Source organism: Ischnura elegans (assembly GCF_921293095.1).
Source record: "Ischnura elegans chromosome 13 unlocalized genomic scaffold, ioIscEleg1.1 SUPER_13_unloc_1, whole genome shotgun sequence".
In the NCBI taxonomy this organism is placed as follows: Eukaryota; Metazoa; Arthropoda; class Insecta; order Odonata; family Coenagrionidae; genus Ischnura; species Ischnura elegans.
The window spans coordinates 2,773,284-2,845,372 of record NW_025791657.1 but is presented as its reverse complement, the minus strand read 5'-3'; the positions used below and the strand labels follow the sequence as shown (position 1 = coordinate 2,845,372).

The 72,089-nt window shown below is 36.9% G+C and overlaps 4 protein-coding genes and 1 long non-coding RNA gene across 5 annotated transcripts in view; 3 read left to right on the top strand and 2 right to left on the bottom strand.

Moving 5' to 3' along the window:
• Positions 1 to 112, bottom strand: part of LOC124172486 (gastrula zinc finger protein XlCGF57.1-like) — a 16,833-nt gene extending 16,721 nt beyond the window's left edge. Inside the window, exon 1 of the mRNA XM_046551925.1 lies at positions 55 to 112. Within this exon, the coding sequence (XP_046407881.1) occupies positions 55 to 112 (58 nt within the window). The remainder of the gene's footprint in view (positions 1 to 54) is intronic.
• A 26,980-nt stretch (positions 113 to 27,092) lies between these two features.
• On the top strand, positions 27,093 to 32,053 carry LOC124172485. Its single transcript, XM_046551924.1, has 5 exons — positions 27,093 to 27,124; positions 27,849 to 27,968; positions 29,040 to 29,171; positions 30,336 to 30,467; positions 31,919 to 32,053. The coding sequence occupies exons 2-5, from the start codon at positions 27,900 to 27,902 to the stop codon at positions 32,051 to 32,053; spliced, it is 468 nt and encodes a 155-aa protein (XP_046407880.1). The 5' UTR covers positions 27,093 to 27,124; positions 27,849 to 27,899.
• A 628-nt stretch (positions 32,054 to 32,681) lies between these two features.
• On the top strand, positions 32,682 to 43,306 carry LOC124172472. Its single transcript, XM_046551911.1, has 3 exons — positions 32,682 to 32,881; positions 33,893 to 33,965; positions 42,485 to 43,306. Exons 1-3 carry the CDS (start codon positions 32,747 to 32,749, stop codon positions 42,808 to 42,810), a joined length of 534 nt encoding a protein of 177 aa, XP_046407867.1. The 5' UTR covers positions 32,682 to 32,746; the 3' UTR covers positions 42,811 to 43,306.
• Positions 43,307 to 50,190: 6,884 nt separating this feature from the next.
• LOC124172568 lies at positions 50,191 to 51,549 on the top strand. Its single transcript, XR_006868186.1, has 3 exons — positions 50,191 to 50,299; positions 50,395 to 50,523; positions 51,208 to 51,549. It is a non-coding gene; the product is annotated as an uncharacterized LOC124172568 (long non-coding RNA).
• A 2,241-nt stretch (positions 51,550 to 53,790) lies between these two features.
• Positions 53,791 to 55,533, bottom strand: LOC124172309. The gene has a single exon (XM_046551752.1). The coding sequence runs from the start codon at positions 55,190 to 55,192 to the stop codon at positions 53,828 to 53,830; it is 1,365 nt and encodes a 454-aa protein (XP_046407708.1). The 5' UTR covers positions 55,193 to 55,533; the 3' UTR covers positions 53,791 to 53,827.
• Positions 55,534 to 72,089: the final 16,556 nt, after the last annotated feature.

Genomic DNA, 72,089 nt, shown 5'->3' with positions numbered 1-72,089 from the left:
AGCAGAAGATGCAGCTGCGCATATTCTCTGAAGTGTGATTTGTCCACGACTCACCTTGGATGGAGTTCACTCTAGTCGGGAAACCTGCAAACACAGTGAACATAATGGGCATTGAGACTCCCTCAGCACATTATCTTCTCAGTGGTATAATGGGTAAAGTATTACGCAACGTATCAGAGGTTCCACGTATCAAGCCTCACATGAATTTTCCCTTGAAATGAGGGAGGAAGACTAGCCCACGACACATTGCACCTGCAGCTAATGTTCGGAGCCTTGAAGCGAGGCTATATAAACTAAAGCACTTTAACATCGAAATATACCCTCACAAAATGCTTGACTCATTATCACTTCTTCAGGATCCAGCCACCAATATTTCTGACACGTATCCTCCATGATAGGTTTGAGGTTATCATAAAGTCAGACCCTCCCCATTATCTGTTACTTTTTTGTTGAAACTATCCACTGCCCATTCATGGGGAAGTGGGACAACCTCATCAAGAAATATAGTGCTATAGATCAATTATGTGTATGATGAACAATTTTGCCTAGTTCATCCATAATAGTTAAATAGGACCTTTTCAGTAGGTTGTACAATTTCCTCTGTTTCTTAAGGACCCACATAACATCGTTGTTCAACCAGTGAAATTTTTACAATCAATTTTAGTTTTTACAGAATATGCCAGGAATTTGGCAGGAGGCATCAAACATTTGGGCTTATAAAAATAAGTTACTCAGAGTAGATATAACGGGAGGCAATTCCAAGGTAATGAAAAAGTTATCCATACATGAACTCCTTATAGGACAAAAGATGCTTAACTTCAATGGGAAAATATGAATGTTTATTTTACTCTGCACAAACAACTGATGAGTGGTGTGTACTTGAGGTGTTTTTACTTCCAGGGACTAAATAAAAATTTAACAATGTACATTGAAGTGGAACGTCATAAGTTTTCCCAGAAATAACTGACTACTTAACAACATATTCGCTCAAAAGGTATACAACAGTGCTTTGAAGCATGTGACATTGTTTCAGGTGTAATTGCAATATATCCGAGATAAATACAAACAACAAATGATAACTTCACCACTTTAAAGTATACCTCCACTACTGACCATGGTTTTATAACCATGTCATTTTCACTTCTCATAACCTTAAAAACTGACTGACATGAGATACTACAGGAAGCAGAATAACCAGTGATGGATGAAGCAGGAAAGAAATAGTCGGTAGAATAGTACAGGTACAGAGAGCATTCTACAAAAAAGAATAATCTACTCACAGCTGAGAATTAAAATACAGACGTAAGGAGACAATTAAAAAACACTACATTTGGAACATATTCACAAATGGTAGTAAGGTTTCATATATGCCAGCTGCAGAAAAGTCAAAAGAAGAGTGGGGGATAAGATGTCTTCTAGAAATGGTAACTTAATCGGCTACATCATGAGATATGATGGCCTTGTTAGAAGAATAGACTGACAAAGAGGAGGACAGGTGGACTGAAAGTAGGGAAAAAATGGCACAGAATGTTTTAATAAGTCAGGTTATTAAGGATATACAAAAAGAAGAACAAACACATAAAAAGGTGTACACACATAAGCAGATGTTAGACAAGAACTGAGGACTCTATGAAATGAATTTTAGGAATGTGGATTTATGATGGCAACATAGTTCATATGAAATTCAAGTTAAATGGAAAATATATAGTTCATTAATAGTAATACCTGATTAGAAGAGTCTTGATGCACCTGTTTTTTAGTAGCACCATCAGAGCAATCATTCACTACATGTCCTTCATCATCGCTAATCTGATCATTTTCAACAGAAGAGCACTTGTATGTTGCCAGATCACTCTATTGGAAAGAGGAACACACTTTGAAACATATTTTAATCTACAGGTGCACTAGTAAATGTGATCATGAACGAAACTTGAATTACAGGGTGTCTGTAGTAAACAAGTAATCCCTGATGAACTATTCTGGTCTCTTTGTAAAAAAACAGAGTAACTTAACTGATGAATAAGATTCAGCCATTTAAGTTATTAAGTTATTTTTCCTTCTATTATAATCTAAGAAAAGCCTTGGGAAAAAAGGAGGAACAACTTCATTGGGCACATCATGAGAATGTTTAAAAGTGTGGACTTCCTGTATCATTGTAATTAATTTCCGAAAAGGAGCAAAGCAAAGAGTTCTGAGCTTTTAAAAAGAACATCATTATCTTGTCCAGAAATAACTGAAACCATTACATACGTATTTGCTCAAAAGGTATACACCAGTGCTTTCACGCGTATGACATTGTTTCAGATTTAAATGCAATTATTATCTGTGATAAAATATAAACAACAAATGATAACTTCCACACTTTAACATATATCTCCACTCCTTAACATGGTTTCAACACTATGTCATTTTCACATCTCATAACCTTACAATCAGACAAGCTGCAGGAGGCCTAGTTAACAGTGAAAGCATTGGAAATGTGTTGCTCTTGAGTAATGTAGAAGGTAAAAGGGATCGAATGAGGAAGTACCAAGGAAGTACAGAGAATGGTAGGAGAAGTCTTCAAAAAGCAAAACATAATCGGCCACAGCATGAGATATGATAGACTTATAAAGGCATTCGTCAAAAAGAGAAATGGAGAGATGGATGGGAAGGAGGGAAAAGATTGCTTCTAGATGTACGTGCATCATTAGACAGATTATTAAGGATTTAAAACAGAAAAAGAAAGTAAATGTTTAAAGATATGATAAACCAAATTTAGATCGATGGCGATACAGCTCTTACGTAACTCAAGTTCAATGGATAATAAATAGTTTGTAAATAGTATTACCTGACCAGAAATATCTTAATGAATCAGTTTGATTGAGGCGCCATCAGTGCAATCACTGAGTCTATTTCCTTCTTTATCATCGCTAATATGAACTTCTTTAACAGGGGGCACTTGTATGTTACCGGATTACTTTATTGGAAAGTGGAACTTCCATTAATACATATTTTTCGCAATTGGTACAATAGGCAAAAGTGATCATGAAGAAAATTTTAATAGGGTAGTGTCCTTCATCAAAAAAACAAAAGGCATTGATTGCAATTCCTGACCTACCATTAGTGTATTCATAATATATAAATTATTTGGTTTTAGAAATTCCAATTTAGACCAATTGCAATGTTCAATTTTATCCTCATTTGAAAAAGGCCAGATTGGCGCCCATGCGATGCCACTCCACGTGACGTCACAGGGACCTAGTTTCTATATCACTTGATAGGAGTTTTACATTGTCTGAGTTTACCAATTCATGCATGAGACACAGAGCTCAGGGGAACAGCGGTTAATAATCACTGATTAAAATTGCCTAGGCTCGAAAAGTTTCCTTAATTTCATAGGGTATTAATAATCCTTATTTAAGCCAAGCATTACCTGCTAGCAGGGTACTCTGCTACCTGAGAGCAGCCTGCATCTCAGCGGTGCTTACATCCTAAGCCGATGGTCACCTCACTTTGCAAGAACGGGAACCAGAATGACGTCACACAGGAATTTCCCGGGATTCATACTCAGCCAATGCATTTTCGCGCGCTTGAAATTTTCACTGTTCATTTTATCGCAAAAAGTAGATATCCTCATTTAAAAAAATAAAAGTGTGAAATTTGTATTTCAGGAGTAATAATCTTTTGGTTTAGGCAATAAAAAAATAATGGGAAACCACCTCCTTACAGGATGTAAGTATAGAATAAATTATTCTTGATGAACGATTCCGGCCTTTTCATAGAAAATAGATTTACTCAATCAACCAACAACATTCGGCCAATAAAGTTCTTATTCCTTAAATATAATCTAATAATATCCTTGTTAAGAAGAAGGAAACACTTTATTGGGAAAATATAGAGGGTGATTTGCTCTTAAAACGGTGGACTCCCCCTTTCATTATAATTTAATTTCAAAAACAAGCTAGGCTAAGAGCACTGATTTCTGAGAAAATGATAAAAATCTAAAAATAAGAAAAATATTAGTTTTACATTAATAATGGAAGGGTTTCAAGACTATGAACAACAACAGCAGAAAATTGAGTCAAAGTAAATAAAAATCAGTTCATGTCACTAACGATTGATATCTTTTGGTAATCAATTTCCATCGTATAACATCCCATTCAAAAGTGGTAAAGGACAAAACCTTACTCCTTGTTATTTGTGTGCATGATTTTTCCGACGAAAATTATGCAACCTGCTTGACGTCAAAACTTTTACATCCGTAAAAGTTTTGACGTCAAGTAACGTAATCAATTTGCATTGCCAACGTGCAACACCCCATTCGAAAGTAATAAAGGACAAATCCCTAGGCCTTGTTGAAAATTCCTGTTCACTTGCATCACGAAATCCAAATCTGATCTGATTCCTGTGAATATCAATCTCCCATAAAGATCGAGCTCTGTTGATAGATCCGGCTAGCAGCTACGTCATGATGTCATGGTCATTTTTTAAACTGTTCCAAACTCAACAGTACTCAGCTTAACTCTCATTTCCTAATAACCCTTCCACTGTGTAGTGAACAGATTTGAGAACTCTTTGCATTATAAAAAAAAATGACTGCTGAGTGATGTGATGACAGTGCGCTCACTTGTTCAGTAAACAAATTTGACTTGTTAGTTTAGCAAAAAACAAAAAAACTGTTTATTACAATGAATCAGTCATTTTAAATGATTTATTCACGAAATCTTATCTGTAGCCGATAATTATTAATCAGGTGAGGGAGAATGCTTTACTTTTCTGCTGAGAAGTGTTGGGAATACTCCGCAACCGAATGATATTAGGCCATAGCAAAAGAGTGCTATAGAAGGTAACAGTAAACTCACCAATCCATCGGTGGCCAATGGGTCTGACACATCCGTTGAAATTCCTGCTGGATCTGAGGTGTACAGCACAGGATAATTCCCTTCACTGAGATTACCTTCCTCCTCGTCTTTCACATGCAACTAGGATAGAATAATGGGCTTCACTCAATAAAAGAAAAACAATAATAACCTAATTGGGTAATAAAAAATCCTGTTTTGCTTGAGACCTCTCCAGCTGGCCAATGTAATCATGAGATTCTTGCCACTCACAGATCAAACTCCAGAATATCAACGTTCAACTAGGGAGGGGGGAGTTATATCACAAAGGGCATGCGGTTTGAAAGAGTTTTGGCCTCTTACAGCAGAGGCAAAACAGCTGGAACGATAGATCGAGGATCCACTGTACATTGAATTGTCTTCATATTTTCTGTACCCAGGATTTTAATGAGGTGCCTCAACAGTTATTGCTGGATCCTTCATTGAAATTAAGGAGAAGATGGCTTAAAACGAAGAGAGGGCAATAATGAGACAGTCCAGTTATAGCTAAGACAAACGGCTTGAACAGACATTTCACACAGTTATCCACAAGTCCACTCCATCAGTTACATGCGATTTCTATAAGAAGATTTCTAGTGTTGTACAAGTTGATTAACTGAAAAAGTTAAGTGTGGTTCAGCTTTCTGCCTCATACATTACAACTGAAAAAGCCCTTAACTGACGGTTGCATAACTGTGAGTGACTTCCCGTAAATATATTTAAGACAGACACACTCTCTTTCTTATAGAACCAATAAATTTGTACAAATGAAGGTGGTTCAAATCAGGTTTCACTGTGTGTGAGAACACAACTTACCAACTCATTGTCCCTGGGCAGTACCAAGTCTGGCACAGGAAGGTATATTTCAGTGGTTTGGGCTGAGCATGTGAGCTGTGAATTGTTTTCAATAACATCTTGAATGCGGCCCTTAGTCTCCACAGAAGGCCCCGAATTGTCATCAGCTGCCCCTCCTCCTTCAAAACTCTGCAGAAAAAGTAATAGCGAAAAAACACTTATCTCCTTAAAAATACATACATGGGATGCTCTTAAGCAATATGAAAAAGGATGTTCAACAAACTGTCCACGCTTTCATATAAAAATAGTGGTGTCTGCATGCGTATTAATCAATCACTGAAAATCTATCATGCCGAATGAAGCAAATTCTCGCAGGTAGATCCATAATACTCTGAGTTACTGCAGTGTCTTTTATAATTTATTTGGGACCAAAGTAGCTGGGCCTTCACTGCAAAATATACGATAGAGAATGGGGATTATCCAGCCGTATCATTTTCAGTTTTTTTATTCATATTACACGAAATCAAAGTAGAGAATGAGGATTTAAAATTTTTGCAGTCCAGAAAATTAAATGACAGAGTTTCTGGTTCTTATACTTTGATTCTTTCTTCTGAAGTCATAATTTTGGTATAAGTGGCTTCTAAATGGCCGAAATGTCCAGTTATTCTTTTCTCGAAAGAGAAGTAGAGGAAAAACATGTTGAACATATTTTCAATGTATTTATTACGTTCCAGACGTTCTGCTAACATTCAAATATTAACTCTGGAAGAGAATACTCGTTGCAACACTGGGTTATGTAGAAAGAATAGAAACCTCAAAATCATCTTCTCTTACAAAATCATTTCATTAAACTGTTTTTAATAACCATGACATTATTATCCTTAAAACTTGCAAAAACAATCATGCAACAATAATGTTTTACGCTCTAAACAAAGTTCCTGCTGTTAGTTAATAGATGCATACAGCACTGACAGATGGTCGATTTGAAATGTCAGTAACATCATTACTCAAGCCTAGACATTTGGTGAACAAGCTGCTCGAAGACCATGATGAATTTGTCTTGGCAATGGATACTTAGTGTTGTGAGAAAATTTCTGGGTTTGAGCCAACTAACCATCATTTGCAGGAGCAGTTGATTGCCTTCTGTCATTAAAATAAAACAGGATAAAGTGCATCAAGAGACCTACAAATTTAACCAAGATGCTGATCTAAGAGAGACAATGTGACATGATTGGTATCACTGCTTCAATGACGGTCATTTCAATGATGACACCTGTCCATGTGAAGGAAGACCAAATACCTTCAAAGAAACATAATTGGAGACATTGCCTGAGGAAGATCAATGCCAAACTCAAGAAGAGCTGGCTTTGTAGTTGGAGTTGCCCACCTAGCTATTTCCTAGCGATTGCATGAGTTGGGAATTTAATATTAAGCAAGAAACTTGGGTTCCAAATGATTCAACAGTGGTTCCACAGCATAAAATGCTTGACCTAATGACACAAAACCTAGAACATTAAACATTAAAACCTATTTGGAAACACTGTAAAACAAAGGCTGAACGCACCAGCTAAATTCCCAGACATTGTACCATCTGATTATTATTTGTTCCGTTCCGTACACCTCCTTCAAATTGGTAGCCCCAAAAAATTAAGAATGCAGTAAACTTGCCAGGCATACATAGCATATCAAGAATTATCGCAGGTTTTCCCATTTTATAATATCATGTAACGTTACTCGGGAATTCCACTGGGTCAGGTTCTCCTACTCCTTCTAACAATCAGCCAAAGTTTCGATGAACAAGTAGTCAGTCGTCATCAGGGCACCTGGGCAACTGGTAAACAGAAAATTGAGCCAAGATAGAATTGAAGAATCGGACCCAGTGTAATTCCTGGGTAACCTTCTGCACACCATATCCTTAGCCAAGATTTTTAAGGCTCTTATGTAGGATAAGCATCTCAGTACCTAAAAAATGTATTTTCCAACAATGGTAACAACAAAGGTACAGGTAACTTATTAATACTCAGGTCATATTTAAACTTAAACCACAATATAATTTAATATAATATATAAACTTGATAACCACAATATTAATAGAATACTCCCAAAAGTATTAATGCATTTTTATAAACAGAATAGTGTTCATCTATAAAATTATTTAATGAAACAAATAATTTCATAAAGGGTACAAACAGGAATGCTTTTAGCCATATATTTTGTGATCTAGTTAATCAAAATTGATGTAAATATTAAAATTATATTCAAATATTGGAAAATAGTATTTACAAATTAACTTAACAGCTACAAAAAAGATATATCACATCAACATTCCTGATTTCTTCCTAATTTTACATTTTTAATAAAAATATTTTCATGGATAATTTATGCGCACTAAAATTAATTTCTAATACTCTGCCAATCTTGCCTTTGTGGCGCAATATCCGCCACAACACGCAGTAGAGAAAATTGGGAATATTCCAGGAACTCCCAAAGCAGCGTTCCGCGTTTGCCGTACTATATAAAAAAGGAATCTCGACCAACAATGATTCAGTCAGTTGAGTCTGTACTATGAAGTGAGAATAATTGCTTCATAATAGAAACAACATTAGAACATTAAAACCTATATGGAATCACAGTAAAGAAAGGCTGAACGCACCAGCCAAAATCCCCAGACATTGTACCATCTGAATATTATTTTTTCCGTTCCATACACCTCGTTCAAATTGGTAGCCCCAAAAAAATTAAGAATGCAATAACCTTGCCAGGTTTTCCCATTCTATAGTATTGAGTAAGGTTATTAGGGAATTCCACTGGGTCAGGTTCTCCAACTCCATCTAACAATCAGCCAAAGTTTCGGTGAACAAGTTGTCCATCGTCATCAGGGCACCTGGTACATAGAAAATTGAGCCGAGACAGAGTTGAAGAATCTGACCCAGTGTAATCTTGGGTAACCTTCTGCACACCATATCCTTAGCCAAGATTTTTAAGGCTGTTATGTAGGATAAGCATCTCCGTACCTAAAAAATGTATTTCCCAACAATGGCAACAACAAAGGTACAGGTAACTTATTAATACTAAGGTCATATTTAAACTTAAACCACAGTATAATTTAATGTAATATATAAAATAAGCTTGCTAACCACAATACTAATAGAATACTTCCAAAAGTATTAATGCATTTTTTAAAACAGAATAGTGTTCATCTATAAAATTATTTAAAGAAACAAATAGTTTCATAAAAGGCACGAACAGGAATGATTTTAGCCACATATTTTGTGATCTAGTTAATCAAAATTTATGTAAATATTAAAATTATATTCAAATATTGGAAAATAGTATTTACAAATTAACCTTACAGCTATAGAAAAGATATATCACATCAAAATTCCTGATTTCTTCCTAATTTTACATCTTTAATGAAAATATTTTCATGGATAATTTTTGCGCAGTAAAATTAATTTCTAATACTTTGCCAATCTAGCCTTTGTGGCGCAATATCTGCCACAACACGCAGTAGAGAAAATCGGGAATAATCCAAGAACGCCCAAAGCAGCATTCCGCGTTCGCCGTAATATATAAGCAAGCGATATCTGCCAACAATCATTCAGTCAGTGAGTCTGTACTAGGAGTAAGAATAATCGCTTCACAATAGAAACGACACAAGTGCGTCATTTAGCATATGAAAGTACCTATTATTCAGCATAGTAAATCGCTACACCTTCATTATACCCACCATCCATTCATATAAGAAGCCTTCAAAATAAACATGCAATTTCTGAAATGTTGCTAAGATGTTTTTAGTTGTACATAACCTTAGCCTCATGAGATCATAGTTAAACCTAAAGAAGAGGTCACCAAAAAGAAATATAATATGTTTGCATGCACTCGGTACTATATTTAACAACCAATCCACAAACTATTTTCAAGTTCTCTCACATTATATTATTTAGCAGCATATGGTCAGAGAATTCTTTGTTCTTAAAAAAAGGAGTATGGTTGAGGAGTCATTCCATGTCAAATCAACCAATATTTTGACCAAATAACACCCAACAACTCAGATTTTCCAGATATTTTCCATGGTCAAACATCCTGCAGCTCGATTCTGTAAATGTCATACCTGTGCTTCGCGTGGTTCGAACCACAGCGGAGTTCTCACGCCTCTCACCGTGAAAGACGTTCAAGCGATCCTGTAAGCCTGTGTCGTGAGATGTTTGACGGATTGCGAACGATCACTTAAGTTTCTTATGTTGGTAGCTGTGCGGACGCGAGGAACGAATCAGAATCTCCGATACAAACTTACTTCAGCGGCCAACTGCAACTTCAGTTACCATAGAGAAACATATACAATGCCGTGGAATATTCACTCCCAAAGTAAATAATACTTCTTTACTCAATTTTGAGTGAGGTCTTTTCTTTTAAAAGTACCTATTAATGATAAGTTACGGTTGCTTAATTAGTTTGTAGCTATAAACTGTATATTACCTCTTTTATATGTTGTCAAGTGCTGCGTATCGAAGTCAGTTATCACGTAGCGGGCTCGTAATTGCACAATTAGCTCTTATTTCCTCATAGTATGGAGCTAATGCTTACGCGGAATGATAACAAGTGTTATTTTATTATTTAATAATGGTTCATTCTCGTATGCGTTTGAGCTCTCATCATTTCAGTACATAATTTTAAATGCGCTGTGGTGCGTATACATATATGTGTCTGATTGTGCAAGCACATGCCACTATTCACGATTTATACTGATGAAAATGTTTATGGCGCGAATACGAGTAGATTATTAACAGTTTCTGCTAGAGGGCGAGATGTTTACATGTCTTAGTATTTCTATTGTGTCAACAGAAAAACGAATCATGTTGGTCGTGTTACTGAACGGCAGCAATAATGCATGGAAGAGATGGAGTAGATGATCAATGTTTATCTTAACGTACTAAAGTATGCCCCGGCAAGCCATCTAATCGTCTACGAATTAATCGTGGTGTGAACTCAGTGATCCATCGCCAATCTCACGTCTCGCAGGGATTGTTGATATCGCGTATCTGCCGCCGAAGTATGTGCATCTATTGCCTCCGTCGACATTGATGCTCATGCAAAAGTAGCGGAGGTATGTAAAGAGCCTCCATTCTCGTTAATAAAAACAAATCGAAGGCTTGAACTTACGAAACAAATATTAAATAAATCTGTTAACATTCAGTACCGCACAATACTTTTACCATTGGTTCTACTCCAAATTATTATGAACATTAAGTTGTGAGTATTTTACTTGTACATTCTAGAAGATGCACAAATATAAGGTAATTGTCAAACCCTCAGCGCAAGGTTTAACTTCCCACCAACTTCAATCGCAATGAAGGCCAATCAATTTAAATAGGACGCGAATGTAAATTTAACTTTACGCATTTCTTTTATTTGTTTTTAATACATATTACTTATGGGAAGTGACAATATGAAATAGCCACCATCGTAATTAATGAATAATGTGCTATTAATTATCAATCACAGCGTAAATTCATAATGAAAAATTAGAGCGCATTGCCGCGACGAAGCTACCACGGGCCCTCTTGGGCGTGAATACTTTCACGGACGCGGCTGTGAGAGTGACGTCACTAAAAAGTTTCAGAATCGCTCCAGCGTCAAAGCCGTGAATACATTGACGAAATCCGCTTGTGACGGCCATATCACATTTACAGAATCGAGCTGCTGGTATAATTAGAAATTGTGTGCAATATTTGCCTCCGATTGTCAATTGTTAAAGAAATATGACCAATTGAAATTTGGGAGTTACCCCTTGAGTGCCGCAACGTGCAACACATGGCGATTTTTATTTTCATCCATAACTCCATTCCTGGGAGATGACAAGACATTTTTTTTCTAAAGCTAAGTGGTCCATAATGATCCCACGATTATCGTTAAATATTCACTGCATGCAGTGGATATTTCATCAACAATAGACAACTGGAGGCTAAAATTGTACACAATTTCTAATTATATCAACCAGAATGTATGGCCATGGCAAGTTTCAAGAAAATCCGAATCGGTGGGTGTCATGGCCTGGTAGATTTGAAATGGAATGACCCAAGCAATGAGCCAAGTGTGTGGATTGCCTTTCTACGTTGATAAATGGTAAATTTAAATCCCATTCTTCCAGAATATTATTGCATAGTAAACACTAAGTTTTGCCATAAGACGACATGTCTTCAGTATTTGACACTGAAAAACCAACTGCAACATAAATAGCATCTTGCCAAGGGCTCACATATAGGGAGAAACCGTTTATGGGATGTTGGACTTATTACACTTTTCCGTGTACCATGGACGAGGGCCTTTCATGTAACCTTTTACTGTAGATTAACAAAATGTATGCTAAATTATCTTTCGACCGTTAATCGAAGTACCTTTTTAGTTAGTGTTCGATTAAATGGCCACCGGTAGTTCTACAACATTATATTTCTCCAATTGTGCCACCAAGAAGTTAATCGATTACAATATAGTTAATCCTCAAAACTTCATACCATGAATATTTCAGTCCGCTAAATTTATCTTTCTACATTCCTACTGTAGTCGACAAATACCGAAGAGTGTCACCTCTAACTCTGCCATGCCTATACTACGCCAGCCATCAAAGAAGAAAAAAGGATAAGTACTTACCCTACAACAATTAATCTGCAAACTTTTTCTAAGAACTGCGTCTGATTCTAAACAAATCTTTTTGAAGACGCTGAATTCCGTAAGTTTCTTCAAACACAGAGGACACATGGTAGTGGGCAGGCCATCTCCCACAGCAATCTGAGACATTAATAAACAAATTATACGTCAACAGAAGTAATTATCTTGGAAAAAACAAAATGAAGTAAGCACCAAAGAAGATCGATTGCATTTGATATGCCACTCACACGTAAGCCAACTAAATCATGTATGGCATCCTTTACAGCTATATTGCATGCCACATTCGAAGTGAATATGTTATAATAATATTCATGATTTTTCATACAAAGTCTGCAATTCCTTCCTGAAGATTCCGTGAAAATCCCGCTGGTGCGACTCATGTTTTCACTTCAAAATCGCATTCACTGTTTAAATCAGTTATATCGTCACAGACATCATCTACTCACTGACAAAGATCTCAAAATCTCACATGGAAACTACATTCACTACGTTGATGTTTGAAATTGAAAATGCCTATGATTATTACGCTCAACGAAAGGACCAACGACGCCAACAACAAACAACAGTCACCTGAGAGACATTCCACCACTCAATAGCATGGGCTGAGAATATTTTCAACAATTTCTGACATGATTATAAATCTTACGAACACAACATGCACGACAAAGATCGATCCGCAACGTTTATTTTTTAATACAAGAACATGCAATCAAGCCTCTACATAGAATCGATGATATTTAGTTGCCATTTTAACCGCAAACAGCACACCTATAGAGCAGTCCTGACATCCGAGTTTCAAGACAACTTTCTTTCCATTTGAAAAAATAAAAGGACATTTAATTTATATTCGTCAATTTTCTTTCAATTTATTGTAGTATTATAGTTTATATTTCATTATTATTCAATGCTTAGGCTAGAAACTGAATTTAAGGCCGACTTCAGCTTCCACACGGTCAAAGTTCATTTGCGGTTTTTACATATGATAAAGGGTACAAAATATCTTGAAAGTTGTATTATAAAAATACTAAAACATTTATGTCTAAAACAATGCTATAAAGCTCAATAATTTATCACTCATCGTTGCAAATACCTCATCTATCGATTGTAGGCCTACTGCGTACGTTATCCTCTAGCGCTAAAAGAAGCAACTGAAGTTCGGTATTTGAGCTAAATCTTGCTTATTTGGTCTATAATAATGTAGTGCGTCAATAAACATGGAATTCGTTGAAATATTTGCTGATTACTGTGCTGCGATGTGATTTCCTTTTGAGGTCATATTTAAATGTGAGCTGAACACGCCCTTTTTCTTAATAATTCCAATGTTTTTGCATTGGTGTACGTAATGGAAATGATCGTAATTTATTAGGAATTTAGTAATCACTGAGTGCTGTGTGGATGCTTTGCTTGAGGAGTGAACTGGTTTAGAGACTGAATTAGTTATTGCTGTGAAACCATGAGTGCTACCACTGGGAATTACTCAGAGTATTTAGACAGGAATTCCGAGGGCACCTTGTGCAGACTTTGCATGAAGAAAGATGATTATTATTATAACATATTCACTTCGATTGTAGCAAGCCAGATAACTGTAGAGGATGCCTTATATGATTTAGTCGACTTAAAAGTAAGTGGCGGGTTACAGTTATCGATTTCCTTGCCTCTTGTTTTATTCCGTTCTATGAGTACATATTATCCTTGGTACGTCTGAAATCTCTTGCAAATGTTTACATACTTTTCTTAGGTTGCTGTGGGAGATGGCCTGCCTGCAACTTTATGTCCACTGTGCTTAAAAAAGCTCATCAAATTCTACGCTTTCAGGAATATTTGTCATGAATCGGACGCAGAACTGAGAAAATTTTCGTCCAGCAATAACTTCAGGGTGAGTGCTTCTTATTTTTTTTTCATTGGAAGCCTCGTGTAACATCCACATGATGTTAAATCATTCTCGCAAACTGATATTAACTTGTTCGTGATTATGTACCGTGCTGCCCGGTATTAGTAGTTTTAAGTTTATATCAACGGGAATGAAAAATATAGCAAGATGTTTGTATTTGTTGGTAGAACTGGTTATATCAGTAACTTGAAGAAGTAACTTCATTGTGTATTCGATGAATCACTGGCCACGACGGGCAAAGTATAATGCTTTATGACTGTAACAAACTGGTACGTGCAACGTTTGTTAAAAATCGCTTTGATTAGGCATCAAAAGTTAATGGGGTATTAAATTTATTAATGAACAACAGTAGATGGTGCTAAAGGCCCTTGTGCATGATCAACTGAGCAGTGAAAAGAGTCCAATGTCCCACATAGTGTTTCCGAATTAGTTAATCCTGACGAGGTATTAGTTAACTCGCAGTTGGTTTCTCAATGGTGACGAGTGAAGTCGTTTTTACTTTTTGTATTATGAATGTGATTGACCAACTCAAAAAAGATATCAATGGATGTGAACATTTTTGTGGAATATGTTTTCGATGTATTTCTTTTGCTTTTTACCTCCTGTTTGGTTTTAAATTCCAACACTTACAGTTTAGATAATTTATAGAATCGTACTTGCCGACTTTAAGAAGTTTATTTACCATTTTTGAGCTGTAATACACGAAGATATATCGAATGAAATATTTCAACAAATCGATTGAAAATGTTTAGAACAGGTTAAGAAAATTTATTGTACATACCTGGCTATTTGGTCTAATGGTTCGTTGCAATGTTACAATATTAAGCCTATGCATTTTTTTAATTTGTAACATATCTGATTGATTTGATAACAATATTATTTGCTAAAATTATCTTTGTCAGCTGTTTATCAAATGTTTTATGTCTTTGCTTATATAAACCGTTAATGAAACGATTCTGCAATAATAATATTTTGTGTGCATGATTTTGGTGCTATCAAACATCATGTACACAAAAGAGTGTTATTTATTTATCAAGAGTGCGATTTTATTTATTGAGAGTTTGAATTTTAGTTATTACACTGTAACAATGGGTACATTTTTATAGGTATCGTAATTTTAAGACATGTTTTTCATTGTGAAATACTATTTTTTATGTATTGAGATGTTTTTCCCATGTAAGAATCGTCATAATTGTGGCTGGGGATATTGAACGCTGTATTGCTCTTTAAATCGGTAGGGGTTGTTGCATTACGGTTCTTGCGTAAATGTCTGTTTACTCCATGAATTTACCTGTGCTAGTTATTGTCTAAATAAATGAATCCAGAAATGTACACAAGAATGCATTGGGTAACACACCCAACTTGTGTGAGTGCATGAATAGAAAATAGAACCTGTCTGATTTGGTCCTTGCATTCATTATTCATGCAATCACACATTAACTTACGTATGATATTGTGTGGTGTAAACAGGCCTTAAAAATATGAGGTGATGATTTTGATTCATCATGTATTTTTTCGGTTAACTTTTTTGAACATTCTTATTATTTGTAGACATAAGTTTTTTTGCAAATAGCTTCATGGCATAGGGAATGGGATGTATTTCATTTTACAGATCTATTTTGTTTAATGAATTTAAAGTGCATGGAATAATTGTTGGAGTAGAAATTGGAATGTACTACTTGAATTGGAAGGTCTTCTTTTCTTGTATATTTTTGGGATAGCGTGCATTATAATTTTAATGGCTGTCTTTTCAAAATCACCACCAGGTTATGACACACACAATAAAAACTTTAGAAAGCAGTTTTTCTGAGGCCATAATATCATACTCTGTTGTGTATGAGTGTGTTACTTTGCTTTGTGCAATATTTCTTCAGCAGATTCTCGCTCGTTGACATGTATTTTTGCAATGCACGTTTCGGTGTCTCTTCTTGAAAGATGCAACCCATTAAGCACTGGCTTAGAATTCTAATCCTGGAGATATGTGATGAAATCACCCTGAAATAGCCTATTCTTGTGAAGTCCGCATCATCACCAGTTCATTCCTGTTCCTGGCTTCCACAAAGCGATTCTGATATACCCATCTGTCGATCATTTCAAGCTTGTCAATTTTCGTTCTCCCTGATTGTATGTCTTTCTCCCACATGGAAACTGGGCAACTCTTCAAAGACAGTATGTTTAAAATCTTTGGCCCTGAAAATAAGTTCCCTTCATTTTGATGCCAGTACCACAGTTTTACCACTCCTGCTTGGATGAATTTTGACGATATCAGTGTCAATATAGGGCTTATTCTCAAGAAGCAGTCGAGTAAAAAAAATGTAAAACGTCTGAAAGCAACAAATCTGAATAACATGGAAAAGATGACAAAAAATGGCGGTGGCAGACTGGAAAAAATTTACTCTCTCCGAATCTCGAACCCTGGTCCTTCAAAATGAAAGTGCGGTACGCTACCACTAGGCCAAACTGGCTTTGAAACAATGAGCCAAAATATTTAATTATATTCAATATGATTGTATTTTTTAATTTTAAATGCTTTTTTCCCTCAAACCCGGGCGTATATGGACAAAACCCTTCAACAGTATTCGTATCAAATTGTCTACTTTCAAATAGAAAAGGTGTCATCTTCTTTCTTGACATCACTTGCACAAAACCTCCATGAGACTGTAAGAGATACTTAATGGTGATATCAGGTTGCCTCAGGGGATCCCATTTTTTATTTTAAATTAATGATCTATGCTTTCATTAAACAGCCATAGTCGACATTAACATAATATAATTTTTACAAATCTTGTTTCCTCATAATTGTAATCTGCATTGTTATCTCCTATTTTTGTCAACGGCTTTTAATGATTAACTTCTGTTTTATACAGTTATAAGAAGTGATTTAACTTCAATGGAGCAAAGTCTATTCGAATAATATAAAGGAACTCTTACTTGATTCATTTCATTAGAGAAATCTAAGGAAATGTAATGCTGTATTCATATAATGATACGTTATAAATGATTTTTAAATGAATTAAACGCTCTCACGAGTAGGTAGATCTGTGTATGAAACTTAGAACTGGTTTATGGTCTCTATCCAAATCATTATGTTTTTTGGTAGTTTCATTGTTCATGCAAGGAGTTATTGTTGTTTATTATCAATTTTCTTTGCTTTGAAAAGCTTTTTTTATAATGGAATTTACCCTTGATCAATGTTATGTTGTCAGGTTCTTATGTTTTACAATGTCAGTACAATTTTTTTTTCAAAATTTGAGTTTTTTAATATTTCTCTACTGTAACTATCGTTTAAAACACGTAAATATCGTAAAAGGCAAAAAGCATAGCCATATGCTTACCTATTCTCATTTAAGCAAATCCTAGCTTCACAGAACTGCTTATCTTCTGTCAGAAATATCACATGCCGTATGGAGTAAGGCTATGGTAATCGGAAACTAATCTATTTAGAACCTAAATTTCTTCATGTTAGACCGAATATTTTCTTCAATATGACATGTTTACATATATAAAGAGGTCATCAACAAAATAAACACATCCACTTCAGTTTCTGAGACACCACTGTGTAAAATTATTAGTTAGTGATTTTATCCTTATAAACGCAACTTCTCTGACAATTATTATTGCAGATACAAGTTCAGCATTACAAAATTTAGTTTTTTTGTTCATTAAACAGTGATAATTGTTACCCTAAATCTCTATTTAAAGTACAAGCTTGTAACTTGAAAAGAAGGATGTTAGGATACTTGCATGAGCATGATATTCCAGGGGTAACGAGAATTTTCTGTGAATGGGACAATTTGAAGGCCTTCTCCTGGCTCCAAGGATTTTGTGACAAAGCCATAATATGAGATGAGTTTCAACAATTTTTACTCCATCTGGCAAACTCACCAGGTCCCACACTTTGTTACACTTACAAGGGGAATACACGACCTTCGCATCGCCGATCGAGCTCAAATTTTGCGAATCGGTAGTTTATGAATACAAATGTAAGATGCCGAAGCGAGACGACGCACTTCTCGTAAAATTCCGAGAAAAAAGCAATTAAAAATCGTTAAAAATGAAGGTACGCTATATAAGCTGTTTTGAACGCCCATGTTAAACATTAGGGCGACAGCCCAGTGGATACGGTGTCCGACTGTGGAGGTGAAGGTAGCGAGATCGATGCTCGCTCAGGGAACTTTTTTTTGTGTTAATTTTTAAGAATTTTATTGTTTAAATTTTTAAAGTTCGTTTTCTTATCTTCGTTACTACTATGGAATATACTTTTAAAAGAGTTTTTTTAAATATTTAAATCAGGAATGGATCAGCTTGGGATTACGAACTGAGGATGAAGGGTGGATAGAACCCCGGCGTCGGCATTAGCCTTCTCTTAACGAAAGGCGCCAAGGGGACCACGGCTTAACGTCCCATCCGACGGACGGTGTACTGCACAACCAGTGCAATCCACATTACACGCAGGGATTGAATTTAGGAATGCCCCTTAATTCTTTACCGAGATTTGGATGTGGAAGGCCAGTACACTGCCTCACCACTCCAGTTAATCCTTTATTTGCAATTTTCAGGATGGAACTCATCATAAAGACATGTAAAGCAAACTGATTTGCGGCACCACGAACAAGCAGAAAAGGCGTTTTTTCCACAACTGCAACGACTGTCCATAATTTTTGAAGGAAAACACACGTCATTTACATTTACGTAAAATTGTCTCGTGCCAGCGAGCTTCGAAGCAAACATGCATGTTCAATAATTTTCCCGGAAACGTATAATATTATCTGGATACTTGATTAACCTGTAATAGAAGAATCGAATAATTGGGGAAAGTTTTGCAAATTTTTTCCCTTTTTCGCGGCGACGGACATGCGCGGAAAGGGGTGATGTATGTGTATTTATGACCGGAATCACTTTTGTATGTGTTTGGTTTGTTTTCTGTTTTTGAGTTTATTTGTTGTTTTATTTGTCTGTGAGCGTGTTCGTTTTTGTTTTGATTTTTTTTTGCTGATTTGATACTATGGTGAGGAGAGATAAATAGTAGATTGTTAGGCAGAGAGCCATCTTGGAGTGAATGTACATAAGATACAGAGTGTCAAGTGATATTTTCCTTTGGTTTAATCGCTTTGATACGCTAGGGGGACACACTTCTTTTGAACATAGAGACTCTATCCTTGGATATTCCTACGGATGAGTTAACGTGTGCGTGGCACTATTGCTGGGAGCTGCTCATTGATAAAATTTATATTAGCTGCGAACCACGCGTTCAACATTCCGATAGATCAGCCTTTTCTGCTTGTTCGTGGTGCTGCAAATCACTTTGCTTTGCATGTCTTTATGATGAGTTCCATCCTGAAAATTGCAAATAAAGGATTAACTGGAGTGGTGAGGCAGTGTACTGACCTTCCACATCCAAATCTCGGTAAAGAATTAAGGGGCATTCCTAAATTCAATCCCTGCGTGTAATGTGGATTGCACTAGTTGTGCAGTACACCGTCCGTCGGATGGGACGTTAAGCCGTGGTCCCCTTGGCGCCTTTCGTTAAGAGAAGGCTAATGCCGACGCCGGGGTTCTATCCACCCTTCATCCTCAGTTCGTAATCCCAAGCTGATCCATTCCTGATTTAAATATTTTAAAAAACTCTTTTAAAAGTATATTCCATAGTAGTAACGAAGATAAGAAAACGAACTTTAAAAATTTAAACAATAAAATTCTTAAAAATTAACACAAAAAAAAGTTCCCTGAGCGAGCATCGATCTCGCTACCTTCACCTCCACAGTCGGACACCGTATCCACTGGGCTGTCGCCCTAATGTTTAACATGGGCGTTCAAAACAGCTTATATAGCGTACCTTCATTTTTAACGATTTTTAATTGCTTTTTTCTCGGAATTTTACGAGAAGTGCGTCGTCTCGCTTCGGCATATTACATTTGTACCCATAAACTACCGATTCGCAAAATTTGAGCTCGATCAGCGATGCGAAGGTCGTGTATTCCCCTTGTTAGAGGACTGCATTTCCTGATCCAGTGCCCTTTTCCAGTATGACCTTTCTGGGCCAGCCAAGGCCTCATCGATGGAAATATGATCCTTGCCACTTTCAGAACTACTCGAAGCTAAAATGAAGGTACAAAGTCAGGGTAAAGCTTAGGGGTCCTATTTCTTAAAGGGTATTTTCTCTCTCTCACACTACTGGATTCCCTGACTTCAATGGATTCACCACAATTTTCAATACCAAGGACATCGTTATTGGAGTCTACTTCCCCATCCAAAACACAATCTTGACTTTCTGTCATTGGTCCTTCCATTCTAATCTCATTAAACCCAATTGACTTAACATTATTTAAAGGCAAACTAGATTCATTCATAGGATAAAATGATAAAAAATGGTACACTGCATCATTCTTACCCTTATTGGGTACACTTTCATCCCTTACATTAGGCCTCGCATAATTTTCTAACAAATCATGTCTAGCCTTTATGACTTTTGAGGTATTATTTGGATCAACTTGTATATAACCTTTTCTTGTTTCACAATACCCAACAAAATTAACCTTTTCCCCTAAGCATCCCACTTATTTCTTTTCTGATTAGGAACATGATCATATGCTGGACACCAAAACACCCTTAAATGTTTGAATGATGAAATTTTTCCTCTCCACAACTCTTGTGGAGCCTTACCTTGAATAGCTCTATGTGGTACACGGTTTTTAATGTAGACTGCAGTGTTACAGGTCTCCACCCAATAACCCTTTGGTAAGCCTGAATCAAACAACCTGCATCTAGTCTTTACACATATTGTGCGATTAGCACATTGTGCCACACGATTCTGTTCAGAAGTATATGGGGTGCTAGTATGATGCTCTATTCCATGTACCCTTAAAAAGGAATAAAGAATAAAAAAATATTTATTGTTCTTGGACCTTTATGGTCCACTAAGAACATACAAGGGCTTACATTCATATTTGAGCTCAGTGCACAGAAGAATAAGATACATGCAAAAAAAAATAGAAAATAAATTGTAACAATATAGTGGCATATTGGTACAATTACATTTTTTCTTGTAATAGCATTTTAGTGAACATTAGATTTTTAAAAGACATCAGTGATTTTGCGGTTTTGATTGGTTCAGGAATACCATTCCATAGCCTTGACCCAACAACTGAAAATGAATTATCAAATGCAGTGGTTCGATGTTGAGGAACAATTAAAAAATCAGCTGATAATCTAGTTACAACATTACGATATTTCTCTTTACTCTGAAAAAATTGCATAATGTATTCTGGCTGTTTGCAATTAAAAAGTTTGTATAAAAAAGAGGCAAGCATGTATTGCCTCCTTGTTTTTGCTTTAAGCCATTCTAATTTAGAGAAATAAGGGGATATATGTTCATCTTTTTTAAGATCATAAATGAACCTAACACACATATTTAATTGCCGTTGAATCAGGGTGTTAATCTTTTCGGTTAGGTCATTATATACAAGGCAGCAGTAATCAATATGGGGGAATATTAACGAGGATACAAGTTGCTTGCGTGTATGAGAGGGCATAAGGTTTTTATGAATTTTTAGCTGAAACAAGATCATGTTGATCTTATTGCTGATGGCTTTAACATGGTTTTGCCAAGACAAATTAGGCATCAATAAGACTCCAAGATTTTTAACGGAGTTGGCATATGATATTTCGGCATCACCAACAAAAATCTTGGGCAGAACATCAAAGTCGACATGTTTGAGTAGTTTTGAGGTACCAAATAACATAGATTTTGTTTTCCTAGGGTTAAGCACAAAGTTATTGTCTGCAGCCCATGAAGTGATGGCCCGAACGTCCTGATTTACTTTGGAAATTGCATCATTCAGCTCATACAAATGACAGTGAAAATAAATCTGTAGGTCGTCGGCATATAAGAGATATTTACAGTTTAGAATACACCTGGGTAGATCAAGGACATACAGGGAATATAGGAGAGGACCAAGAACTGACCCTTGGGGGACCCCGCAATGGACAGTAGTCCATTGCGATGTATTCCCATTCGCGTCCTTGACTGCCTGTTGACGATCTTTTAGATAGGAGTAAAACCAGTTAAGTGAGGAACAGGAAAAATTAAGGTTTTTCAACTTGTGGAGAAGTTTGGCGTGATTAACAAGACCAAAAGCATTGGTGAAATCAAATAGTACCAGAATTGTAACCATCCGTTTATCAATTCCTTGACGTATATCATCCGTTAATTTGAGTAGCGCTGTTTGCGTAGAGAAGTTTTTCCGAAATCCAGATTGATATGGATCATGCAAGTTGCATTGGTCCAGATAATTCGTTACCTGCTGAAAAACAATTTTTTCTAAGCATTTAGAAAGAGAGCACAGAATAGAGATTGGCCGATAATCCCTGGGAGAAGTTGGTTTTTTAACTTTTTGTATTGGTGTGATTAGTGAATATTTCCATACATTCGGAAATTCAGATGACGATAAGGAAAAATTATAGATATCAAGTATTACAGGTAGAAGTACAGTTGACGCGGCCTTTATAAATTTAACTGAGATTCCATCGACCCCAGTTGAGTTCGATTTAGAGAGAGATAACGTTTTACGTAGGTTGTGTGGGGTTACGTGTTGGAAGAAGAAATTTCTCTCGTTATAGGGTACAAGTGGATCAAGGTTAGAGAGACTGAATATGTCAGCAATGTTATTTGCCTCGAAGGTAAAGGCGGGAGTGAAGTGCTTGTTTAGATCATCGATAGATAATTCATGTAAGGGCTGCTTGTTTCGTCGCTGCACGAGTCCAAGACTTCTAAGTTCCCTCCAGACCTTGTTTGGTTCTGTCAAATTGGAGAAGGTGGTTGCATAATATTTTTTCTTGGCTTCCGTGACGAGATGCTTTACCTGATTACGCAAGACGATAAACTCAGTGTAAGCAGTCTGGTTTTTTGTTCGTGTGAAAATTCTACGTGAAATATCACGTTCCTTCATTTTTTGCTTAATGTCACTAGTCAGCCAGGGGGCTGAAGGCCGTCTAGGTGCGCATGTTCGCAGGGGGGCATGACAATTTATGCACTCTAAGAATTTCTGATTAAAGAGTTCTAATTTTGAATCAATGGACGAGGAGCTAAATATGTTGTTCCAGTCAAAGGTGAGCAGATCGTCCTGAAACTTTGCTGTATCGAAATTTTTAAGATCACGATAGAGAATTTTAGGTATAGGAAGACGAGGGGAATTGAATGAATAAGAGAGTAAAATTTTGTCATGTGCGGAGAGGAAAGGCACAGGGAATTGTGAGAATGAAGAGAGTTTTTCAGGGGAATCAACTATACAGAGATCAAGGAGAGTATCACTATGTTCTGTATGATGCGTGGGCTGCGTTGAGGCCAGATGAAGATTATAATTAAAAATGAAATTCCTGATGAAGGAAGAATGACAGCTGTACCGTAGCAAATCGGCGTTAAAGTCACCTACAATTACAATGTTTTTATAGTTTGGACTAAAAGTTGTATATGCTTCTTCAATATCAGTCAAGGACCCAACATTTGGAGGTCTGTAAACAACAAATAGAAGAAGTTTAGAAAGGTTTATACCATGCACTTCAATAACTATGAACTCGGGTCGGCATTCATAGGTCGCGGAAGAGGTCGCCAGCACCGACGAACTCAGTCGATGATGAATGAAGGCACCAACCCCGCCACCGCCTTTCCCGATCCGATCATGTCTCAGCAAGTAATGTTCACTAAGATCAACCATGCTATCAGGAATATTTGGTTTTAACCATGTTTCGGTTAAACAGATTATATCACTTACACAGGAAGAAAAATGAACCCGAAATTAGTCGATATGACACAGTAAAGATTGACAATTGACGAGGGAAATGTTGATTTCATTAGCAATTGGTAGGCCTGCGGGAAGAGAAGAGGCCCCCGTATGTTATTTTAAGCAGTCAAGGTCAGTTTCAACTAGGATAGAAAGGCATTCACCACCATCATGGACCCGAGCAAACACACGGCCATTACGAATCCACACGTATTTGATTTTACCTTCTTTCTTAAGTCCCCTGGCCATTGCATATAGCTTTCGGTTTAAGGATGTCAAGGATTCATTAATGTAGACAGGAGGGTTGGTAGTAGAGGTGGGTTAAACTGTTCATTTTTATGAACCGTTCACTTTGATCCTGTTCAGTAAAAAGAACAGTTCAAAATATCGGTTCATAGTGAACAGGTAGGGTCATTCGGTAGAAAATATTGTTTATCATGCGTTTAGAGTACATGAAAGCTTAGTGTGGTATCGTAAGGTATGTGGAGAGTGTTATGGTAATTTCAAGCAAGAATCGCGTTTTAAACAATATTTTTGGAGATGCATCCACATAAAAAAATTTCATCGTAGGCGCCAAAAACTAAGTCCAAAGATCATCTTGGTAAGGGGACCGAAAAAAATGTTCCACAATCATGAGTTCAATCGTTTTCTTAGTTCATGAATCGCGTTTTAAACAATATTTTTGGAGATGCATCCACATAAAAAAATTTCATCGTAGGCGCCAAAAACTAAGTCCAAAGATCATCTTGGTAAGGGGACCGAAAAAAATGTTCCACAATCATGAGTTCAATCGTTTCCTTAGTTCATGAATCGCGTTTTAAACAATATTTTCGGAGATGCATCCACATAAAAAAATTTCATCGTAGGCGCCAAAAACTAAGTCCAAAGATCATCTTGGTAAAGGGACCGAAAAAATGTTCCACAATCATGAGTTCGATCGTTTCCTAAGTTCATGAATCGCGTTTTAAACAATATTTTTGGAGATGCATCCACATAAAAAAATTTCATCGTAGACGCCAAAAACTAAGTCCAAAGATCATCTTGGTAAGGGGACCGAAAAAAATGTTCCACAATCATGAGTTCAATCGTTTCCTAAGTTCATGAATCACGTTTTAAACAATATTTTTGGAGATGCATCCACAGATCCACAAATGTTCAAAATACGAAATCAAAATGAACGCGATTTCCCAACTGAACGCCCCGAGGAAACTAATATTTGATCTAATATTTCGAACGGTTCGAAAGAACTGATATTTTAAATATCAGTTCAAATATTAGTTAGAACGAACGGTTCTAAAGAACTAATATTTTAAATATCAGTTCAAATATTAGTCATTTCGAACGGTTCAAAAGAACTAATATTTTAAATATCAGTTCAAATATTAGTTAGAACGAACTGTTCAGTGGCTATCGGAGGGGAATAGTAGAGAAAGAAGAGGAGGGGCTCGGTCGTCTACGACGCACTTCGGCGGCCTTGGATGGCCTCCGTCGTAACCGCCATCTGTTGTACCCACAACGCACTTGCTCGAGTAAGCTGCAGTTCAAAATGCCTCTTGATGATCATACCTACTGTAGCTACTGTACCGAGTACGCCGCAATTGTGCAGTGCCGACATGAACAGTGAACAGGGTGTTTTAGAGAACGGTTCATTTTCGAACCGGTTCATTTTAGTGAACAGTTCGTTTTGGCAGTTCGGTTCTTTTTGACCCATCTCTAGTTGGTAGGGTTCTGGTTGGCGACGATGTCATTGAGTTTCAGGTTCCGTTTTGTGCGTCTACCATTTAAAAATGCAGCAGCAGTGCTAGATCGTAGAAAACGGACAATAATAGGGACAGGTCTAGGTGAAGGGTGAGAGGTTGCAGAACGGTTGGAACCACCCCTGTAGGCGTAATCGATTTCACTTGTATCCACTTTAATTCCCACAGCGATTCCAACTTGACAAATCAGGGCCCCAGCTACCTCCCCTTCGGAGTAAGGAATGCCGTGGATCTCAATTACGTTCCGGAGTTGCTCTTGCTCAACGCGATTAAGGCGAGCTTCCGTATCACTTAGTTGTTTCTTTAGGCTGATGTTTTCACTTAATAGGTGATTCAGGGAATCAGTTATTTTCACAAGGGAGGCATTGAGGAGCTCGAGAGACTTTGCTTGACCCCCGAACGACTCCTCCCAGCGAGATATTGATTTGCGAATTTCACTTTGATCCGACCGGATATCAGCAAGATTAGCAGAAAAATCTCTCAAGATATCACTCACACGATCAGGAGACAAACTGGAACTTGCGGACTCGTTCTCAGGAGCTTTTCTGATTTGCTCTCCATCACTGCTACAGCCGATCTTAGCCCGACAAACGTCGCAATACCATGGTCTACGTTTGTCACTAAGCTCCTTAAATTCCACTTCAGGTATTGAAAGGCACAGTGGATGGTAATGGGCCTTACACTCACAGCAAGAGAGCGACTTCTGCTCGCGCTTGATCGATTTAACACATGCACTGCAGTTAGGCATTGCGTAGCACAGGAGAGAACCGGAGAGTACGACCCGACCCACACGAAGGCTGAGCTCGAACTGGAATCAAACTTTTGATTAGGTAATTCAAGACCATTGTCAGATCTTACAACCTTAATCCTTATATCTGTCCTGTTCTCAGCCCAAGCTTTAAATTCATTGAATCAATCAAATGCTTCACTTTTGGATTTCAAAAAAATAGCAAAATGGCTTCATGGAATAATCATCAACAACCACAAACATGTTTTTTGCCCTGCCAACTAAGACATCACCTATTCGACCACAGAGATCCATATTTACCAGACCCAAAACTTGATTAACAGGCATGCTGACACCACTCCATTTTTATATGAAAACATAAACAGTATGTTTAACATCCATCTTGGTATTACTTTAGAGCATCCCATGCATGTATTTTTACGGAGATGAGTCTTTTTTCACTGTTACTTTTTCTGCAGAGTTTAGAAGGAGGAGGGGCAGCTGATGACAATTCGGGGCCTTCTGTGGAGACTAAGGGTTGCATTCAAGATGTGATTGAAAAGAATTCACAGCTCACATGCTCAGCCCAAACCACTGAAATATACATTCCTGTGCCAGACTTGGTACTGCCCAGGGAAAATGAGTTGGTAAGTTATGTTCTAGTACACAGTGAAACCTGATTTGAACCACCTTCAGTTATACAAATTTCTCCGTAGCAATAAAGAAGACGGTGTGTCTGTCATAAATATAAGTATATTTATGGGAAGTCACTCAAAGTAATGCCACCGTCAGTTGAGGGATTTTCTAAGGTAACATATGAGGCAGAAAACTAAGCCACACTAATATTTTTCAGTCAATATCACCTGTACAACACTGGAAATCTCCTGATAGAAATTACTTGTATCTGATGGAGTAGGCTTGTAGATAAAGATGTGAAATGTCTGTTTAAGTCATTTGTCTTGGCTATAATTGGGCAGTGTCTCATTATTGCCCTCTCTTTGTTTTAAGCCATCTTTCTCCTTAATTTCAATGAAGGATCCAGCTTTAACTGTTGTGACACCTCATTACAAGCATGGGTAAAGAAAATATTAAGACAATTCAATGTACAGTGGAACCTCAATCTGTCGTTTCAGCTATTTTGCCTCTGCTGTAAGTGGACAAAACTCTCATTCAAATCACACGCCCTTTGTGACATAACTCTCCCTCCCTAGTTGAACGTTGATATTCTGGAGTTTGATCCGTGAGTCGCAAAAATATCATGAGTACATTGGCCAGCTGGAGTGATCTCAAGAAAATGAGGATTTTTTTATCATTCAATGGGCTTAGTATTGTTTTTTCTTTAATTGAGTGAAGCCTATTACTATCTTCCAGTTTCAAGTGAAAGACGAGGATGAAGGTAACCTCAGTGAAGGGATTTATCCTATGCTGTACACATCAGATCCAGCAGGAATTTCAACTGATGTGTCAGACCCATTGGCCACTGATGAATTGGTGAGTTTACTTTTGCCTTGTATAGTTCTAATTTTCTACGGCACAATATCATTCCTTAGTGGATTATTCCCAACACCTCTTAGAACAAACATAAAGCATTCTCCTACTCCTGATCAAGAATGACCAGCTACTGCATACATTTCATGAATGAATAATTTTAAATGAATTATGTATTGTAATGAACCTTTTTTTTGCCTTTTTATGCAAAACTGACAGCACAAATTTATTTACTGAGCAAGTGAGAGCACTGTCATTACATCACTGAGCAGTTATTAATGTTTTGATAGTGTAACACAGTATTTAAATCTGGATATGACAGAGTGGAAGGGTGATTAGGAATTGAGAGTTGAGAGGAGTACTGTTGAGTTTGGAACAGTTTAATAGCATGACCATGACATCATGATGCAGCTGCTAGCCCGGTCGAACAACATAGCTCGTTCCTTATGAGAGATTGATATTCACAGGAATCAGATCAGATATGGAGTTCGTGATGAAAGTGAATAGGAATATATAACAAGGACTAGGGATTTGTCCTTTACCATTTTTGAATGGGGTGTTGCACGTTGGCAATGCAAATCCATTACCAAAAGACATCAAATTTTAGTGAGGTGAACTGATTTTTATTTACTTTGACTCAATTTTCTGCTGTTGTTGTTCATAGTCTTGAAACTCTTCCACTATTAATGTAATATTAATATTTTGCTTATTCATGGATTTATAATATTTTCTTAGAAATCAGTGCTCTTTGCCTTGCTTATTTTTGAAAATTAATTTAATGCCAGGGTAAGTCTGCAATTTTAAGAACTATTTACTCTCAAGATTTTCCCAATAAAGGGGTTCCTTCTTCTCACTAAGAATTTCATTAGATTATATTGAAACAATAAGAACTTTATTAGCCAAATGTTGTTGGTTGATTAAGTAAATCTATTTCTACTAAGAGGCAAGAATCGTTCATTGGGAATAATTTATTTTGTACCGACATCCTGTAATTAAAGCATTCTTCATGATCACTTTTGCTTCTTGTACCAATTGATTATAATATGTATCAATGGAGGTTCCTTTTTCCAATAGAGTAATGCGGTAACATACAAGTGCCCTTCTGTTAAAGAAGATCATATCAGCGATGATGAAGATAGATATAGACTCAATGATTGCACTGATGGTGCATCAAGCAAACTGATTCATCAAGACATTTCTGGTCAGGTAATACTATTTATGAACTATGTATTGTCTGTTGACCTTGAGTTACACATAAACTGATTGGCATCTTCCTAAAATTGGTTTTTCTTATCTTTAAATATTTATTTTCTTTTTCTGTTATAAATCCTTATTAATCTAACTAATGATATATGTACATCTAGAAGCATTCTTATCCCTTCTTCCCATCCATTTCTCCATTTCCCTTTTGACTAATGTCTTTATAAGTGTATCATATCTCATGCTGTGGCTGATGAAGCTTTGTTTTTTCGAAGACTTCTCCATCTATTTTCTGTACTTCCTTGGTACTTCCTCATTCGATCCCTTTTACCTTCTACATTATCCATGAGCAACACATTTTCAATTCTTTCACTTATGACTTTCATGCGGCCGTCGATTTAGAATCTTGCTATCATTTTTAAATATGCTCAGAATGTAGTGTCCAATGAATATTTTCCATATTTTAGTATTAGTACTCTCAGCTGTGTGGAGATTCCCGTTTTCTTTAGAGTTCTCTTTGTGCCCAAGGTATTCTATTCACTATTTCTTTATTGCTTCATCCATCACTGATAACTAGGCCTCATGTAGCTTGTGTGCTTTTAAGGTTATGAGACATGAAAATGACAGTGTTGAAACCATAGTCAGGAGTGGAGATATATGTGAAAGTGTGGAAGTTATCATTTGTTGTTCATATTTTATCATAGATAATAATTGTATTTACACCTGAAACAATTTCATACACTTGAAAGCACTGTTGTATAGCTTTTGAGCAAATATGTATGTAAAGGTTTCAGTTATTTTCGTGCAAGATAATGACATTCTTCTTAAAAGCTCAGTGCTCTTTGCTCTGCTCCTTTTGGGAAGTTAACTACAATGATAGGGGAAGTCCCCACTTTTAAAAGATATTCATTCTCATTATGTACCCAATGAAGTTGTTCCTCCCTTTTCTTAAGGCTTTAATTGGATTGTATGAGAAGGAAGAATAAGTTAACTGCCTGAATCTTGTTAGTCAATTAAGTTACTCTGTTTTTTACAAATAGGCCAGAATACTTGATCAGGGATTACTTGTTTACTACAGACACCCTGTAATTCAAGCTTCGTTCATGATCACTTATGCTTGTGCACCAATAGATGAAAATGTGTGTCAAAGTGTGTTCCTCTTTCCAATAGAGTGATCCGGTAACGTACGAGTGCTCTTCTGTTAAAAATGATGAGATAAGCGATGATGAAGAAGAATATGTGTTGAATGATTGCTCTGATGGTTTTACAAGCAAACAGGTGTATCAAGACTCTTCTAATCAGGTATTACTATTTATCAACTATTTAGTTTCCATTGAACTTGAATTGCATATAAACTATGTTGCCATCATACACCCACGTTCCTTAAATTCATTTCATAGAGTCCTCAAATCATAACTATCATCTGCTTATCTTTCCATATTAATGCTCTTCTTGTTGTATATCCGTAATAATCTGACTTATTGAAACATTCTGAGCCATTTTTTCCCTACTTTCAGTCCACCTGTCTCTGTCTGTCTATTCTTATTACAAGGCCATCATATCTCATGATGTAGCCGATTAAGTTAAGATTTTTAGAAGTCATCTTATCTCCCACTCTTCTTTTGACTTTTCTTCAGCTGTCAATTTTGAAACCTTGCTACTATTTATAAATATGTTCCATATGTAGTGTTTGATGAATTGTTTCCTTACAGCTGTATTTCAATTCTCAGCTCTGAGTAGATTATTCTTTTTTTGTAGAATGCTCTCTGTACCTGTGCTATTCTACTTACTATTTCTTTCCCGCTTCATCCATCACTGGTTATTCTGCTTCCCTTAGTATAACATATCTGTCAGTTTTTAAGGTTATGTGAAGTGAAAATGAGATAGTGATGAAACCATGGTCAGTAGTGGAGGTATACATTTCCAGTTGTCATTTGTTGTTCATATTTATCACGGATATATTGCATTTATACCAGAAAAATTTTTCACATCCTTGAAAGCACTGTTGTATACCTTCTGAGCAAATATGTTGTTAAAGGTTTAGTTATTTCTGGGAAAACTAATGACGTTCTACTTGAATATACATTATGTAATTTTCATTTAGTCCCTGGAAGTAAGAACAGCTGTATTACACACCACTCATCAATTGTTTGTCCAGGGTAACATAAACCTTCATATTTTCCCATTGAAGTTAAGCATCTCTTGTCCTATAAGGAGTTCATGTATATATAACTTTCTTCGTTAACTTGGAATTGCCTCCTGTTATACCTAGTCTGAGTAACTTATTTTTATTAATCAAAATGTTTGACAAACTGACTTCTAAAGCAAAGCACCATAAATTATTCTCCTTTATTGACCCTATTAATTTTTCATGAATGTGTGTTATTACATTTGTGCTCTGGACTCTCATGGAAATTTCTCCCATAAAATAGGTTTCTAATAAGAATAGGATTACATCTGGAGTTTAACATTTCCAAAAACCATTGCCCTGAGGATCATTATGTGGCTTTAGAAGGGATTTTGCAATGCAAAAAAGAGGTTTTAAGTCTGTAATAAAGTGGTAAATTTAATAAACATAAGCATAAAGAATATAAAATTCTGACATTATTTACTTTGAGGATGCTTGCAGGGTAGCATGAAGAATGTATCCATCTTGAATGAACTTTAATTTTATTTGAAAGACAAATTCTCAAAAGCATTTCTTTTTTTTGTATCTCAATCATGTATGATGATGATTTGGCATAATGTTGCAGCCCATAACCTTAACTGCTTCCCAAGGTGAAAAGGTGGAAACTCAGGGCACAGGAGCCGTAGTGGTAGACCTGGAGTGGACGCTGATTGGGGTAAAGAAGGAATCATCTCTAGAAGAGAATGCCCAGGTATATTAGGAATTCTTGCTATGGAATTTAATTAATTGATGATCGTTGTAATTTTCATTTAGTCCCTGGAAGTAAGAACAGCTGTATTACACACCACTCATCAATTGTTTGTCCAGGGTAACATAAACCTTCATATTTTCCCATTGAAGTTAAGCATCTCTTGTCCTATAAGGAGTTCATGTATATATAACTTTCTTCGTTAACTTGGAATTGCCTCCTGTTATACCTAGTCTGAGTAACTTATTTTTATTAATCAAAATGTTTGACAAACTGACTTCTAAAGCAAAGCACCATAAATTATTCTCCTTTATTGACCCTATTAATTTTTCATGAATGTGTGTTATTACATTTGTGCTCTGGACTCTCATGGAAATTTCTCCCATAAAATAGGTTTCTAATAAGAATAGGATTACATCTGGAGTTTAACATTTCCAAAAACCATTGCCCTGAGGATCATTATGTGGCTTTAGAAGGGATTTTGCAATGCAAAAAAGAGGTTTTAAGTCTGTAATAAAGTGGTAAATTTAATAAACATAAGCATAAAGAATATAAAATTCTGACATTATTTACTTTGAGGATGCTTGCAGGGTAGCATGAAGAATGTATCCATCTTGAATGAACTTTAATTTTATTTGAAAGACAAATTCTCAAAAGCATTTCTTTTTTTTGTATCTCAATCATGTATGATGATGATTTGGCATAATGTTGCAGCCCATAACCTTAACTGCTTCCCAAGGTGAAAAGGTGGAAACTCAGGGCACAGGAGCCGTAGTGGTAGACCTGGAGTGGACGCTGATTGGGGTAAAGAAGGAATCATCTCTAGAAGAGAATGCCCAGGTATATTAGGAATTCTTGCTATGGAATTTAATTAATTGATGATGGCGATATGTAGTAGGTAAAAATGTAAACATTTTTCATTGTAAATGCTAGGACATTTAGCTTTCTGCACAGCTGTTAAGGTTACCCATTTGATTCAAATTTTCTAATTCCTGAAGTAGTATTCATATCTCAAAAGAAACCGTTTTCATTCCTTTTTATGTTTTATTTATGTGTTATATAATGCTTTCCTTATATTTTACGAAAGTAAATGCTGGTATTAATCATCTCATTAAGAATATCAGGTCTTACATTCAAATCAAACTTTTTAGTGATATAATATGTTAGAAGCTGCCCACAAATCACCCAAATGTAGGTTTACATAACCAATGGCTAAAACAAGAAAAGGGGGTCAACATTTACAGGTCTATTTTACTCTCTTATAAATGGTCTGCCTTCATGTAGGAGCGATAGCCCCGCGGTTATGGTGTGTGGCTACTACCTGGAACTTCTAGGTTCAATTTTCACATGGAGCACTTTTCATAATTAATTCCTACTTTTCATTTTACAAATATTATATGTTTATTATTGTCTCCATGATTTTCACTGAAAAATTTAGTTTTCAGTGTCGATATCTTCTTCTGCAATGTGGCTGCGTTAGGTTTTATCCCATTTTTTGACACGGATGCCTAATTTCAAATATGTTATTTTGGTTCTGTGATTACCAAAGAAACTTTAATTTTTTATATTATCCTATGAAAATAAAATGACATCAATTGCAGAGTTAACTAATAAAGATAATATTACAAAGCCGGCGTAACATAAATCAAAGACCACTTTGATGTTGAAAGAAATGCGAATATATTCAATTTGCTGAGAGTGTTGAAAAAGGATTTATTGTGAGTGGAAAATATTTGTTAGGAATACCAACTTTTGATGCAATATGATGCATGAAGTAGTTTTAGTGAATCCTTAAAAAAATTTCTGAATCCTTTGTGCATACATGATTCATTTGTTGATGATTACTTACAGCTTACTTTAGGCGAGGATGGGGACCCAATTGAGAGATCAACTATTGCCCATGATTCCGCTACGAAGGCATTTGGTGAGTACTGCTTAGGATTGCAAATAACTCTATACATGGAGGAAATTATGTTCATGTAGAGGATGTACATGTTAATGCGTTTATGTTGTCAACTGTTGCTGTTACGAGGGAAATAGTTGAGAATACGATAGTGGCCGATGAGTTTGCAATGGAATCAGTGGGTTAGTGCTCTCAAGGGCTACAAATAGCGGTATATAGATAAGGCTGAGGCTGCTTTCTGATGGGACATCTTTTCACTGGCCACCATCCCCAGTGTGCCAGCATGCTTTCAAATAACCATATGTCTCTATGGATGCCTTCAGATGAGTCTAATTATATCATGGTCTCCGCAGCACCCATTTCATTCTGGAATGGAAGCGTGCCATTGGCACCATGAACGGGCCAAAAAATTGATGCCGATTTCAAATGTGACGCCTTGCTAGATTTCATGATGCCATGCCGTGAATGGAGGATGGTACTGTGATGTCATATTTCCTGAAAGTAGCCTTCTTGTGACTTATTATTCATCCATCCATATTTTTTGTTTTCTTTGGTTTAAGTGTCAAATTGATAGGGAAGAAGAGTTACATTTACTTGCTTTTGTGGTCATCTGTATCATTTTTAATGCCTGACAAAAATTTTTGTTGTATTGAAATTTTTAACATTTAACCAGCCATGTTTTGAGACCAGTTTATTGAAAAAAAATAGTAACATATCACCATAAAGGAGCACTTGGCTTGAGAATCGAGTATTGAAAATTCTTAATTGAAAATGTGAATATGGAAACTGGTCATGTGAATGGAAAAATTATCTTTGCTTTTGGCCCATTTTAAGTTAGTGGGAAAATTATGGAAAATATTTTAAATGGGCGCATTCCTTTTCGCCCTTCTTTCCCTACAATAGGCTATGGTGCTTTTTTAGGTTTTACAGAGAGCCAAGCATGAAGCTTCCTTGGTGGAGAAAATACTGTTTACATAATATAAAATCGATAGTAATGCGCCAGTAATGGAATCAGTATGGCTAAGAACAACCAAACTTCATTTCATTCCCTTAATTGTAGGATTTTGGTGTTATAAAACAGCATAGTATTGATAGTGGGTGTCATGCTAACTTTGGTTAGTAAGGTAATGATTCTAGCTGTAAGTTTTATCTATCTCACTGCAGGATGTAAATTCAGGGGCAGTCACTTTCCCCTTTTAACACTTTCACGTCAAACGTGGGTCGGAGCCAACGGGCATTTTCATGCCATACACCTAACGCCAGATATAGCTTATTGTTCATGGTGAATTTTGCATGGAATTACACACATTCTTACTTCTACGAGGTTGACTTTAATCTGGACTTCCGAAAAAATACTTACATGTCATATACAACCAGCAGGGAGAAGATGTTAAAAAAAAAGAACAACAAAATGCACCGCGGCAATTGGCCAAGATGATGTCACAGAAAAAACAAACATTACAAAACTCCCTCCTTTGCTGTGACATCATTTACGCAATACAAACAATCATAAACAAAAAAATGGTCCACACAAAAAAAATTCTTTCAATATTCCACTCTTGAATATTGTTGTAACTTCATAACAAATTCATCTGCCACATTATCACTACTACATATATATTCATATCTTAAAATACCCTTTTTAACATAATCTCTACATAAGTTGTACTTTATTTACAAATGCTTAGACAGCTCTGTATCCCCATAATGCTTAGCAAGCCACATTGCACTCATGTTATCAGCTTTAGATACATATTCTGCTTCGCAAGTAGATGCTGATACAGTGTCTGACTTCTTGGGTAATTTGCTATTCCAACTCACTGGAGCATTTGCAAACATAGATATGTAAACAGTAACAGATTTTCTCTCCAAGGAATTGGCAAAATCTGCATCACAAAACAGCAAAATAGGACATTCTGAACGACAAAATTTCAATTTTACATCCGAAGTCCTTTTCAAGTAAAACATAATGTGCTTTACATCTTGCCAGTTTCTATTAGATGGATTACTATTGCTTTGACGAGCTTAACATACAGCAGAATATATGTCAGGCCTTGTAGTAGTGGCTACATATAACAACATACCAACAGCTTTCCTGTACACATACTCATTGAACCTTTTGGATTCTTGATCATAATGTCTGTCATTTCTATCTATCTCTAATGGAGACGACCTCCCTTCCCTTCTTCAAGTCTGAATTCCTTTAGTATTTGTTGTATGTAAGGAGTTTGGTGAATAAACATCTCATGGTTCCCATACTTGATACTCATTGACAAAAAATGTGTCATCTTCCCTAGGACTATAATCTCGAGTTTGCATCCTGATTCTTTCTTAACACGTTCTACTTGTTCAATCTTCCCCCAAAATGCCAAATCATCAACGTAAATACCAATACATTGATCTTTACTCTCATTCACATACAGGCATGGATCCTTTACCAGCTTCTTCAAACCCAAATCATTCAAGACGTTATGCAAAGTCACATCCCACTCCCTAGCGCTTTGTTTTAAACCATATAAGCTTTTTAAAAGTTTCCACACCTTTCCCTTATCTATTGTAAAGAACCTTGGTTGGTCCATTTACACTTCTTCAGTAAGTTCTCTGTGCAAGTACGCTGTAAGAACGTCAATGTGTTCTTCCACCCAATTGTTTTGAACTGCCAGTGCCATCATCAGCCTAATTGTCTTTTTTTTGATAACTGGGGCATAAGTATCATGAAAATCTACACTCTGAACTTGCTTAAACACCTGTGCCACCAATCTGGCCTTGAACCTATTCACACTGCCATCTGGATTTTTCTTTAGTTTCAGAACCCACTTGCATCCTAGAATGTTCTTATCAACAGGTCTATCTACCAATACATAAGTACCTGCAGCTCTAATACTTTCTAACTCACTCTCCATAGCTGCCCTCCACTCATCAGCATATTCTCCACTTAAAGCTTCTACTGGGCTTAAGGGTTCCTCAATAAAATCAGATATTAATGCTGAGAAATTGCAACAAGAACATTTTTTACCTTATGTTCCCTTTCACTTCTACGTAATGGGGCAATATCTAAATCCTCACCTTCATCATCCATGCCACTAACCAAATCATTCTCATTGGCCCCAACTTCAGTTATGACCTCATTCCTATCCCCAACTTCATTCACAAAATCATCATCTGCAATCACATCTCCAAATTCATTCACAAAATCATCATCTGCAATCACATCTAAATTCTCATCATCATAGTCACAATCATAAACCATCATTCTGTCTTTTGATGTAGTCCTTTCTTTGAAGGGAAACTTGTTTTCTTGGAATTTAACATTCAATTATACAATCTGTAACCTTTAACATGGTTCTCATATCCTAAGAATACACATTGCACTGCTCTGGGTAGGAATTTACCCTGTTTTTTCGCTAACCAGGCAGCACACCCAAATATTCTTTGTCTGCTCAACTCTTTATCCACTCTCTGTCCCTTCCACTATTGAAAAGGGATTCTATTATTTATCGCTCGTGAAGGACTTAAATTGCATATGAAACATGCTGTGTTGGCAGCTTCACACCAAAATGATGTAGGCAAACCTGACTGAAATAATAAGCATCTTACCATGTCTACAATAGTTGGGTTATACCTTTCTGCCACCCCATTCTGTTGTGGAGAGTATGCGACAGATTTTCGATGAACAATCCCATTTTCTCTGAGAAAGTTCTCAAAAATACCCCCACAATACTCACCACCCCCATCAGTCTGTAAGCATTTTAATTCTAGGCCATGCAGTTTCTCGACTTCAACCTTATAATCCTTAAATTTTGAAAAGACTTCATTCTTTTTCTTACAGAATTTCACTACTGAGTACGTACTAAAATCATCAATAAAGGTTACCATGTACATTGCTCCACCGTGTGATCTAACGGGAGAAATCATTTAATCACTGTGCACTAGTTCTAATGGTTTGCTAGTTATTCTGTCTCTTCTCACTGGAAAAATGGTGTTTTTCATCTTACCTTCTATACATACATCACAGCTCTCTTTATTTAGGTACCTTGAGTTTTTCTAACCCTGGAATTATCTTTATGGCATCTGTGTGCAAGTGTCCAAGTCTCTGATGCCAAACATCAATGCTGACTGCTTTCAATGCCATTGCTTCAATGTCATCCTCGACCTTGAAATCATCAGATTGCACTACACATGATTGAGCAACATTAGAAATTACCACATCTCCCTCCAGAGCATATAATCCTTCATGTACATATGCCGTAAATACATTGCTCCCATCAAATATACCAGTAGCACATTCTTTATCAAATAGTACCTTCACATTGTGCCCATTCAGTTTGGAAATTGAAATTAAATTGAAATTTAATTCAGGCACATACAACACATTTTTCATTTCTAGGTCATTACCACCACATTTTTCTGACATACTGAGCACAATAGTACCCCGTCCACAAACCTTAATACTACCTTAACTAAGAGTTACATTTCCACCTCCCGGAGTGAATGATGAAAACAATTCCATCTTAGAAGTCATATGCTCAGTCGCGGCTGAGTCTAACAACCACATATTAGGACCTTTCAGAGCAGACAAAGCATACAATCTTACACAACTAATGGTTTTCTTTTCTGACTTCGCTTGCACAAGATTATTATTAGTTTTACTTACATCGTTACTTGTACAGTCAGCAGCCCAATGTCCCCATTCCTGACAAGCATAGCACTGCACTTCAGGACACACTTTACTAATATGACCAGATTTCTTACATTTAAAACAACACCTGGTATTGTTTTCCCTCTTCTCCACTGCAGCAAGTTGACCTTTCCCTTTCGGCCTTGAACGACTCTTCCTTTCCTACTTATAGGTTATGAGCGCAGTCCGGTCATTTTCCTCTCCGTTCAGTTGTAGGCGCCTCCTTTCTTCGTCCAGCAAACGTCCCTTCCCCTTCCGCGTTGTTAGCTGAGGCTCTTGGAGAACGTTTTGAATAAACACTTCGTATACATCAAGTGGAAGTCCCGCCGACAGAAAATTAGCTACGACTTCATCATCGAACTCAATACCACCTCTCTGCACTTTCTTATTCAGTCTTTCAATGGATGCTGCATATTCTTGCATGCTGATGTCTTCGGTCTTGCTTACGTTGACCATCTCCTTCAGTGCGTACAAAGCATGGAACTTCGTAGACGTGACATATATTTCTTCTAAAATCGCCCATGCCGCTTTCACTCGGGTACAGTCCTCAATATCTAATAAAAAATCATCACCTACGGTTTTGTATAATACTGAGATAACCTTTCAGTTAAGTCTTAATTGGTCAACGTTCAACTCCTCAATTTCGTGATATCCCGGCTCTATCGCAATCCAACAATGTTTATCAATTAAGTGCGCCTTCACACGCAACTTCCATGCGAAATAATTTCCATTAGACAATTTTGGAATAAAAGTGCCGTTATGGTCCTCACTGTCCGCCATGATGACTAGTGAAAAAAACATCACAATTAGTCGCTCAGTCATATACTTCACTCGATTTTGTCAACCTTCGACAAGTATTTCAATCTGCACTCTACTTGGTTGCCTGTCTGGGCCCTTAACCTATTGTTCATGGTGAATTTCGCATGGAATGACACACATTCTTACTTCAACAAGGTTGACTTTAATCTGGACTTCCGAAAAAACACTCTTACATGTCATACACAACCAGCAGGGAGAAGACGTTAAAAAAAAGAAGAACAAAATGCACCGCGGCGATTGGCCAAGATGATGTCACAGAAAAAACAAACATTACAACATAGCTGTCGTGGATTTTTCAATGCAAACGATTACACATCTGCTCCTGCCAATGCGAGGGAAGGGAAGATACCCCTGAGTTAGAAATGGTCGGATGCATTCAGTGGCCGTACCCTGTATTTCGAATTTATTTAGTATTAGGCTGTAAAGTTATGGGCAGTCAACTATACCCTTTCTTGCCAGTTGGAAAACGTTTTTGTGCTACGAGAAGCATTAGGACATTTTAAACATTTCTGCATGGAGCTCTATTTTGGGGGGAGTTGCATGGGTATTTTAGTCCCTTAGAATTCAGACCCAGCTCATCTGGGTATCTATCCCTCACTCCAGTCACTTACCCAGTCATAGCATTAATCCGCAGCCAACTCATTTCATTACCAATGTTTTTTCAACCAGAAATTGTATTTCATTTTCAATAATTTACTCTTTTAAAAGATTGCCTGCAGTGAGGATGATCATAAATGAGTGGGAGGGTTCTGGTCTTCTACGTATGAAAATGTCCATCGCCTCCACCCGACATCCAGCACGAAAGTGTTTAGCCCGACCCACCCACTCATTTATATCCTCTCCCCAGTACTCCGTCGTGAAGTGGTTGCACTGTCAATTGTTTTTGCGATGATATATTTTTTTGCATACTACATACTATTGAAATTTTTTACTTTGAAATGAATTCTCCATTTTTTCTCCGTGCGTAAGCAATTTTGAAAACGAAATTTTAGCGTTAAAAATAACGAATTTCTGTAGTAATAGTCTTCGAACCTTGTGTTCACTAACTTTGTTGTCATTAACACTACAAATCCGTTTAAAATTCAAAAATGCTTAAAAGAGGTTAGTAATTTTTAGAAGGTTAAATTATTGAAAACAAGTACTACATTCGGTTTAAAAAATACTGGTAACACAATAAGTTGTCCATGGACATGTGTTGAGATAGAGATAGAGACTCAAGTGCAGTAGCAGGCGTAAAGGAAGGGCACACCGTTGAGTTGTCTCCCAAATGAGTAGTGAACTCTACTCTAAAAAAAGCTAAACACAGACTCCAAATATTCTCATGCTGACGAGGACACAGTGTTTCACACATCTAAGTTACTGTTATGGGTACCTTGGCAAGTGGCCTGCTTTATTGCCTCCTCTGCAGGGAGGGGTAGTAGGGGTGCAAGAGACCTTAAGCTGATGCTTTACAAGGGACAAAGTTCAACCGTTTTCCCTGCAGTGAGTTACAGAAATCCGTACTCCTAAAATACAAAGCAGTGATTCGCAGCCGTACGATTTATTAAAGGTACCCTTCTTCTGGGTTCTTTATCTCATAGCTTTGCTGATATGGGAGTATTTATTGTGGGTGTCACTCCCCTGTCGCGTTTAAATATAACATATCTTCTTCGTAGTGGAATTGCTAAATAGTCAACTGAATAGGAAGTGTTTTCAGTTCATTTTCTATTATAAACTGTGAATAAGCGGTCCTGCATGTGCAACAGTTTTTCATGGTAACTATCTTTTATAGAAATTATTTTGCATTTGCAGCCCAAAGGACCTACTGAATTAGTAATTCAGCTGTATTGTTGTAATATTGTTATTCTGTTAGTTGAACGATTTGTGGGTGCCAAAAAGTACATGTGATAACTAGTTCACTATTGTTTCCCTGGCCCAAATATTTGCTGGAAAATAGGCTTTCATACATTGGTACGATCAAAAGTAGTTAAATGTAAATTAAGAAAGGATTTTGACCCAGCAAGAGCAGAGCAATGAATTTATATCTCTTTAATTTCCAAAAGAATTATATGTTCATGTCATACTGCCCAAATGGATAAATGGCATCAGTTCTTGTTCATTACACAATGCGTCACGATACTGCCATTTATGTTGAAAGTGGTAGCCAAAAGAAATCTGATGTGCGTACATACTACAACAGAACTAAAATTGGCGTCAATGAAGTGGACCAACTGTGTACAAAATGCAATGGGGCTCAGTGATTTTCTGCATAAGATTGCTTAGATAGCAATAAAGACGCTAATTATGAAAAAGAGTGGAATCACTACTATCCCAACGTAAATAAAAGCTGAGGCGTGCGTGCAATCCTGGAATATGTAGCCCCGATACGCCTCCAAACGATTGTTTATCTCGTTACAGTTAAGGATAATTGGTCACCAGATCGTTATTTTGTTTATTTTATTGCTTTTAGCTTTGAATGCTTAATGGTTTTATGAAAACGAATTCAGGAATAATTAAAAATATATTTTATAGATGTTCATCTGTAGTGCCGCAAAATTTACGATTTTTATTTTTTAATTGGTTGATTGAGTGATTTTTTTATTTACAAAATATTTGCTAATCATAAGATATTCAATCGAATTGTAAATTAATTTCTCTTTTTAAAATATCTACCTTAGGACAATTGAAAATAAAGAAAAAAGGTTTAAATCACAGTCTGCCTTAAAATAAAACAAATTTTTAAAGTGGCCTGATTTCTTTCTTCTTCTTCAATTGTAAGTCAGATGTGTGGTGTGCATGTGTTTTGGCTTATGTATTAATACGATGGGTTATAATGATTCCTGTTGCCCTAGACGTTTTTGTGTTATGTGTTTCTTTCCCAATCTTTTCCCATCCATTCATTTTCTGTTTATTTTTGTTTCTGGTTTCAAGACCAGGCCAGGCTATATTTTAACTCCGTGATTAATGGCATTTTTCATCCATTAAATCGATTTTGAGTGGTAGGATTAGGAGTCCTAGATATCATGTTTGAATGTGATAGTTGTCATTTGAAATTCTTTTCTAGGGTTCCAAACAGACGATGGAATCCCTATTCAAACACCATCAACTTCATATCTGCCTGCGGAAGGAAATGTGAGGAATTATTCAATTGATGAATGCACTGGTCCCTCAGCTTTTGTGACACAAATTGATTCCAACTCTGGAGCATCCCTAGTAAAGGCAGAAAGAAACCTGATGGATGAAGACTTGGAAAAATGTGGTGCTCCAGATACTGATATGAAAACAAATAGCTCAATTCCTGATGATAGACAATGCAATGCGAGAAACAACAAATCACATAAAATCAGCGGAACCGGAGGCGCAAAGACTTTTTTTTGGGAAGAAAGGTAGTCATGATGCACCAAATACCATGAATAGCCTTAGGAATATCAGACTTAATAGAATTGAAAGAAATGGCTGTGAGACCCTCGTGGGAGACAAGGAGGAGATGCCTAATTGCTCGATCAAAAATCCTGGGATCAGTAACAGGTCAAACAAAAATTCATTTCACTGCAGAGATGCATTCAACGACAAAAATGAGCTAATCAAACACACAAAAAGTAATTCTGTTGCTCATAATTTTGATGCTGTAGCAGAATCATCAATCGCAGAGAAATCTTATTCGCGTTCAGTCTGCAAAACGTCCTTCTCTCTGCGTAATGACCTTGTTTCCCACATGCGTTCACGCACAGGAGAGAGACCTTTTTCATGCAACGAGTGTCAAAAGGCTTTCTCGAGGAAGTCCCACTTAGATCGTCATATTCGTACACACACGGGAGAGAAACCTTTTACTTGCAACGAGTGTGAAAAGTCTTTCTCGGATGAGAGCGCCTTAGTTGAACATATTCGTACGCACACTGGGGAGAAACCTTATTCTTGTAGCATTTGCTCCAAGTCTTTTAATCAGAGTGGCAACCTCAATGCACACATCCGTACACACACGGGAGAGAGACCTTTTTCATGCAATGAGTGTGAAAAGTCTTTCTCGAAGAAGGTCCAATTAGTTCGTCATAATCGTACACACACGGGAGAGAAACCTTTTTCTTGCAACGACTGTGAAAAGTCTTTCTCCGAGAAGAACACCTTGGTTAGACATGCACGCACGCACACGGGAGAGAAACCTTATTCGTGTAGCATTTGCTCCAAGTCTTTTACTCTGAGTGTCAGCCTCAATAGACACATCCGTACACACACGGGAGAGAAACCTTATACTTGCAACTATTGTGAAAAATGTTTTTCGAATAAGAGCCACTTAGTTAGACATGTACGTATGCATTAGGGAAAGAAACCTTTTTCATGAAACGAGTGTGAAAAGTCTTTCTCGAGAATGGGAGACGTAGCGACATTTTTTCGTACACACTCAGGGGAGAATTCTTATTCGTACAAAAGGTGCGATAATTCTTTCCTTTAAGCAAAATTCTGGTCGGACACATTTGAACGCGCGCAGGAGGGATACTTTTTTAATGCAGAATTTGCGAAAACACCCTTCACTCAGTTGTTCTCTCAACTGTCACTTGCTAAACCACACGGATGAGAATCATTATTTGTGCGGTGACAAAGAGCCTATTAAAATGGACATGTGTGCACACCCAATAGGATATTTATTTTTGCAACATCTGCAGTAACTATTTCACTCGTTAATACGACCTAGTTACACATTCGTACAAAAAGAGAAGATTAAAACTATCAATTTAACATTCGCTGCAAATATTTTGATTAGAGTGCTTACCTTCACAGTCACATGTGAGAGCAGCTATTTTTATGCATAACTTGCATCAATCCAGCACTGCAAGGAAAGACCTTGACCACCACATGTGTACATGAAAAGATTTGAGACATTATTCATGATGAGTTTTTGCTATGTATTTCACTTTTTGTTTCAACCTCTACTGCCACATTGACACGCAAGTGAGAGACACTTATTCATGTTGTGTATGCTGTGATGATTTTACTTGGATAAGTCACCTTTGTGCATGCAACATGTTTGCTCGGGGACAGGATAATTCATACAAATGTTACAAATGTTTCTAATTCAATCTCATGCAAATATGCACCTAAGAGCCCAGTAGATAATTCTTGCCTGCACATCGAGGAATGAATGATAGTTTAGTGCCAACATGGATTATTGACAATATATGTGAATGCATGAAGAATGTAGCAAGTCATGTATTTTTAGATTTTCAAAGTGAATATTGGAGGAAAGCAGTTGCAGAAAAGGGTACAGCCAGTCTGGCAGATTGGGATAAAGCAGCCTGCATTCCACATTTTTGATTGAAGACGACATTTATTTTCAATCCAACGTGTATTGCTCAAAGCCCAGCCTCTACAGTCATTTCATAATTGGTTCTGAATTTTCATGGAATGTATCATATGTCCTTTGAATATTTTTGGTTGAAATAATCAGTATTGTATCCACATTTTATAAATAATGTGATAATATTGCACAATAATAGGCTCATGTCCGAGTTTGCTGATTTGATGAATTTATTATGTTTTAGTTTATTTTCATTCTTAAAATATTTTCAATTTTATTCCTACTTTTTTATTTTTGGTTGAGGCTGAGCTGTAAGCCACCGAGTACATCCGCTGTGTTGCGGATGTTGGGTAAAACTTAAGATATAAAGTTTAGTGGCCATATAAGAGATTTAACTTGTCAAATAATCAGTCACGGACAAATGGCGGCATTACCCCGAGCTGATATTAGTCTTCCCGGTCAAGATAGGCTATCCAAATGGTACATAAGGCCTGTGAAGATGCCGTGATTTTGCGATATGAGGCTTCCCCTAACTGTGCTTCACATAACCTGGGGGAGAGGGCAGAAGCTATTCTTCGTATGAGTGAAGATGGAAACCACATCTGTCTGTACGGCGACACTCTTTTCACTGCAGGCATGAGAACATGTACTTAAACAGCTGTAGTACTGCAATGTGGAAGGCAAGGGAAGCTGCCACATCATTGTACCGAGGAGTCACTGCAACTCCAACTTTAATTAATCATGCATGATGGAATTCTCTCAGGTAAAACATGACGGAGTTTAGCTGGACCACCATTCTGATCTCCAGGAGGAGACTGCCTGAGAGGGTTAATTTGTCAACTGTGATACAGTTATGACCTTAGAGTATATAGTTCAATCCTTTAATAACTCTATGGTGGGTGCTTTCCATTCATGCGACTCACGCGTCGACTTGTGTCGGCTCGCGGCATTTGTTTATAACTCTCCTATTCCTGTGCGTTACCATTTGTTGACTTGTGTCACAACAGTCGGCGACACACACCGAATGGAACACTAAAACCGCGACGCAAGTGGACTTGTGTCGACGTGTGTCAATGAATGGAAAGCACCCGGTACCAAGACCGGAGAAACCTCGCTGCTCGCTGCTTATTGCTGCATTTCGCTGACGTTCATCGTTGAACTTAAAATAGTCCCATCTAGATTTTAGTTTTATATCATATTCTATGCCATTTTAGTCCATTTAATTTATTATTGTGGGGACTCGTCCGACAAAGTCATTTCGGCTGTGACCGCTGTGACTCATCGATGAGTGATCAGTGATCACTTCACCTCGTGGTGAAACACGATACTTGTCTCTTTCAACAACTGCAGACATTTATTAAAGATATCTGGTGAGTACATGCTAATTATTCATATAGTATTTAGTAAGAACCGCAAATGTGAAAATAATTAAACGGAAAATATTTTGTGATGTCATCAATTGCCTGTAGCTGAACGTAATTTATTTGCAACAACTTATTTGAAGTACAAAAAAACTTTATTACTAATTATGGTTTTTATATCGAGGGAAATAACGATTGCAAGGGGAATTTAGGGGTGTGTAATGCACGTGCTGATGGACTTGTTTTTCTCTCAATTTGGGCATCCTTTATGCCCGTCCTCATTTTAGATACAGGTACATAAATAATGCTTTAATTTAGAAGTTTAGGGTATTCACGTGCGCGGTTGTATTATTACATTCCTTTGTAAAACTATAAACGTCTTGACTTCAATGGACATGGGTGACGGGGTTCACGGGGTATCCGGTGACCGGGAAAAACTGGAAATATGCATTACTCATATATGAATTTTTGCTCCTACCCATACAAAAAAATCTGTGCTGCGACTGCACTAAATCTGCACTGTAACTGGACTCTGTGTTTAGCACAGTCACAGTACACTTTTCTGTACTAGACTGTACTATGGCAGCTAGAATTTGAGAAGAACTGTACTGTAACAGTGCTGGATCACTGTGCTTGAACTGTGCTAGAGCTCAGACTGCACTTTGACTGGGCTGGGTAACATGACTGGAGCTGTACTATGGCTCAAACTGGACTGGGTTGGGTAACTGGACTGGAACTGTACTATAGCTCAAACTGGACTGTGACAGGGCTAGAAAACATGACTGGAAGTGTACTGTGGCTAAAAGTGGACTGTGACTGGGCTGGGTAACATGACTGGAACTGTACTATGGCTCAAACCACTGCGACAGGGCTGGACTTAAACTAGTCATTGACAGGAGAAAGTAATTCCTATATTATTTCGTATTACGATCAACTATCATTTCCATGAGAATATGAATGCGTAAATTATATAAAAATTTACGTTGACATTACAGCGGCAATGCATAGCTCCAGCTTGCTTATTATTTTGGTAAAGTATGGTCAAAAGAACAACTTCCGCCGATACTCAGCCATCTTTGTTAGAGCATTGGCTGGCATTGGTGTTGAACCGGTTGTAACATTACTTGTTAACGTGCTCTGAATTCTACGCTGTACGATGGATACGTCGATGTAAGATCGACGCTAAGAACATGAAGAAGTGAACTTTACTTCAATTACATCAAAATTAGCTACTTAGCCGGGAATTTTTCTTGCGGGTGAAGTGATATCGTCGATTTTGCTGAAATCCGTGTGGTTCGCGATGAATCAACTTTCAGATGTGCAGAATAGGATTTGTCAATTTTTCTCATGGAACCTAAGTGCTTCGATAGCAATATTTTTAGTACCATAAACTTTGTTCATATTAAGGAAGTGGAACGTAACAAATTCAGTGAGTGTCTGTTAGGAATATGGTTTATCTTTCCTTAGACTAGTCAACATACGAATGAGTGTAGTCGTTTTGGCCACTGTTATCTCTTTGCGGTTTTCTGATTGGATCAGGCAACCACTCTTCAAACACCCAAAAAGGGAACTATATATATCTGCTAATTGGCCTATCTTGATTTAATTCTGCTTCCTGTTTCAATAAGATATACAGGGAATGCAATAGCCACATCAAGACTCAATTATTGATTCATGGAAAGAGTATTACAGTAAAAACTGTGCTATGGCAGCTGCACTGTGGCTGTGCTATGGCAACTGCACTATGACTGTGATAAGGCAACTGTACTCTGACTGTGCTAAGGCAACTGTACTCTGACTGTGCTATGACAACTCCACTGTGACTGTGCTATGGCAACTCCACTGTGACTGTGCTATGGCAACTGCACTCTGACCGTGCTATAACTGTACTGTGATGTTTCAATTCAAGTGCAGTTTAAGTAGAGTCACAGTACAGCCCTTTTAGCACAGTTACAGTGCAGCTTTAGTACAGCCACAGCACAGATTTTTTTGTATGGGTACTTGTAATTTCAAACTGATTAATTTCAACTTCATTTCACGTAAAAAAAAATCCGCATCAACGCCCATTTTCTGGTCTAAAATGTGTTATTCGTTATTGTTTCTCGTCAGTGCTTAATTATCGCGAGTAATCACGTAAGATTAACCTGGAAATTCTGTAATTCCCGTGGGTAACCTGAATTAACGCATGCATTTATCTGCTTTGATTGGCTGGACACCCAAACTCATTCAAATTTCTGCTTATTACAGCCATGCCAAAAATACATAGAAAGCTGTACTCTGCAATTGGTCGACGGCAATTAAATAGGAGAATACAGGGGCATATTAACGAATCCATTAGCATCCTCGGTAATACTGCAGAAGTCCTCGCCACTGAAAGTAATTTTATTTCCGGTAGTACCTTCTCGCATCAATCTGAAGAGTCCAATTCTGACCTCGCAGAACATGCTACTGAACTGGGTGATTGTGAAAACGGAGTGGGTGCTACTCCTTTGTGTACTGTTTCTGAAGGAGATAATGTGGACGGTTTGGAAAATGTTTCTTTGTCAGTAGCATCTGAAATGAACAGTCATGGACCAAGCGAAGGAAACAGTGTTGTGGAAGAAGTTGAAGCTTCTTTTCAGGACAAACTTGCCATCTGGGCAATAGAAAACAATGTAACTCAGTCGTCAATGTCAAAGCTTTTGGCAATTCTAAAGGAGCATCCTTGCCATTCTTCATTGCCCCGAGATGCGCGAACGCTGCTTCGGACACCTAGACGGACTGTCGTCAAAGATATGGCACCTGGCAAATATTGTTATTTTGGATTTTTAGGCATAATCAAAATTGCCTTAAGTCACTGCCCGTCTGACAACATTCCTGATACCATTAAATTATTCATGTGCGTTGATGGTCTCCCTCTTTCGAAGAGCAGTGCAAGCCAGTTTTGGCCCATACTTTGTTCATTGCTCAGCGAAGATAAGCTTTTTGGCCCTTTTGTGGTGAGCCTCTACCATGGGAATGCAAAGCCAAGTTCTGCTGATGAATGTTTAAGGGATTTTGTGAATGACTTGATAAATGTCTTGGACACTGGCATCGACTTTAATAATAGAGTTGTAACTGTTAAGTTGAGTGGAATAGTGTGTGATGCTCCAGCTAAGGCATTCATTACCTGCACGAAAGGACATGCTGGTTATTTTTCCTGCAGTAAATGCTCACAAGAAGGGAGGTACATTCGTGGGAGAGTCTGTTACCCTTCTTTGGATTATGCCTTAAGAACAGATGAAGGGTTCAAAAGTCGAGAACAGGAAGAGCATCATGTTGGCAATTCTCCTCTCGAGGAGATTTCAAGCGTTGGAATGGTAACTCAAATTCCTTTAGATTACATGCACCTAATTTGCTTAGGTGTGGTGCGTAAATTGTTGAACCTCTGGCTAAGAGCTGAAGTCCCAGTTCGTTTAGGAAGTAGGGGGTGAAAAGCATATCAGCTCATCTTATGGAATTGAAGACTTCTATTCTAGAAGAGTTTGCTCGTCACCCCCGAGATTTGAAAGAAATAGACCGGTGGAAAGCTACTGAATTTAGGCAACTGTTACTCTACACCGGTCCTTTGGTGCTGCACTCTGTTCTTCCTGCTGACAAATACCAGCACTTCATGGCTCTGCACTGTGCAGTATCTATTTTGGGTTCAGAAAAGTACTGCCAAGTATATAATGAGTATGCAAACTCACTGCTTCACCATTTTGTGAAAACTTTCTCAGCCATCTATGGACCTGAAAACGTGTCTCACAATGTTCATGGGTTATTTCATTTGTCGGATGATGTTAAAAAATATGGACCCTTGGAAGCCTTTAGTGCATTTAAATTTGAAAACTACATGCAGAAATTGAAAAGGATGGTCCGGAAAGCTGAGAAACCTTTGCAGCAAATGAGGAACTTGCATGGGTCTACAATTGCAATAGAAACTATTTTGAACAGGTAAAACGGATATATTAGCTCGCAAAAATACCTAATATTTCTTCATTTATCGTTAAAAAAATATAAAAAAATGACTTTAAAAACCGAGCAAAATTTACCTGAGCCGACCACTGCGCGAAGACACCCGAGCTCTGCCGAAGCGAGGTGTGACGTCAAAGGTGCCTAAACATCCGTCGGGAGTCGGGAAATACAATGGACGCATGATGTAAACAATGTTTTGAGGAGGGATTTAGTCGCTCGTTGTCGTTTGTTCCTGTTCAGTTATTCTTAGGTAAGTATTCCTATTGTTGTTTGCCACAATATTATTTGAAATTATAGAAATACACCGTCGGAATGATAAAATACAAGCTTTTTACATCGTATCAGAGAAATGGATGATTACGTTGCCGCTCGTTCGGATAACATACCCGAAATTGACGCCTTGACCCTGATGGAGTTTTTGATGAGTAGTGATTGCTATACGTCGGCGGAAATTCGCAACGTAAAGGCAACTCGGTAAGGAAGAGGATTAGTTTAATTATGCATTAATGCCATAAGTATCCCGGTGTATTGGGATGTTCCATTCTTCGGTGTATTTTCCATCTATCACTTCGTTTATTCCATTTTAATCTTGTTTTATGCTTTCGTCGAAATAATAATTAGTTCACTCACTTATTGATACTATTGGAGGGTTCTTTGGAAAGTACCTAGTGTACAGGGCCGGCACAAGTCGAAATATTTACCCGGGCAAACTGCTGTAGTGTAGCCCCCAGACCGGGGGTTTTGGGCGTTCGGTCGCCGCCTTACTAAAATCGACAGCTACTGGTAGCTACGTCGCGAAGTTACAGACTTAGGTGCCCGGCCCTGGTACTGTAAAGTTTTACTGATGGAAACAGGGCCGCCCAGATTGGGGGCGGATTACCCCGGGCCACAGAGTTTAGGGGGTATTTCTCCTCGGGAGAGAGGGATCTCACACTCAAAACTCGACCCCGGACTTCAAGAAGTCTGTGGGCGGCCCTGGTCGGAAATAGCTGCTGTTGGCCTCAAGTATCATGTATGGAAACGTATTTTGATGTATAGACTGGTTTATTTTCAAATTTAAAACTTTTTGAACAGCCCTCTTATCTATTTTATTTTCATCATTTCACTTTTTTTACCCAAACATTTTATGAATGCATGTTTATTCTTTCGTTTCAATAGCTCGATGCGTAAGGAATACGTTAACAATGCCATCGGTTTTGTTCGCCTGAAAAGAGAGAGTGACATATGCACAGTTAAATGTGAAATATGCCCAGAGCATAAAATAAGGGCAAATAATTACAAGGCTACAATTGTGGTTGACGAGAAAAGAAGCCAAATTTTGAGTTTGGAATGCCACGACTGTGCAGCATCAACGGGTGAGAATACTCGTTACCTTCTGCATTTTAAAATGCTTTTCTTAATCACACTCGAGACTTATGTTTACCATCAGTTATATTATTGTTCCATTGGAAAGCATTGATGTAAATGGGAAGAGAATGCTATATTAATTTAAGAGAGAAATTCAGTTTCATATGACCTCACTAATGTGATGTGTGTAAGATCCTTCTGGACACAATGGATAACTTAAACTATGACCATAGTGACTGCCTCATTACTGGAGAAGAAATTCACATGCGGTGCCACGAGAAGGAATATACAGCGATCTAAACCTCTGTTTGCTTCAGCTGTTCTATCCACGATCCTAAATTTTGGTGGTATCCAACCAATCATTTGTTTGTTGTCATACTAATTTGAAACTCGCCCAAGATTTAGTAACTCTGAAATTATAACCAATCATTAATAATAATAATAATAATTAATTATGCCACCACAAGAGTTGAAAATAAGAATGAAATATACATGTGTACATACAAGTACTGGCATAGTAGCGATTTCCCATGTTATTTCTTGTTTATTGAGATGGATTTAAAGCTTGTGTTAAATTATTAATTAGTATGTTATTTCAAGTATTAGGATTATGTTGAAAGTTAAGTGTTACATGTCATTAAGTGAATTGCAGTGTGAGTTTTGAGATTTTAGTTTTAACAGCTGTGATAGGGGCATACAAGTACTCGTCAAAATTACATGCATTGCTCAGTAAATTTCTCACTTAGGGAAAGCATCAAGCCAACAAAATGCGGCAGCAAATAAACACAGTTTTATTGTTTTCATTTTGTGCCACCTTTTGTTGGCTATTCTCTTAATAAAATGGAATAGAGGAGTTACCCTTTGGATGTATAAGTTTTGTTTGTGCTCTGTCCATCTCAAGGATATAAAAAGGCTATTCATGAACTTATTGTGGGGGAATACCTTGCAGTCACAATTTAGTACAATGTGTTAGTAATTAGGTGAAACTGAAATTATTATCAAAGTAATCCCTCAGTCCAGCTGAAACTTACCCCTCACATTTGATAGAAATCTAGGTTAGTCAGTAGTCACATTGCACATGCAGCACTAAAATGAATAACAGAGCAACTATTAACTGGGCATCAACCTCAGGTTTTAATTTCTTCGAGGATTCTTTTAAAATTATTTCAATTTTTATTAACTAAAGGGAAAAAAATTAAAATCAAAGTAGATGAGATTTAGGCCTTGGTTGAGTTAAAATACCACACCTCTCATTGTTATTGTCAGGGACTGCATTCATTAATATTACCATTGAATTAAAACATAATCTGATACATAAATCTCATTTATAGGTGGTTGCAAACATGCACTAGCGTTTTTGATGTGGGTGCATTACAAAAGTGAGGAACCTTCCCCTACTGACATTGAAAATTACTGGAAAAAGCCATCCTTGACTTGTGCCACATCCAGTAAGTTAAAAGTTAGTGACTTTGGAGCAGTTTCTGTAGCAATTGCTCCGGATGTGGCCAAGTTCAAGAAGCGTGTCATTGATGAAGCTGGCGATGAAGAATCTCAATTTTTAAAATATCATCGGCCACTTCCACCTTTTACTTGCCTACATATATTTGATATGCTCAATAAATGCATTGGCATTCATGGAGGTGATATGAACTATGATACGTTCATAAATTTTGCCAAAGGTGAGATGATACCTGAGCTATGTCAGACTGCTGAGAGACAAACATGTGATCAGTCAGGGAGTAAGTGGTGGCATAGCTTACGGTTAGGGAGAGTCTCTGCCTCCAGAGTGTACTCAGCTGTGCACTGTAAGAAACAAGGGGGTGGGGTCATAGCTGAGGAAATTCTAGGGGCCAAAAAGCTCAGGCCAACTAGTGCTATGAAAAGGGGCCAGGATTTGGAGCCCTGTGTCCTAAAAGAACTAGAAAAAAAAATGTCTCTGAACTTGCAGAGAGCAGGCATATTCTTGCATGGGGATCATCCTGAGTTGGGGGCTAGTCCAGATGCTATAGCTGATGAGTATGTAGTGGAAGTGAAATGTCCCATCAGTGAAAAAAATAAATTCAACTACATAGGCAAAAATGGGAAAATATCCAGAAAAGTCAAGGCACAATTGCAAATAGAAATGTTTTTCACAAAGAAAGACAAAGCCATGCTTTGTATTGCTGACCATAATTTTGAGTCTAATTCTCTCATTAGCACCATGATTGAGCATTTTGATGCAAATTATTGTTCAGAGTTGATTGGAAAAGCGAAGGAATTCTGGAAAAAAAATATCTTCACCAAGATGATGGAGTCAGCACATCCAAACAATTCAATTTAGTGTATTTATAATGATTATTAGTAAATGTTAAAATGCAACACACTTCCTTTCATTTGGTAAAAGAAATGTAAGACTTAAGTTTCACCAATTTTCATTTTATTACCCATGGCTTCAATTTAGTTGCTTTATTAAAGGTGATTGTAAATTCACCAGACCAGCAGCAGTTTTGTTAATGTCATCCAAATACATAATTAGATTGTGATCAATACAAGAATGAGGTTTGAGCATTTTAAATTCCCTTATCCTTCCTATAACCCTTTCTATGTGAACTCTTAGACTGGCTATTCTTTTTGTTAACATGACCTCAACCTTATTACTTTTACCACCTACTTTCACTGATGGTGGCCGGACAAGTTTGCATTTTTTGCTAGCCAGAAGAGTATCCAATCCCTTGAATCCTCTATCTGCCATTACAGTACAGCCTTCAGGCAGAACATCCAAATATCCACTATCTTTGGTCAATTCAACATCCGAAATTCTACCACCATAGCCACTTGAAATAAAGTTAATCAGCCCATCTGGGGTAGCTGAAATCAAATATTTTATGGTATTCGCCTTTTTATAGTTAGACCATGTCAAACATTGGTGCATTGGATTTGAAGGTTTTTCAATCTCTATTTCGTAACAGTCAATAATGCTCTGCACTTGACTGTAACGAGCTATGAAAGGCAAGGGAAGATGCAATTTTATTTTATTAGGCAAGGGCCACATTATTAATGCTGATAAACATCGACTGATTATTGGTATATTCCGTCTAAATATTCTAGAGGCATTACTCTCAGACATACCAAAGGTGTACCCAAGTTCTTTAAAAGAGGAATCTAATTTAATTTTTTTTAATGTCAAAAGAACATCTGCTAAATTACTTCCAATTGTCTCAGATAAAATTTTAATTATGTACTTACTATGAGGAGGTATACCCAAGAAGAATTTAGAGTCATTGAGACAGAGCTCTTTGTTTAGTAAAAAACTCTGTCTTTTGAAATGAATGGATTGATATCTCTCTTCTTCCTCAGAAATGCTTTTCTCTGATTCATATGAATAATCAGAATCTGAGAAAGTATCTGAATCACTATCATGGTTTTCACCTTTACTACCCCCCTTTTCCTGATTATTGCTTGAACACACTACACTACTATTTTCAGGTATGCACTTAATGGGGGAACAAGCTACATTAATTTGCTGGCATTTGGATTGGTACATGTAGCATGAAATTGCCTTGCTTCTGACAGTAGGTTTCATATTTACTTGAATTGAAACGTCTTCAAAGTTAGTGGTAAATAAAACATTGCTAGTTTGAGTGCTAACACTCCTAGTGACTTCGGATAGCAAACACAAAGCTTCTGCTGCCATCTGACTCCTTGGTGATGCAGGGCATGTTTCTATGTCTTTGGGTTCCTCGTGGTCATTCAGAGGAATTCCTTCATCAAAAAATTCATTTGGATCATTTCGATCATCAGGAACAGTAGGTGCCATTAGAGATAAGTTTTGCTTCTTGGATCTTTTGATGCTGTTTAATCGTCCTTTAACTGGCTGTGCAGTCTTCCTATCAGGTTGGCATTTAAATATGTGAGGCACAACTTCTTTTTTGACCTTCAGCTGCCCTCCATAGTATTTAAACTTGGTGAAGTTCTCTAAGTCCTCCTCTAGCTAAATAAGATAAGTAAGGTTTTGTTAGTTGAAATACTTTCAAAATAATGTCTTTAGTTAATGATAAAGTCCCTAAGTGCATCGTCCATTTTTCAGAATTTCTGAAAAAATTAGCTAATTAATTATTAAAGTTCAAGGGGTTCAACATCATTCCCCATTCTCTCACATTTGAGTAATTGGAGACCACCCATATCAAAGGAATTATGTTATAAGTATCTAAAATACCTCTATTAACAGCAATGAAACGCATACAAAAGACTTGTAACTTTGTTGAGCTACTTTTTTCTTAAGGAAGGGGCTTGTGACCCTATTGAAACTATCCTGAAATCTGTGTTCATCTCCCTTGAAGTACTGGCTTGCTCTCAGAGTGGTTGGAACTGCCTTGATCATTGGTAGAAACTCTCTTGTTTCAACTCACTTCAATTTCCCTTGAGTTATACTGTGTTGGGATTGTCTTGACCTTGATTGAAATTCAATGGTTCCAACATGTTTATTGCTGTTGGTTGGTTGATTGTAACATAGACATCATCAATATGCAAATGATGTGCATAACAATTGTGCACAACTTTTAGACAAATATCAACCTTGTAAAACTTAAGTTAGTGACAGGAGAAACTCTTTAAATACTCATCAAGCAAAACTTATACTTAATGAAAAATATGGGTTATTTCTTATTTCATATGCTACCTAACACATCATGATCTAGAATTTAATCATTTGAAACTAGACTGAATTCCAGTTATCTTGGAAAAGAGAAGCAACACGGTTAGGGATCGCAGGATCATCAGGTACAGGTGAGTTAAATCAATACATATTCCTCAAGCATAAAAATATAACTTGCTAAAACTAATCCTTCTCCTAAAATGCAACTCATTCATATTTAGATATTGAAGAAGCTCCTCTCAGTTGCCAGCACATATCCTCAATGCAGATGATGTATATGCATGAACTATTGAAACCAGTCACAGTAGTGAATGCGCTACAGTATGGTAATTATCTCATTCAAGAAAAATAGTTATTATCATTTTTCAACTCTCATTTCATAGGCAAACCTCAAAATATCAAAACTTGCATTTCATGCGATGCCATTGCATTTCAACCTGTCACTTTGCAACAATTTATTTAACAGTAATTTATATTAGCAAGCCAAAACGTACTACATGGCTAAAATAGAATGAACTCAAGGGTAAAGTATAAATTTATATTCTGTGACAAGTAATCGAAACAACTAGGTAGGGAAACATTTGTCTCGTCCCTCCAAACATATATTAGGTCATAATATTATGCGCACCTTGTGTTTAATGATCATTTCTACGTTACAACCAATAGAAATAAACAAGGGTGAACAAGTAAATTTCAAACAAGATCAAGGAAGTACCATCAAGAGAGATGAATATAGATTTCAGGATGGCTTCATCAGGGTCACAAGCCCCTGCCCAAAAACAACGGCGTTCAACGTAGTTTTAGACAGTTTAAAGTCTTTTTTAGCGTTTCATTACCTCTTCAACAGATGTTCAAAAAACAACACCAATACCCTTAATATGAGATATATAGAAATAAAAGCGACGCTAATATCCTTTCCAAAAATAATTCACTCGTTTGCAAACAAATATCGCGCAAGGAAATTTTAAGTCTTTACTCAAGACTCAACTTGCCGGCTCAGAATTCCAACTCGCGCGTTAAAAAGGTATTTTAACAATATCAATGGAAATCGAAGTATTTCTATCAATATTTCCCTGTTTGTAAGGCTAATCACATATTTTGCGTGCATTTCAATATTTGCCTTGAAATGATCCTCGCAGATGAATCCTACTGTTTTCTTCGAAATATCTTCAGGATTTCTGCGAATGGCTCTTAACCACAGGCTTCTCCTCCTTGTGGTTGTTGGCAACTTAATAAATAATTTATTGGGCACCTTTATTGAGGTATTTTCACAGCCAGGTGTTAAGCAATACCTATACCTCGAACTCATTGCACGGACTTTTTGTCTTGCTAGGGAGTTGCGCCGATACCTGGAGCAGACGAAAGATGAAATTTCGGGATTTTAAACATTTTTTCCGGCAAATCAAACATTACCAGCGTGGAATTTCAATGGTATAACATTACATGATTACTTACTCAGTTGAAAATCACTTTTGGGTTTTGTAGAAACAATGAAATCACCCCGTTTTGGTGAGCAATTATAGTAGCCCTGCGGGCGGTGTTTGTTGTTTAGGCACCTATGACGTCATGCGGGCTTTGTTGTGATTTCTTCAGCTGTGGCGTGATTTTTGGCGCGTATTTAATTTCGCTAATTTTAGCCTTCAATATCTCGCGAAAGAAAACTCAGATTAACATGCGGTTTTCTTTGGTGAATTTAGAAAATTATTTTCTGTCTGCCGGTAAAATAAAAAAAAATCATGCAAGTTCCCCATTGCATCTCGTTTGAGAGAAATGCAGAATATAAATAATATAATATATATAAATAATAATAACATAAATAATGATAATGTTGAGAAGTTAGCCCATGTTACTGATGTCAGTTACATAAGTGCGCATGTGGGTGGTCCCCTGGTGGAACATTGTATGGACCCTCAGTATAAAAGGGCAATATTTAATTCTTACTGCATTGGTTTACATGATGCTAACAATTGTTGTGGCCTGAGAAATGGCAGTATTATTAAAGTGGAAAACATTGCTTTCAATGAACTCACCAAGGGTATGGTATTTGTGGGGAGGCAATTTTTAGATGTCAATAATCTTTATGCCACTCCATGTGACTCTTCGCTTATTGGAGTGTTTCTTTGTGGCCCGAGAATGTCTGTGCTACTACAATGGCCTGTAACAGATTGTGTTATGAAGTATGTGAAGCTACCTTTTAAAGGCAATTATGCTGTGATTCCGCTCATGCATACTAATAATTAACTGTGTATTGGTTGCACTTCACCATTGAAATTGTTAAATTGTCTTATTTTTGGTTTTGTCCTGTAAATGTTTTATAATAAGAAAGATGTCAAAGAGATTTGCGGTGGTTCACTTCTCCACGACGAATGATGTTGCTGTTGCTCCACTAAATTGGATGAATGGTGGGAAATGTTCATGGCCACCTTACAAGAGCAATGGAAAGTTAATGGAGACCACAAAGAGCAGATTGGAACCGGACCTTTCATGGAGTGAATATCCTGTTAGAATAATTCAGTCATATGGTATGTTTACTTTAATTGGTACTTTTTAACGAAAAATTATCGTTACCTTCAGGTAGCCCCCTGATAAAAATAAACTCCTCCATTAAGGAGAGGTTTACCCTCCATTGAGGGTACAGGAAGGATAGGTGTACCCTTCCTGTACCCTTCAGCGAGGGTACACGAAGGGTATTTTAGAACATTGGTGGGTACGCCCTCTCCTTCCTGGAGGGTACGGGAAGGGTTTGGCCAGCCTCGATGAAGGGTACAGGAAGGATAAGTGTACCCTTCAGCAAGGGTAAGGGAAGGGTATTTTAGAACATTGGTGGGTACGCCCTCTCCTTCCTGGAGGGTACGGGAAGGGTTTGGCCAGCCTCAATGAAGGGTACAGGAAGGGTAGGATAAAATAAAAACTAAAAATCCATAAATTAACATAAAAATTAAAAAAAATCGCTAATAAACTAAGTTAAACGAATGGGGATGAGTTGCAACAGTGATTTCTAAAGTTACAGGGCATAAAAAAAATTAGCCTTCACGTGGTCTTGAACCCTGGACCTTCATATTACTGGATCACTAACTAGAGATTTAAAAACCTCGGCTATCGAACTACTTGTCAGGAGTAGTTTCTCAACGGAACTTATACTACAAAATCTTAAGATGAGAATCGCACCCGGGCCTATGTGGAAGAAAGCTGTGACTTTTTTCTACCACACCTATTTCGTTTCAGAAAATAAGATCGGCATTATAATACTGAACATCACTCTAGCGATGTCTCATTGTCAGCCACACAAGACGTGAATGGAAGAACTTCAAAATGAACTTTTTTCACACAATTACAGAAACTATTGTGTACAGTGGCGTAGTCAGGAATTTCGTTTGGGGGGGGGTCCAAAACCAGGTGGGAAAAGTTTTGAAAAACAGGATAGTAAGTATTGGAATTCAACTTATTCAAACACTTTTCATAATCGAAAAAACTTCAATAATCAAAGAAATATTTTTTGGATTAATTATTTTTCAATATTTTTATTTCTGTTATGAAGGAAAATGATTGTGTTTTTATACTTCTGGGGGGGGGGCGGAGGGTCTGAACCCTCCGGACCCCACCCCTGGAAACGCCACTGAATATGTATATTATTGTTTTCCTTAAGGAAATTTTAAAGATTAGTTGTGTAGCCCGTCTATCTTTGCCTTCAAAGACTGCTTACGTTCTTGTACGGAACTCAATACTCTTTAGCAGGTGAAAGTAGCTAAGGAGACTCTTTCACGATATGTTTTCTTCAGTTATAAATGCTAAGTCCCAAGGAACCCAGACGGCACAAACAAAAATCGCGCTTAGGAAGTTACTAAAAAGGTTTTGTTTCTTTATTTCCTTTAATGGCGAAAAAAGATGCAAGAGGACTGGCAAATTCATATGCATCGATAAAATTGTATCTCATCGATAAAACTGTATTCGGTCTGGGACTATTTTCTTTCGCGGGTGGTGCCATCGTGCCATATCATCCTAGAAAGATCACATCAGATCACATGCCTTCACAAGCTGGCACAAGCCAGCACAAGCCGTTGGAGATCGCATCGTTTACGTCACGTCTCACCACATCTCAGGGATGTTTGTGGTTAAGGCTGTGAAAAATAGTGTCTGGTAATGGTGAAGTTTCCCTTATTCTTTAATTTCATTCAATGGGCTTCAGAAACGTGTTAGTGAGATATTTTTGTTAAAAATGCCTTTCGTGTGTGTATTGTCGGGATGTAATGGAAACTCCGGGACATGGTTCAAGTTTTTAGCTTTCCAAAAGACCCTGAGTTGAAGAAGAAGTGCATTTGGGCGATAAGAAGAAAACATTTCACCCCTACGAAAAACTGTGAGGTATGTACTCTTTCTCGCTGTAATTATTTGGATGTAATTTTAAGTTAGAAGTGGCTTCGGGATGTTGATGCATCAACATCCCGAACTATTCAGTACTGAAGTACTATAGTACTATTCAGTACTAAAAATGGTGATTCAAAATATTGTAGCAGCAATTTTTTTGAAAATTCTTGCATTTTAGTTGTCTTTTTTGTATTAATTCATTCGGTAAACGTGTGGTTAAAGGAGAAACTAGGAATAAGCTGCCAAGTTTATAGGATCGAATATTGCTTCTTAGCTTGCCCTATGGTGTATTACACGTCGGCTTTCATCATTTCAAATTATCTTATGCTATAGTTTAAAACAATAAAAATATCAGGCATACAAATATTTAATATATTTACGAGCCTAGTAATTTGATTTCTCATGCAGAAATACCAAAAATTGGAAATGATTTGACCTAATAAGTTACATAGTATTTTATTATTTATTAATTTTAGGTGTGTGAGCTTCACATCGCACCTTGTGATATCAGAAAATAATCTGTGGCCTTGGACGAGAAGACGAGGAGAAAATTCATGCTGAATTGAAGGTGCCCAGATTGGAGGAAGGTACCATTGCTTCACTGTTACCTGTCCCCAAGAAGACAGCCATTTTGGCAGAAGTGACATATTTGTGGATGTGGATTTGATTTGTGCAAGTTGATGCTGTGATAGTGGACGTTCATCGGAGAAAGTATTGAAGATAGTTTTTATGTATCGACCAGTCCTCTTTTAAATAATTTTCTATTCGAAATAGAATAAGAGTAATTGTTTCGCTAAATTAGATGTGGGATAGAAGAGAAAATTGGAAATATTATTGTGGTTGACAATAGAAAATACATAATGCAGACATTGTGGAAGAAGTGACATATTTGTGGATTTGATTTGTGCAAGTTGATGCTGTGATAGTGGACGCTCATCGGAGAAAGTATTGAAGATAGTTTTTATGTATCGACCAGTCCTCTTTTAAATAATTTTCTATTCGAAAGAGAATAAGAGTAATTGTTTCGCTATATTAGATGTGGGATAGAAGACAAAATTGGAAATATTAATTTGGTGACAATAGAAAATACATAATATATGTATTGTAAATCTGTGGGTTTTTTTTCCTGCCTCTTTAAAATTTCTTGTGGTGGTGACTTCATGCAAAGTAAGTATAAAATCGGAGGTGTGATCTAAGAGATACCATGTTTTATTTTACAAGTGTTTTTGCTGATGATTTGGCAGGACTTTCATATTTTTAATAGGTTTATACATTTACTGCAGTGACCTAGAGACTTTAACTCATCCCAAATAATTTTTCAAATACTTTAGCGCTTGATATGGGTAAGTTTTAGTAGCTGAGACTGAACTATACGTTAATTTTTGCTTGCATTTTGATGAATTCGATCATACTAATAGCAGATGTGTCAGCAATCCTGTTTCATCGGCAATTTTTCTTTAAAAATGTTATTTCGTCAGGCTTTAGGGTAAGCTTTTTAATGCTCGTGGGCTATGTGATGTCTTATTTAGTGTCAAAATTAATAAGAATTTACTCTTATTAACATCTCAAGGTTTCTAAGTAAGTACGAGCCACTTAAGAATGCTGGATGCTGGGGATGCGTGAATTAGCCTTGAGAATCTCATTTTTCGCCGAGTTATTTAAGTGGCCGAGTAAGTTTTGTAAGTTCTCAATAGGTAAATAGTACTGTATCATGGTAATTAGAATTCATGATATAGTATTATTTACCTATTGAGAACTTACAATTCATAATGATTCGTATTAAGGTTCTCGCTACGGTCGGTAGCTATCGATTGTGTTGCGTTCGATACATTTTTCGATCGTGCAAGTTACGATATATCTAATTTCGACCTAATCGCTTGAGATTAGCCTGAGTGCCGTGTTCCTGCGCGCTTCGTATTCAATCGTACGTGCTTTGTAGCGGACATTCACATGCTGCGTACGCTCTTCGTCGACAGGCCGCGAATGGAAATTATCCATTGACGAAAAGCGACGGAGCGGCACAGTATCCCCGTGGTCAATGGGTACTATGCACATACGAATTAGATACGGAGGATTCTGTGCCGTCTGGGAAGGGTAAACGAAGGATTTTTCTCTCCTTCCCTTACCCTTAATGGTGGGTAGAGGAAGGGTACACGAATGGTAACGGAAGGAGTTCCAAGGAAGGGTACACGAAGGATTTTTCTCTCCTTCCCTTACCCTTAATGGTGGGTAGAGGAAGGGTACACGGATGATAAGGGAAGGAGTTCCAAGGAAGGGTACACGAAGGATTTTTCTCTCCTTCCCTTACCCTTAATGGTGGGTAGAGGAAGGGTACACGGATGGTAAGAAAAATGCCATGTGATTATTAGTTTCTTAATGTTATAAATTCATACATTCTATTCCACTGGTCTTCACATAACCTTATGACTTAAATCATTTTTCAATATCCTTTTGCTGCTTAGGCTAATTTAGGCTGTTACTACATTTAGTTTTTCATTGCATGTGTAATGATATAAAATTTTTCATCATCTTGACTACTGAGAGAGTTGGTGAATGAGAGTAACAACATGGTATGCTCTACCCCTGGCACATAAAATGCATGCATTCTTTAAAATGAATCACTTTCACAAAGTTTCCCCTGAAAACATCAATTTTAGCGTGCATTATTTTTTCCAGACACGTATGAGGGAGTATCCCCAGTAGCATCTTTTGTCGGCCCGACTTCGGTTCGACATCGTTTCTGTGTCGTATATGTCGGCCGACATATACGACATCAGATCGAAGTAGGACCGACATCGCTTCACAGCATACTGCAGTCGACTTAAGGCGATGTTGGACTGACCTAGGAACGACGTCGAGGTAAAACCTTGGTGAAAAAATATTCAGTGGCGTGACTATGTGGGGGATGAGGGGATATATTCCCCCCAAAGCTCAGAGAAATAATAAATTTATTTAAAAATTTTATCTAGTTCTGAAATATAACCACTGCATCTACATAAAGTAAAATCTGTAGTGCCAAAATGATGTAAAATGTATTTCTAGGCATGTCATTTTTTTTAAATGTTCCTGTACCGCTGTTGCCTGGGGAGGGGTGGCCATCCCACCTTCCCCCCCCCCCCCCCCTTAAGGCTCGTGGCGAGTAGCAATGTGAGTGCAGATGTAATAAATAAGAACACAAAACAAATATAAATTGTCATATCTCTCTAACACTTGTAATTCACATTACTCCAAAGTTTTCTTCAAGTACCTATACGTACTAAAAGAGCTATTCCGAAACATTAGTTCAATTACCATATAGGATTGAGCAAAGGTTATTATTTATGTTTTATCATTTATGTTCGGAACACCCAAGAACGCCGTCCGCCTGGGTTGCAATGAAATGCAGATTAATTCAAAAATCTATCAAATCTTAAAAAATCCTGCCATGAAAAGATTTTCCTCGTTTCATAAAGGAGAATGCTCTTCGAAATGTGATTTAACTCGTGATATTTAATTAACTGAGGCGATGAAACAAAAAAGAGATATATGTATCAGTGGGTTTTAATCCTCAAGTCATAAGGCGAAATTTAATTTTTTGAATGCCAAGATTTAGACTCCTGCCCGTGATTTCGACCTATCGAGAGTGGATACCATCGATCCCATCGATGGTCGATTCCACCAATAGTCAATTTCCTTCGATACACACATGCGTCCAATATGGTCCACTCTCACGTACAACGAAGACAAGAATAATGTTACGTTAACTGTGTTGTGTTCGCCGTTTGCGAAATTGATCCTGCCGAAGTTTATCAGATCTTAATTTTTTCTTTTACTTGTTTCACCAGCACGTAGAATCATCTTCCGTTATCACGTAACTTTGTAGTGTTTTGTTAGCTGTTGGCGAAACTTCTCCAACGAAACTTTATCAACCGCTGAATTTCTACTTATTTGCTTCCTTCATCAGAATATGGGTAAGTAAAAGTGTTGCCATTGCAACATTTTTTATTTTAAATGAAGCATATTCTTAATATTTTCAACCTTCTCACACTTTCTGAGACTAAACTCAGTCAATCCATCTTCCGTGGATTGAAAAACATTGCGTTTGCTTAAACTTAAATTTATTTTTGTTCTTGACACATTTAATCACCGTAGTGTGAGAGGATTGTGAAGAAAAACTTCTCGGCTTTACTATTGATTGAGTCATTTAAAGTCATTTACATTTTTTAATTCGCTGTTGAGTGATATTAGTTTTGCTTCCTTCAAAATGTAATCATATTTGTTGAAGATCAGAGGGTATTTCAGTCTTTAGTTTTATACAAATTGGTTTGAATTTATTAAGAAATAAATTCTCAAATCAATTTAGTACTTCGAATTTTCAAGGTTTTTTTCAAAGTTATCCATTAACACTAGAACTACCGATGGAGTCATTTTGACTCCTCGCCATTTTTATTTCTCTGCCCTGTCTAAAATTTTCCGAACTCCGGCCTGAAATTCCGTGACTTTTATTCATTTTCGACACAAAATAGGGCTGTGCGATTAAAATAATTCTAGAAAATAAAATAGTGCACGTTTTTCAAAATTTACCTTTAACTACCAAAGGGAGTCATTTTGACTCCCTACTGTATTTTGCTTGTCTTTTCACCAAATAGTAATATTTATACAAGTTTTTATCTCTTCTTATGTCAATAATAATTAATATAAATCAATCAAAGGCTTAAATATACAATTACTTTCCTTTTGGCCTATATTTGCGAGACTTTGAAAGCATTTCTTATTTTACGGGTCTGTGTTTGGATCTACAAACTATGTGAATGTCCTGATATTATTTTACCTTGCGATAAAGTGGTGAATATGCAATTCATAGCATTTTCAAATCCATGTGTTTAGAATCCGTTGTGTCTGTCCCTCCTCCGTTACCCCTTCCTTCTCGCCGCCCACCTTTGCCGCCGCCCGCTAATACTGTGCATTGCGCTGCAGCACTTTTATTTCAGCCTTGACTGCGTGGAAGTTGATTTTCAAATATGAAAAAGTACCTCTGATATACCGATTCCTCAGAAAAATTGATATACTGATGAACCAGGAAAATAAATCAGTAGAATGAAATAAAGTTACTGTCCTAGCACGTTCGGCTCTGACAGCGCTGGCTGCCGGGTGCCGCACAGGATAACCGTGCGCTGTCCTTTGCATTAGTGAATCCAGTGAACTCTCGAGTGGACTGCAAAACTCCTATGAAGCAAGGATTTCATTTTTCCTGACTGGGAGTATGGCTATAAGAAGTAGGCGAAAGCGTGAAGAAGTCCTATCTATGTCGCATTCTATACCGGAAGGTGAATCGGAACGCGAAACAAAAGATCATTTCGGCTGTGACGAAGTCGAGGATTTTATTCCTCAAAACGTTTCTAGTGAGTCTGAAGATTCAGACAAAACGCGTGCGAAATATATGCAGTAATTTACATTTACTTTCCCTTTCATGGGTTGTTACAAAAAAGGTATTATATACGATTATTTATCGATTCGTTTATACTGACTCACATAAAGCGATGCACAATTGTGGAACCACGCAGGCAAAATTACGAAGATTTTACACTTTTCGATGTGGAGCTAGTTGCATGTATAGCCATATTTTATGCCCGAGGAATATCAGGTACAAATGATTACTCTATTGAGAGTATTTGGTCAAACGACTGGGGAATACCATTTTCTACAACGAACGACTAGGTTTGTTAACATTTTGCAATGTCTAAGAGTTGATGAGAAATCTAATTGATTCCAGCGGCTCAAAACTGTCAAGTTTGCCCTCTTTTCAACAGTGTACGATAGATTCATAGAGAATTACATTGCTTGTTACAAACCTGGTCCGTACATTATAGTTGATGAACAACTTTTTCCCAGTGTAATTAGGTATATTTCACTCTGTACATTCCTTCTAATCCGGACAAATACGGCCATGAATATTGGCTACCTGTTGACAAGGAGAGCAAATATATTGCAAATGCCTTCCCTTATGTTGGAAAAGGTAATTCACTTCATGCAGATTGCCGTTTAGCAGTACTGAAACTAATGCAATTATTTCTGAAAAAGGGCGAAATGTTACTGTATATAATTACTTTACCTCAGTCAAACTCGCTGAACAGCAAAAAATCCAGGGTACTAGCATTGTGGGAAAGGTAAATAAAAGAGAATAGAAGAACCAAAAGAGATGAAATCACAAATATACCACAAGAACGTCTACTCAGTGATAGCCTATCTACTCGTTGGAAAATACTCCCGACTTAGCAGGTATTCATGGATAGTGTACAATGAGACTACCTAAAACATTTCGCGCAAGACTTTTTAGAAAAAGCTCGTTACAGAGTTGGCTGATCCTCATGTTAGATGTAGATAAAAGCGTTGCGTGTCCAATGCCACAGATTCTTCTGACGGGTTTCTGCAAAAAAATTATTTCCAGGCAAAACCAAAGTGCAAAAATAATCTATCAGTTGGGAATTGTAAGACCTGCCAAAAGTCTTTGTGTGGGCAATGAAAATGAACGACAATGCTTGAACTCTAAAGCACCTTAGACAAATGCGTGGCGTATCAACTGCATTTTTTTGCTTTAGTTAATTATCTTCCCAACTACCATGTAGCCTAAGTAATATTTTTGATCATTCAAACAATATGATAAAATGTGTTGAAAAGTCTACGTTTGCTGTTTTATCCAATTCCTCCATTATAATTCTATTAAAACAACATAACATGTAAGAAAAAAGAATTTCAAAGCAACACTGTCGAATTTCGCATTAAAAAAAATATATTCTTTTGTTAAAAGGACGTCTGATATATTGCTATTATTAACAAAAATGATAAACTAATGCAATCTATCAATAAAAACAGACATAAACAGCAAAAATAAACAATTATAAGGTAGGAGTCAAAATGACTCCATTCGGTAGTTCTAGGGGGGGTGTCAAGTCCGGTATTCCTAGTGTTAACTTAGAACTGATGAGGAATTTTTTCGAAATTTCCTTTGTTGAATGTTGGTATTTATATAGCTTTAGGGAGAATCCCATGAATAGAGATTACTTTTTAACAAAATTACTAACTTTAATTAGACAAATTAGATGTATCACTAATAGATTTTAATAGTGTTTATCTATTGTTCACAGGCGTAGTAAGGAAGAATTTTCCAAATGCCAGTTATGAAGAAATACGAAGAAAAGTGAGCTGGTTCTTCATGGATTCTTGAGACCTTAAGGAAGGATGATCAGGCAAAAACATTGATATTCATCCTATTGGCCTTTATTTTTTGTTTATATTGAATAAAGGCATTTCTAACGGTATCATTATTTATCAACACTTTGAAGTATTTGGCTGGTTATATTTAACATCGAAATTCTGACTACTTCTTGAACTGATTTTTAACTTACTATGCTTAATGAATTTACTCATGCAATAAGATTGGTTTTTTTACATTGGATGGATAGACTGATTAAATAATTCTGGATCCGCTAAAACCTCTTGACAGTAATTAAGCACAAGAGGTGGAATACCATCTGGGCCTGGCCCCTTTGTTGTGTGTAATGACTTCAATTTCTTATATATTTCTGAGATTCTGTGGTACATTGGGAAAAATATGTGTTATATTTAGTTAAATATAATTGTTTAGTCATAAAAGCACACTATGCATTTTCCATTTTCTCCGTAGACCCTATTAGACCTAAATCTCACTGATTTTTTTCTTTATCCAATTAATTGTCAGCAGGAAGTCTCAAACTAACTGGTAAGTGTTCCCACAGTGTGCCAGAACAATGCAAAACACACCAGCATGTTACATTATGTTGATGAACGCTCTCTACTGCCTAGAAATGGATGTTTTAAAATGCATGTAAATGCTACTAAATGCTGAAGCTGTCACTCACACTAAATGACACAACGGATGCACTAGTACTTTCATGATTACACAAAATACATACTGGCACCAGAACAGAGTTTTTAGTTTTTGTTTTGCTAATTTTGATATTTTGTGGATACTCTTACAATATTATTGGATGAAAATTGGATATTAGGTAATATCCAAGTTGAATATTATATAGATGGCATTTGGCGGCAACTTCGGATATGATGTGAATATCTAAGCGATATTTTTGGATGAAAATTGGATATTACAGTTAGATATTATAGATATTGTATGGAATTCAATTGCTACTTGGGTGGGAATATTCGTGGACTATCCTGGGAATATTCCTGGACTACGCTGAGAAAATTCCTGAAATATCCCGGGAATATTCCTGTTAGAATATCCCGGGAATATTCCCGTAGGAATGCGTTAAATTAGAAAGAAATATTCGGTATTAATATGCTTCTTGTAGTATTTGTTAGCACAATTCTTAAGTTGGTTCTTCCTATCTGCATTTCTTCATAGCATACTTTTATAGGTTTTCAAGATACAAGTTTTTACTGTGTTGTTGTTACGACGATCCACCAATTCATATTACTATTTAATGAAGAACTTGATGGATGGTTTAGTAATTGCCTAGCTTAGGCTCCACGTACGTACATTTTCACCTTAAAATTTTAATTTAATTTGCATATTCTTTTAAAATTTATATTATTTTTTATACTTTTATGATAAATACGTATGTTTGAGACATGGATACTGCTAGTTAGTGACTTAGTTTTTACAAATGAAGTCATGACATTACTAGGATCACCACTGTTAAGGGTCACTATTAATGTTTATTAATTAAGCTAATATATAATGGCAAATTGATTGACTGACTGACTCATTGATACAATTACGCAGCCAAAACTGTGATAGGTGGGGGTATTTGGCTTATTGGACGTAAAAGTAATAAAAAATTCATCGGGAGAAAAATTCTTAAAAATTGAAAAAGTCGATTATTTTTCGAGATATATCGACTTGAATTAACATGGGAGCCTTATGGGACTAAAACTTTTTTGCTTTTATTTTGTACTTTTAAACGTTTGATGAACGTGATATTCAATGGACATAAACAAAATTTTTTGGTTGATTTTTTGGTATGGTTACCATAGCGACAAATTGATACATTTTATTATTTTTTGAACGTTTTCTATGCTTTTCTTATGGAAAAAGTTCAGGAATATTTTTGACCAATTTGCAATAATTGTAGGACAAATTCCTTGAAATATAAGGTGTAGGATTTTTTGCTTGATTTTTGGCTATCTTGGAATTTTCATGTGTCGAAACAATTCCGAGGAATAAACGATTTCGATTTTACATTGTCGTGATGGGGGAATTTTCAAATTCGGATTTCGGCCTTGAGACATGTGTCATATGAAAATTTGGAATCTTCTGGAAAAACCGTAGAGGGTACTTCGTACCATCACGATCTACCTTACTTTTCCCGTAACCATCTTTGCTAATTCATAATAAAATTCCGAAAAATATCCTGCACGCGAAAAATCATTGTCGCCATTTTTTTGTGGAGCATACAATCTTGAATATCTTAGCAACCGTTACAGCTAGATGAATGAAATTTTCAGGGTATTACTTTTATCAAAAATGTCAACTTTTGCATTGATAACCATTCCGCTCGATCGAGTCATGTGCGAGTTTTATCGATTCTAATCTCCTTAGTTACGCTTTATTCGCTAATAACTTTGTTGTTAATGAAGGTATGAATATGAAAGTCAGATAAATAAAAGCTGATATTGTGTTTTATCCGACAAAAGTTAAATCGAGCGGATCGAATGATAAGAGCCGAAGTAATTATCGATCTTAGTGTGCATTCAATAGATCCCTTTTTTAGACTTCTTTACATAGCTACGGGGATATGAATTTTAATACATTGGTAAGATAGAAAAGCTCTATGCACACATGCAAATAATTTTGATGGGTAACGATTCCTAATGAAAATATATCGATATGAAATTATATCGATAGCACTCATTTTCTCCTTTGCTATTGACTGTACTTCTCCGATAATTTCAGGGTAGTACCTGATCGGTAATATAGATGTTTCGTTATAATAAGGGCTCCATGGCAACCATAGTTTTCATTTTATATCGACATTTATTTTCAATGTAAAGTAAATGGCGATACACTCATATCGTTTTTACATACGATTTCATGCAGGATTTCGAAGTGGTTGCTAAGGCTGGAAGTGATTATTGATGTCTGGTAAACCAACTCTACTAAACGTAAGCGTAACCAATTCATTATTTTGGTGTAAACATTGACTTATTTTTTTACTTTCAATGGCGTTCGCATGCATTACACCATTTCAAAATGCTTAGCTGTATTTATGTATTTTTTATATTTGATTGTTTTTAACAGTTTTAATTTCCCTTTGATAATGTGTCTCCTTTCCAAAATTACATACTACATTATGCATCATTGAAATACGAAAAATTCAATATTCAAGGCGCATCTTTACCCATTCTTTCATCAAATCATTTCAGTCGCATTATTGATTGCCTAATGTGCGGAATAATTTCAATCATAGTAACCGGTAATACTGACCATTATACAACAAGGTCGCGTTTTCCCGTGGTTATTTAACCACAAGAAATTACGGATAGTTTGCTATTAAAATTTTTAATTACGTTTTCTAGCATACGAGGCCTATATGTTATGCCTGTTGCATACTTCTTTACCAACGCTGAATTTTGGGGTCACGAAGACTACACCCTCACGTAATTCATCGTTTAAGAATGTTTTACATTATATGGGATTCAAGTAGTCGGGAATCGATATCTAATAAAGCTCGCGTAACGCGTCACGACAAATGAATGCCATAACCAAAAATTGAGTTAATTCGGCGAATATAATTTGCTGTGAATATGTAACGATTATTAAAAAATCTTGCGCGACCTGTTATGAAAGTCGTGTTACGCTGATTTGCGTCGGTTGCGCCATCTATACAGTGATAATAAAAATATATTTTAGAATATCTATTTTCATGTGTATTGTTAATAACAAAAACTTTCGTGCGTGGTTAAACTTTTGAGTGCCTATATTTTGCGTTCATATTGCCATCTCCTCACAAATAAGAGCAGGTTTTAGAATAGCTAATTTTATGGCTGTGTGTGAAAATAATTTACAGGCCAGGCGATAGCTATCTTTCACATTATTCCGCGCTCATATATTTAAGAATAGATGAACAGTTATGATGTGTATGAACTGTCGAATTTTTATAAATAAACCTCAAGGAATATGCGAATGCTGGATTTTTGAGGTTTGAGCTTCTCTCGGTTGAAAGGTGGTAACATTTAATAGATCCGCGCTTTTTGGATTTCTGTCTTCGAAATTAACTTGATCGGCTGGGTATTGGTGCATTGAATTGGTCTTAGTTCTAAAGTAAAAAGAAGCTGTTATATTTTTAAAAGTATGTTGGGTTCAAATCTTTATAATCAGAAAGAGAAAAGCTACAATTCTAGGACAAGGGTCATAATACGAAAAATCGGCGATATTTCACAAGTGCATCCGTCGTAAATTTTACATTTCTCTCCATTACGTAAATATTCTATTCAAAACGGTCTTAACGCTTATATCATCGTGGTTACTAAGACGACGTTAAGTATTGTTGAGAGCGAAAGAGCGTATCCACCGTCTATTTCATCTACTAAAACGATATTGTAAGTGTTTTCTTTCCCTTTTTAAGCAACTTATGGACCCAATACTCGAATACGCGTGACGCAAACATGTTCCCACCCCCCTCTCGAACCCGCTTGATGTAATCAAGCGCCTATCGAC

What these genes read in the sequence shown, in the direction of transcription:
- LOC124172485 (XM_046551924.1), top strand. Translation starts at nt 27,900, where the DNA reads ATGCTGTACACATCAGATCCAGCAGGAATTTCAACTGATGTGTCAGAC. An exon ending in CATTGGCCACTGATGAATTG is followed by an intron (nt 27,969 to 29,039) that starts GTGAGTTTACTT and finishes TTTTTCCAATAG; the next exon opens with AGTAATGCGGTAACATACAA. An exon ending in ATCAAGACATTTCTGGTCAG is followed by an intron (nt 29,172 to 30,335) that starts GTAATACTATTT and finishes TCTTTCCAATAG; the next exon opens with AGTGATCCGGTAACGTACGA.
- LOC124172472 (XM_046551911.1), top strand. Translation starts at nt 32,747, where the DNA reads ATGTTGCAGCCCATAACCTTAACTGCTTCCCAAGGTGAAAAGGTGGAA. An exon ending in CTCTAGAAGAGAATGCCCAG is followed by an intron (nt 32,882 to 33,892) that starts GTATATTAGGAA and finishes GATTACTTACAG; the next exon opens with CTTACTTTAGGCGAGGATGG. An exon ending in TTCCGCTACGAAGGCATTTG is followed by an intron (nt 33,966 to 42,484) that starts GTGAGTACTGCT and finishes ATTCTTTTCTAG; the next exon opens with GGTTCCAAACAGACGATGGA.
- LOC124172309 (XM_046551752.1), bottom strand. Translation starts at nt 55,192, where the DNA reads ATGGCACCTACTGTTCCTGATGATCGAAATGATCCAAATGAATTTTTT.